Source organism: Triturus cristatus, chromosome 3_1 (genome assembly GCF_964204655.1).
Source record: "Triturus cristatus chromosome 3_1, aTriCri1.1, whole genome shotgun sequence".
In the NCBI taxonomy this organism is placed as follows: Eukaryota; Metazoa; Chordata; class Amphibia; order Caudata; family Salamandridae; genus Triturus; species Triturus cristatus.
Window position 1 is genome coordinate 747,580,347 of NC_140583.1, and position 72,089 is coordinate 747,652,435.

The 72,089-nt window shown below is 41.2% G+C and overlaps 1 protein-coding gene across 1 annotated transcript; it reads right to left on the reverse strand.

Moving 5' to 3' along the window:
- Positions 1-6,057: 6,057 nt before the first annotated feature.
- On the reverse strand, positions 6,058-17,245 carry LOC146860910 (uncharacterized). The gene is made up of 2 exons (XM_085644905.1): positions 17,136-17,245; positions 6,058-12,749 (listed from the first exon to the last, which is right to left on the reverse strand). Exon 2 carries the CDS (start codon positions 12,704-12,706, stop codon positions 6,242-6,244), a length of 6,465 nt encoding a protein of 2,154 aa, XP_085501031.1. The 5' UTR covers positions 12,707-12,749; positions 17,136-17,245; the 3' UTR covers positions 6,058-6,241.
- Positions 17,246-72,089: the final 54,844 nt, after the last annotated feature.

Here is a 72,089-nt window from a genome sequence, read left to right on the forward strand (position 1 = left end):
GTCTGTCGTTTGTGCAAGATTCCACACAAACATGAGTGTAACTGCCAGCAATGTAAGTACTTTGAAGTTTAAAATAACGTGGACTTCCAGATTACATATTTTTCCAAGCAGTGCACTATGGGATTTGTATTTTTGAAGGAGCAGACATGTGACCTACAAACTTAAGAGCAGGCACGATCGCACTTGGCAATCAAAGCCTTGGACTTCCACCTGTGAGCAAGGCCATTACCGGCCGAAACGTTAGGTGAAAGGAAGTTTTTCTGTGTTGCCTGTAGCTGAATTAAAGCTCCGTTACCAGCATTGGGCCTCAAGTTTTCTTTTCTTTGCTGATGGAGTTTGTGGGCTGTTCCGGGCCCATGCATTGAGGCCACCCTGAAGGGTCGGGGGCTCCAGAACCGGGAAAATGCTGTGGATATTAAACGAGGAGCATGACCCACACACGCGCCCAGCCTATCAAGGAGATGCCAATGAGGCGAAAGACGAACGCGTGTGGAAGGGATTCAGGGCGGAATAAATCCCTCTCTGATCGTGCTGAATAATGGAGGTGCTTTTCAGACTTTATTTTTGGAACACACAGCATTGTGCTACAGATTTGATTTCACCTGTCTGTCGTTTGTGCAAGATTCCACACAAACATGAGTGTAACTGCCAGCAATGTAAGTACTTTGAAGTTTAAAATAACGTGGACTTCCAGATTACATATTTTTCCAAGCAGTGCACTATGAGATTTGTATTTTTGAAGGAGCAGACATGTGACCTACAAACTTAAGAGCAGGCACGATCGCACTTGGCAATCAAAGCCTTGGACTTCCACCTGTGAGCAAGGCCATTACCGGCCGAAACGTTAGGTGAAAGGAAGTTTTTCTGTGTTGCCTGTAGCTGAATTAAAGCTCCGTTACCAGCATTGGGCCTCAAGTTTTCTTTTCTTTGCTGATGGAGTTTGTGGGCTGTTCCGGGCCCATGCATTGAGGCCACCCTGAAGGGTCGGGGGCTCCAGAACCGGGAAAATGCTGTGGATATTAAACGAGGAGCATGACCCACACACGCGCCCAGCCTATCAAGGAGATGCCAATGAGGCGAAAGACGAACGCGTGTGGAAGGGATTCAGGGCGGAATAAATCCCTCTCTGATCGTGCTGAATAATGGAGGTGCTTTTCAGACTTTATTTTTGGAACACACAGCATTGTGCTACAGATTTGATTTCACCTGTCTGTCGTTTGTGCAAGATTCCACACAAACATGAGTGTAACTGCCAGCAATGTAAGTACTTTGAAGTTTAAAATAACGTGGACTTCCAGATTACATATTTTTCCAAGCAGTGCACTATGGGATTTGTATTTTTGAAGGAGCAGACATGTGACCTACAAACTTAAGAGCAGGCACGATCGCACTTGGCAATCAAAGCCTTGGACTTCCACCTGTGAGCAAGGCCATTACCGGCCGAAACGTTAGGTGAAAGGAAGTTTTTCTGTGTTGCCTGTAGCTGAATTAAAGCTCCGTTACCAGCATTGGGCCTCAAGTTTTCTTTTCTTTGCTGATGGAGTTTGTGGGCTGTTCCGGGCCCATGCATTGAGGCCACCCTGAAGGGTCGGGGGCTCCAGAACCGGGAAAATGCTGTGGATATTAAACGAGGAGCATGACCCACACACGCGCCCAGCCTATCAAGGAGATGCCAATGAGGCGAAAGACGAACGCGTGTGGAAGGGATTCAGGGCGGAATAAATCCCTCTCTGATCGTGCTGAATAATGGAGGTGCTTTTCAGACTTTATTTTTGGAACACACAGCATTGTGCTACAGATTTGATTTCACCTGTCTGTCGTTTGTGCAAGATTCCACACAAACATGAGTGTAACTGCCAGCAATGTAAGTACTTTGAAGTTTAAAATAACGTGGACTTCCAGATTACATATTTTTCCAAGCAGTGCACTATGGGATTTGTATTTTTGAAGGAGCAGACATGTGACCTACAAACTTAAGAGCAGGCACGATCGCACTTGGCAATCAAAGCCTTGGACTTCCACCTGTGAGCAAGGCCATTACCGGCCGAAACGTTAGGTGAAAGGAAGTTTTTCTGTGTTGCCTGTAGCTGAATTAAAGCTCCGTTACCAGCATTGGGCCTCAAGTTTTCTTTTCTTTGCTGATGGAGTTTGTGGGCTGTTCCGGGCCCATGCATTGAGGCCACCCTGAAGGGTCGGGGGCTCCAGAACCGGGAAAATGCTGTGGATATATATATATATATATATATATTCACTGAAAAAACCATAGGTTTCACACACGTTATAGTTAGGAATTAGCATTTAAAAAACCTTAGAAATTCAGTGAAAAAACCATAGGTTTCACACATGTTATAGTTAGCTGGACATTTTACTCGTAAAAAACCAATGAAATTGCCCCGTTATAGTTAGTTCAGCTAACTATAACTCGCGCGCCCGCAATGCACTGCTGATGACGTCACATATTACATCACTCATGACATGGTCAGTGACATCACTCATGACATCACTGATGACATCTCAAATGACATCACTGATGACCTCACTGATGACATCATCCAGTGAATGTGTGTTTTTCTGAAAATTAAATATGTTTTATATATGTATATCTCAAGGTCAATGGAAGAATAAATGGGTATATAAGTGTCTAAATGGATGATTTGTTTTTGAAAAATTGATTGTGTAACTGACTGATTAAGTGTATCTCTCACTTTGTGTATAAGTGGCTGCATGGGTTGGTGAGTAGCTACATGGGTGTCTATATAGGTTATTAGTTGTTTTTTTGAGTATCAGTCTGAGTGTCTGTATGGTACGGTGGGGGGTATTACGTAGTGCATAGATGCATGAATGAGTGACTCACTGTTTGTATGTGTTGAAGACAGCATGTGTGCAGGACTGTATGGGTGGATGAGTGTGTGTATGGGTGTGTTAGTGAGTGAATGACTGTCTCAATAGTGTCTTCAGGAGTAACTACATATGTTTTAAACTAGTATATGTGACTATTGGTGTATATATGTGAGTATATGTGAGAGGGAGAGATTGAAAGAGTTCCTGTATGAATAAGTATGTGTTTCTATAAGTGATTGTTTAAAAGACTAAGTATGTGTAAGTTTCCGTAGAAGTAAGTATGGTGGTGTGTGTATTACTGTATATGCAAGTAAATGTATGTTTTATTCTTTATTAGCATGAGTGACTATGTGTGTGAGTAACTCTATGGATGAGTGGCATTGTGTAACAGGATGTATAGATGTATGAGTACATATGATGAGTGAGTACATGTATGAGTGACTGTATAGGACTGTTGGTGAATGAGTGGATGTGTATGTGGATCTTAGAATTACTGAAGAGGTTGTTGTAACTGGTATTGGTATGTCCATTGTTTTGAAATTTTTAGTCTCTATTTTTGAATGTGTGTATCAAAGCTTATATTAAGGTGAGAGGAGGTCTGCCACTCTATCACAAGGATGATGTCATCAGTGAGGTCATCAGTGATGTCATTTGAGATGTCATCAGTGATGTCATGAGTGATGTCACTGACCATGTCATGAGTGATGTAATATGTGACGTCATCAGCAGTGCATTGCGGGCGCGCGAGTTATAGTTAGCTGAACTAACTATAACGGGGCAATTTCATTGGTTTTTTACGAGTAAAATGTCCAGCTAACTATAACATGTGTGAAACCTATGGTTTTTTCACTGAATTTCTAAGGTTTTTTAAATGCTAATTCCTAACTATAACGTGTGTGAAACCTATGGTTTTTTCAGTGAATTTCTAAGGTTTTTTAAATGCTAATTCCTAACTATAACGTGTGTGAAACCCATGGTTTTTTCAGTGAATTTGCAAGGTTTTTTAAATGCTAATTCCTAACTATAACGTGTGTGAAACCCATGGTTTTTTCAGTGAATTTGCAAGGTTTTTTAAATGCTAATTCCTAACTATAACGTGTGTGAAACCCATGGTTTTTTCAGTGAATTTGCAAGGTTTTTTAAATGCTATTTTTTTTTTATATTCTTCATTTTTTTCAAACATATTTTTATTTTAATTTTCTTATCTTTTATAAAGACTATGCTTTAATTTTTAAAATCCTTAAATATTTTTTTTATATATATTTTTTAAAATAAACATGTAAAATTTATTTCCAGATTTTTTTTTTTTTTTTTTTATAGTACGCGTACCGTAAGCTCACGGTAAGCGTACGGTTTACGCAACGTCCGTAATCTATCTACGCTGCTTGCGCATAGTTACGTACTTTGCGTAGCCGCGCGTACTGCGCGTGGGACGCGTGCGCGCTTACGCAACACGCGCACGTTACGCGGAAGTGCCGGGAAATGACTGTTATGCGCATGCGCGCAAGCGCGTGTCTTTTTTACGCGCACGCGTACTTTTTGCCGTAAGCGCTCCGTAAGCGTACCGTAAGCGTACGGTAGGTCATGTGATCATGAAACACAACTTTTGATTGGTGGAAACTACTTTCAGTTCTAGAACTCTCCTACACCACACCCATTCCCCTCATTTCTGCTTGTGATCCCTTGGAAGAAGGAGCTGGTTTGTCTTTGGGATACGATGGCAGAACAGCAGAGCCCTTCTGAGAGTGAGGCTAGCACCAGCAGCACTGTCTTGAGGCAGAGAGCGAGGAAAGTAAAGCCTTCTTATGTTTGGGATTATTTTACTTTTCCAGAAGGCCAGCAAAAGGTGAATGCACCCTTAGTTACTTGCAAGCTGTGTAAGCGTGTACTTTCTAGAGGTAATCCTAACAGGAAGTATTCCTTTGGGAATCACACCATGATGAGGCACCTCCAGGATGTACACAGAAGGACACATGGTCATCTTTTTGGAGGTAACTCTTCAGAAAGACGAGCCAGTACATCCACAGCAGCTCAGCCTGGACCATCATCTGCAGGGCTGACTCCTTCTTCTGCAGGTCAGGTGAGCCCTTCATCTGTGGGGGGAGAATCTCCTTTTGCTGGCCCTCTGGAAATTAATCCTCGGTTTGCGAGGGTTGAAGTACGGTGCGCCACTTGTCACGATCTAATTACTTATAGGGAGACCAGTGTTTCCCTGGTGAACAGTAAAATAGATCAGCACACTTGTCGTACTGTCTAATATTCCCAATCTTTCTTTCCTCTGTCCCTGCATGAACACAACGGTTCTTTTAAGAGCCAACCTTATCTTTCATCTTTTTTTTACATGTTTTTAAAAACTTTTTTTATTTTTTTTTTACCGTACGCGTACGGTACGCGTAATTTTTTTTTTTTTTTTTAAAAAAACACTAAAAATAATTTATCACATTACAAGGTCTTTGAGAGACTACAATTATTACTATTGACTTACCATACTCACTCAAAGAAATATTTATTCATTTGTTTTTTTAAAAAATAGTTTTTAAAATGGTTGTAGTTTTCGAAAATTTTCTATATCGATCTGGAAAAAAAGAAAAAAGTATTAATATTTTTATAACAATTTATAATACAGTACACATATTTACATTTTTTACCAAAAAATAATTTTTGCCTTATTTTTGCTGTTTTCAGAATATATTGCATTTCACTATAAATTGTGAAAGCAATTGCATTCATCATTTTACAGCGGGCAAAAAAAATTAACAATCTCAAAGATTGTATTAAAAAAGCCCAGAATCTCTTCTCATTTAAACTTATCATTACAGAAATGCATATTAGTCTAAAAAAATGTCATCAAAAAACAATACTTTTTTCTTTAAAATACCGTCTGATATTTTTGTTTCAGAAGTACATTCACAATATTATATCTCAAATAACTCCAAAATACATCTGATTTTATTTCCTTTAGGCCAAATAGTATTTTTTATTCTTTCCCTGGAATAAATTTCCAAGGGAAAACCATTAAAATTCTAAAGTTTAATCTGTCCAGATCTCACCGATTCTCTGTAACATTTTGGTTCACGAAAGTTTTTTGAATAATTTATTTAGTCCACAATAGAATTGCTTACTTTTCCACATGGCCAAATAGTAATTTTTTAAATCATTTTTGAAAAAATTTCCAATGGCAGTCCAATAACATTCCAAAATTTAAAATGTGCAGAAGTTACCGATAAGCTCTAAATTATTGGTTTTTCAAAATTGCATTAAAAATTTAAAAAGTCCACATTACAATTGGTTATCTTTCCTTTAGGCCAAATGATAATTTTAAAAATCTTTTTTCTACAAAATTGCAATGGTAATCCTGTAAAATGGTAAAATTATTTTGTCCAGATCTTGCCAAGTCTCTCTAAAATTTAGGTTTCAGGAAGATTAGATAGGAATTTGCTAAATCAAAAGGCAAACGTTGTTTGAAAATCAATTGGGAATCATTACACAGTGTCCAGCCTTTTTCACATTTTAGATAAACTGTGTAATGTCCAGAAGTAACAGTAGGTCCATCATGGAAAATTATTGCAACAGTTACAAAAGTTTTTCCTGAAATTGATAATTGCTGTCCTGTAAACTTCTTTATTAAAGTATCCAATTTTGATCCATCAGCTCTACATCGTTGCATCATTAAAATTACATACTGTCCGTATTCCCTTAAAATTAATGTTGATAACATGTCAGAATTACACTCACCACATTTCATGCTATGATTAGCATCTTTAACTAAGTTTGCAAAAGTGACTGTTTTACTCTCTGGCAATGTCAAATAAATAAACCTTTCATTATCAACAATAGAACCACTTATATTATAACAATTATCACAACTATGTTCCCATTTATAAGAGAGACCAAAAAAAATGTCAATGGGAACTCCTTCTTCTTCCACTACCTGAAGAAAATACATCAAAAATTCGTGAGCATCTTGCTGTTCATTTTGAGAAAACTGTGTTCGTCCTGAACATACATCTAAAAGTTTTCTAATATCAGTAGCACTTTCTATTTGAGTTTTATCTTTACTCAGCTTTTGAAAAAGGAGACTGAGCTCTGAACAGAATCTTTTTCCCTGATTTATTATTATCTGCTCTTGCAAACTTTCCAGATAAAATGCAACATTCAGCACTACATTTGCGTAGCAGTTGACACCAGAGCTATTTTCAAAATGACATCCTACAACCTGTTCTTCATTTTCCTTATTCTTTCTGCTTGCAATTACATCACTCCTCTTTTTTTTCCTCCTCTCTACATCTTCATTACAGATATTCTCATTTCTCCTTTTACGAGAAACTACACGTTTCTCCAACACAGGATACTGACCTAAATGAGGAGCATAGCTTCTTCTTAATCTATTATACTCCTTTACACAGTTTGTATCAGCACTAACTTTTGAGTCATCGAAGTCTATCATGAATAAACCTGATAATGTTTTGACTCGTGACAAAGCAACATATGCCATACCTTCTTTGAACACACTAGATCCAATGTTCACAAATGCACAATCTACAGTCAATCCTTGAGACTTGTGAATAGTTACAGCATATGCTAGTGAAAACGGAAACTGCTTCCTACGTACATATAAGTCTTTCACAAGCATGAAACGAACTGAACAACGACAAATGTCTTTAACTTCCTCTATCTGATCAAATTTTATTTTTAACCATTCAATTCCATCTTTTTTCTGATAATTAATAAAACCCACAACTCTTCCCATCGCTCCATTTACTAAGCCTTTTTCAACATCCAAATTTCTCCTTAAAAACACTCTACAGTTCATGCAAACATATAGATTTTTTTCTAATCCTGCTGTTTTGGAGATGTTCTTCTCTAGTGAGTCCAATTTATTTTTCAGTTTGCCTGTTACTGTGACAGTAATTCTTCCATCCTCAATTTTGTCCACTGCTTCCAATTTCCTGATCTCTTCCTTTTCCAATTTCAAAAGCTCCTCATTAAATATTGAGCATTCACGTAGAGTTGGCATTAAGCAGATGACACTTTTGTTTTCTGCAATATTCTTGTATATTTTCTCTGCAACTATTTCTTCATTTGGAAATAAGTTATGTAACAGCCGACTCTGTAATGCTTTTTTCCCAACTTCTGTGAGTAGTCCAATCCTGATATCTTTCAGAATACTTCCATATTCTTCATCGTTTGCTTGCCTCATATTAGTTGTAAGTTCCTTGTACTCAAAGAAGGACCAAATATTTGTATTTCCAATGCTTCCCAATGACTTCTTCGTGTCTTCATGTGTCACAGTATTAAACACTGGTTGTCCTTTAACCGGAGTAAGTTGCAAAAGATCCCCAAAAACTATGACGTGTTTTCCACCAAATAACACGTCATAGTCTGTCTTCAAAATTTGCTGCATTCTTAAATGCACAAAGGCAAGCATTAAGTTTGATACCATGCTCACCTCATCAATAATGAGAACTTGCATCTTCTTCAATACTCTTGAAACTTCCAAGCATGCTTCTCCAGTTAGCTTGTTGAATTGTATTTTGTTCTCATGCTCCACTGGTAACATTAGCAAACGATGTAAGGTGATTCCTTTTATGTTATATGCTGCTAACCCAGTTGGAGCAGTAACCACACAAGACAAAGTAGAATCCGTTTTTTGCTTTAGGTAGCTTCTGATGACTTTAATTAGGAAACTTTTTCCAGTGCCAGCTTGTCCGCTTACATACATCCTGATTGGATGAAATGATGTGCATGAGCACTCTTTTTTTTCATGTAGAAATCCGTGATCAATTTTGTTTTTGATCTCTTCATAAATTTGTTGCTGCTCTTGATTCAGTTGTCTTTCCAAATTTTCTAAGTCTATAAATTCTTCTTGAGCTTGATTCATAGCCGTTTCCACTTCATTCATGGCTATTGATGCTTCATTTTCAACGATTGGTTGTCCTAGGGGATCTTGACTGTATGTTCCTGAACTTTGGCTGTCCTGAGAACTGTCTCTAGCTATTTCTGCTGCAATTGTAGTTTCCTGTTCAATTTCTTCATTTAACATTTGCAGATAAGTTGAGAATGTACTGCATTGTATGCTGTCTTTGCAAGCATTAAAAGAATCTTCATAGCTCTGGAATTCTCCCAGTAGTTCATCCTCTGAACGCCATGGTTTAAACAACTGTAAAAGAGCCAAGTAGTAAAATTCTTTCTTGTCGGTAGTGTCGCAACTCAGCTTCCGGTGATTTATCAAACTTCCTTTGGTTTGCTTCACCAAACATCCTTCTTCACCAACGACTTTATATTTTCCATTATTGATGTCTTCTGCAGCTTTCCGTGAATAAATGTAGTTCTGCAGCACTTCATAGAGACACATGTTCTCCAGATGATGACTTCTCTTGGGATAATATGTGTCCAACATGTTTGTTTTCAATATATCTGTACTTTCAGGTTCGAACTGTGCCAAATATTCAATTTCTCCAACAGATTTCAGTACCCGATTTCTCATTGCTGCAAGGCCTAAACTTGCCCAAATTATTCTTCTTGACTTCGAGTAGAGACTTGCAGAAGATAATCTATCTGAACATTCGTAGGATCCAATTTCTCGATGCGATAACATCTTCAAACTGAAACTGTACAGCTTCTTACTGACAGTCTTCTCGTGAGAAATCTCTTCCCACATTTCCTTCAATTCTGTTTTTTCTGATTTCGTAATGTAAGACGTTACATATCGAGCAACAGCAATGGAATTGTCAGCAACATACTGTATATCCATGTTAGCGTTCCACATGGATAAAATGACTGGGTTGTAGTCATTTATATTTTTTGATTCTTCTTTTCTTTTAAGGTTGTAGGTATTCTTAGGTGATTTTCTTGTGATAGTATGTCTCACAGCTGACATAAAACTGTTGACTCTTCCATTTGTAAGAACAGGTCTAGGAAATCCAAATCGACATTTAGTGTAGTATTTTTCTTTGCTCTTGTATTTCCGTCGACAGTATTTTCCACACCGATGACTTTGGAAACGTAGAACTTGCTCCTTTAACTTTTTTTCTTCTGTGCTTTTAGGTATAGCACATGTTGCATATTCTTCAATGTAAGATAACACTGCTTCATCAGTATCTGTTCCAAACTTTGGGGCATCCTTGATCCACAGCAGCATATGAATATGAGGAGCACCTCTTGCCTGGTACTCTTTTCTCCAAAAGAAATCCACTACTTCTCCAAGGGGTGGATTTTTTTTATTGCAGATGAAGGACATCATAGCCTCAAATCTATGATTGAAATATCTGCAAACATTAACCGGATCCAATGAGCACAGTTCTCCTGCTGTCTTGTATTCGATGTTTTCAATGTTTGAATTGGCCTCTCGTAGAAAATCCAGTAAATCATCCCAAGCGTACTCGGCGCAGCTTAGGGTAAGGAACCATGTTGGTGTTCCTAAATTGCGTAACATGCATTTTAGTTCACCATGGCGTCGGTACCAATATTCATTTGTCCCACGCTGACAAGCCATCAGATTGATCAGTTGTGTTTCCAAATGATCATCTCGGTGCTGCACTTTCTCCATAAAATCCTTAGCAGACACATTTTGTAAATGTACTCCACTTTTTAAAATGTGATTTACTGCATAAGACAGTGCAGACAAGTCGCTTTCAAATAAAAGATGGAACAAATAAGGGATACTTTGTCGAAATCTGGGATCTTCAGCATATAGTCTTGTAGTCCGATACTCTGAAGCTGGAATCTGTTCTGGACGTTCATCGTATCGTCCTCCTTTTCCTTTAGGAAACAGCTGGGGAAAACATCGAGCTTCCAAGCTCTCCTCCCATACACTCACGGGATTTCCTTTTGCTTTCTTCATCTGAAAGAGATCAATATTGTCTCCCATAACTTCTTTCGAATGGAGAGGATGTATGCTAAAATGTTCATAAATTTCTTCTTCCTTTGACTTGTCCACTTTTTCAATTTGTCCACTTGGTGTTTCTGTATCTCCTTGTAAATCTTCTTCTTCTTCTTCTTCTACTATATAAATTGATTCATACCATTTGTTATTTTTTTTCAAATACAAATTTGCTCTTTGTACTTTCCGCACATCTACCAGCTCCTGCCAAATCTTCTTATTCTTTGTAGGTACACCATTAACCAGAATAATTAATGGTTCAGTTTCCAAAGTATCCGCATCAATAGTTTCCATATTTTTTTTCAAATCCAAGGGCAAATACACCACTCTACCTTTTAAACCTCTCAGTAAATCTGAAGGAGGTAATTTACCAGTTTTGGGCTCCATACGTACTATGGTCTGGAACGGATGAACACATTGAATGAGTATAGACTCATATGTATTTAATTCAGAAAGTTCAGCAGGAATAGCATCCAATTCTAAATTATTATGTACAGCTCTGGTCGGCATTCTATTTTCCTCTAACTTGTTGTAGCAGTATTTACAAATACGCTGATCTTCACCCAATTCAAAACAATTTTCAAGAAATATATATGTTGCAAAATCCATCCACTTATAATTATCTTCATTTTCACTCTTTCTGTAGAGATCAACATTCCTAGTTTGTTTTCTATAATGAGTTCTGCGGCAACAAATACAAGTAACATTTGGTCTTTCATTAGAGACTATTGCAAATTTTGTTATGTGATCATTAAATGTCTTACTTACACAAGGTTCTACATTCTCTTCCACTTCTGCCTCATTTACTGTGTCCTTCTCTGCACTGTTTTGTTCAGGACCAAAGTAACAAAACTGAATTTCATCAACAACCTTCTCTACATCTGATACCGTTCCTCGGAACAGAGCCCTATTCAATTCATTTAACTTTATTGCTGGACTTTTGGCAAAATACAACCGTCTCACAAACTTTCTCATTTCAGTATGATGAACAGCCAGCATCCTAAAATGATGGAAAACACTATTGCACACTTTTCTAGATAGACAAGCAAGAGAATGACCCTGCAAACCAGTATTCTCTCTCACTCTGCATGGATCCAGACTTTGAAGCACCTTAATCTTTTGTTTTACACTTTTTTTACTATATTCTCTTAGAAACTCTCGAAATCTGTCAATAGATTCCTGACGCACAGTGCAAATACTACTACAATTCCAAGTGTACACTGGGGCTTTAGGACGTCTCCCCATTGCCTCATCTGCCATCACTTGTACCTCATCTCTTGGAACCATTATCTCCTTCTCCATTATGCAACCATTTTTTACTTCGTATGAACGACCTCTGGTGTCAACTGCATGCAGCAAACTATTACTTTGAAAATAGCTCTCTTCATTAAAAAAAGGTTCACTACTTGAGCTATGCATCCACTTTCCTAAAAACACTTTACAAAAGTTTGTTCTGTTCACTACTCTTTTGCTTTTGCTTTGTGATTTCAGTACATTAACCATTTTATCTAATGTACGCATCCTATTCAAAATTAAAATGAATAGTTTCCTTTTTAATTCTAATGCTTTTGCTGCAATGGCTTCAATTTCTTTTTTTCTCTTGTAATATTTAGCCTTTTGCTTATATTTCTTTATATCCTTTATCAAATTGGACATAACTCTTCTCTGAAACATTTTTCTACGTATCTCTTTAAATGCTGTTTTTCTGTTTATGTTAAACTTTTCAATTGCAGAAGGTATATTTGCATTAACTAAATCCTCAATTTTTTGCTGTTCTGTAGGTTTTTTTACATTTTTCCGACAACAGACATTTTGTACATTTTTCTTTGTTTTGAATAATTTGTTTATAAATTGTTTTTTTTGCTTACCAGAAGATTTTTTCTTTTTCCCTACATCAGCATCTTCTACTAACTTTGGTCCTCCAGTTGTCTTCAAATATAGTTTTTTTTTTAGCGTTTTTTGAACTCGAGATTTTGTAGGCATCTTAAATTTTGTTCACTGTTCTTCAGCAATACCTGCAAAAAAACTAAAAAAAAAATCCTTTATTGTATTTAAATATATTACTACATTTCTTTTCACAATAGTCACAAAACGAAATTTCTTTGCCAATTTGAATGCACACAAACTCCTCTTTTTTTTTGGGCAAGTGAAAATCTGTATAACAAACTGTCACATTATGAAACCAAGCTGTTTTTTTTTCAGACCACCACCGTGTGTATTCTCTGTGACTGCCTACACTCCAGCAGGGGCAACCAGCCTTAGTGATGCTGAATGTATTTGCATTACAGACTTAAACCTGAAAACCCCACTCGCTTCTAATTACTGTGCATGACTATACATGGCAAGCACATGGGTGTGTGCTAAACCTCTGCTTCTTCCCCCAAAAATTCGCTCCTCTTTTCCATCTACTGCAACTGTGAAATCACCAGAGCAAGACGCAATACATTTCTGCCTATAATTCTTCTATGCACACAGAGTCATGTTTTCACATTAGTGCCAAAACGAAATTTCTTTGCCAATTTGAAAGCACACTTACTGCTCTTTTTTTTTCGGGCCAAGTGAAAATCTCTTTTTACACTTTGAAATCACTTTTACAGACTGACACATTCTGAAACCTTTTTTTTTAAATTTATTTAAATGCACATGTCCAAGCTGTTTTTTTTTCAGACCACCACCGTGTGTATTCTCTGTGACTGCCTACACTCCAGCAGGGGCAACCAGCCTTAGTGATGCTGAATGTATTTGCATTACAGACTTAAACCTGAAAACCCCACTCGCTTCTAATTACTGTGCATGACTATACATGGCAAGCACATGGGTGTGTGCTAAACCTCTGCTTCTTCCCCCAAAAATTCGCTCCTCTTTTCCATCTACTGCAACTGTGAAATCACCAGAGCAAGACGCAATACATTTCTGCCTATAATTCTTCTATGCACACAGAGTCATGTTTTCACATTAGTGCCAAAACGAAATTTCTTTGCCAATTTGAAAGCACACTTACTGCTCTTTTTTTTTCGGGCCAAGTGAAAATCTCTTTTTACACTTTGAAATCACTTTTACAGACTGACACATTCTGAAACCTTTTTTTTAAATTTATTTAAATGCACATGTCCAAGCTGTTTTTTTTTCAGACCACCACCGTGTGTATTCTCTGTGACTGCCTACACTCCAGCAGGGGCAACCAGCCTTAGTGATGCTGAATGTATTTGCATTACAGACTTAAACCTGAAAACCCCACTCGCTTCTAATTACTGTGCATGACTATACATGGCAAGCACATGGGTGTGTGCTAAACCTCTGCTTCTTCCCCCAAAAATTCGCTCCTCTTTTCCATCTACTGCAACTGTGAAATCACCAGAGCAAGACGCAATACATTTCTGCCTATAATTCCTCTATGCACACAGAGTCATGTTTTCACATTAGTGCCAAAACGAAATTTCTTTGCCAATTTGAAAGCACACTTACTGCTCTTTTTTTTTCGGGCCAAGTGAAAATCTCTTTTTACACTTTGAAATCACTTTTACAGACTGACACATTCTGAAACCTTTTTTTTAAATTTATTTAAATGCACATGTCCAAGCTGTTTTTTTTTCAGACCACCACCGTGTGTATTCTCTGTGACTGCCTACACTCCAGCAGGGGCAACCAGCCTTAGTGATGCTGAATGTATTTGCATTACAGACTTAAACCTGAAAACCCCACTCGCTTCTAATTACTGTGCATGACTATACATGGCAAGCACATGGGTGTGTGCTAAACCTCTGCTTCTTCCCCCAAAAATTCGCTCCTCTTTTCCATCTACTGCAACTGTGAAATCACCAGAGCAAGACGCAATACATTTCTGCCTATAATTCTTCTATGCACACAGAGTCATGTTTTCACATTAGTGCCAAAACGAAATTTCTTTGCCAATTTGAAAGCACACTTACTGCTCTTTTTTTTTCGGGCCAAGTGAAAATCTCTTTTTACACTTTGAAATCACTTTTACAGACTGACACATTCTGAAACCTTTTTTTTTAAATTTATTTAAATGCACATGTCCAAGTTGTTTTTTTTTCAGACCACCACCGTGTGTATTCTCTGTGACTGCCTACACTCCAGCAGGGGCAACCAGCCTTAGTGATGCTGAATGTATTTGCATTACAGACTTAAACCTGAAAACCCCACTCGCTTCTAATTACTGTGCATGACTATACATGGCAAGCACATGGGTGTGTGCTAAACCTCTGCTTCTTCCCCCAAAAATTCGCTCCTCTTTTCCATCTACTGCAACTGTGAAATCACCAGAGCAAGACGCAATACATTTCTGCCTATAATTCTTCTATGCACACAGAGTCATGTTTTCACATTAGTGCCAAAACGAAATTTCTTTGCCAATTTGAAAGCACACTTACTGCTCTTTTTTTTTCGGGCCAAGTGAAAATCTCTTTTTACACTTTGAAATCACTTTTACAGACTGACACATTCTGAAACCTTTTTTTTTAAATTTATTTAAATGCACATGTCCAAGCTGTTTTTTTTTCAGACCACCACCGTGTGTATTCTCTGTGACTGCCTACACTCCAGCAGGGGCAACCAGCCTTAGTGATGCTGAATGTATTTGCATTACAGACTTAAACCTGAAAACCCCACTCGCTTCTAATTACTGTGCATGACTATACATGGCAAGCACATGGGTGTGTGCTAAACCTCTGCTTCTTCCCCCAAAAATTCGCTCCTCTTTTCCATCTACTGCAACTGTGAAATCACCAGAGCAAGACGCAATACATTTCTGCCTATAATTCTTCTATGCACACAGAGTCATGTTTTCACATTAGTGCCAAAACGAAATTTCTTTGCCAATTTGAAAGCACACTTACTGCTCTTTTTTTTTCGGGCAAAGTGAAAATCTCTTTTTACACTTTGAAATCACTTTTACAGACTGACACATTCTGAAACCTTTTTTTTAAAATTTATTTAAATGCACATGTCCAAGCTGTTTTTTTTTCAGACCACCACCGTGTGTATTCTCTGTGACTGCCTACACTCCAGCAGGGGCAACCAGCCTTAGTGATGCTGAATGTATTTGCATTACAGACTTAAACCTGAAAACCCCACTCGCTTCTAATTACTGTGCATGACTATACATGGCAAGCACATGGGTGTGTGCTAAACCTCTGCTTCTTCCCCCAAAAATTCGCTCCTCTTTTCCATCTACTGCAACTGTGAAATCACCAGAGCAAGACGCAATACATTTCTGCCTATAATTCCTCTATGCACACAGAGTCATGTTTTCACATTAGTGCCAAAACGAAATTTCTTTGCCAATTTGAAAGCACACTTACTGCTCTTTTTTTTTCGGGCCAAGTGAAAATCTCTTTTTACACTTTGAAATCACTTTTACAGACTGACACATTCTGAAACCTTTTTTTTTAAATTTATTTAAATGCACATGTCCAAGTTGTTTTTTTTTCAGACCACCACCGTGTGTATTCTCTGTGACTGCCTACACTCCAGCAGGGGCAACCAGCCTTAGTGATGCTGAATGTATTTGCATTACAGACTTAAACCTGAAAACCCCACTCGCTTCTAATTACTGTGCATGACTATACATGGCAAGCACATGGGTGTGTGCTAAACCTCTGCTTCTTCCCCCAAAAATTCGCTCCTCTTTTCCATCTACTGCAACTGTGAAATCACCAGAGCAAGACGCAATACATTTCTGCCTATAATTCTTCTATGCACACAGAGTCATGTTTTCACATTAGTGCCAAAACGAAATTTCTTTGCCAATTTGAAAGCACACTTACTGCTCTTTTTTTTTCGGGCCAAGTGAAAATCTCTTTTTACACTTTGAAATCACTTTTACAGACTGACACATTCTGAAACCTTTTTTTTTAAATTTATTTAAATGCACATGTCCAAGCTGTTTTTTTTTCAGACCACCACCGTGTGTATTCTCTGTGACTGCCTACACTCCAGCAGGGGCAACCAGCCTTAGTGATGCTGAATGTATTTGCATTACAGACTTAAACCTGAAAACCCCACTCGCTTCTAATTACTGTGCATGACTATACATGGCAAGCACATGGGTGTGTGCTAAACCTCTGCTTCTTCCCCCAAAAATTCGCTCCTCTTTTCCATCTACTGCAACTGTGAAATCACCAGAGCAAGACGCAATACATTTCTGCCTATAATTCTTCTATGCACACAGAGTCATGTTTTCACATTAGTGCCAAAACGAAATTTCTTTGCCAATTTGAAAGCACACTTACTGCTCTTTTTTTTTCGGGGGCAAGTGTATATCTCTTTTTTCAATTTGAAATCACTTTTACAGACTGACACATTATGTAACTACAACAAAAACAATTCCCATTTCTATTATTCATTTCTTAAGTTACCACATACATCCCCTCTCAAACTGTAAACTCACCTTTTAAATTAGTTAGTTGTGAAAGAAATGTGGCACTCAAACAGCAGATTATCAGAGCCAGGATCTCTGTTGTGTTCACCTCTCTCCTCTCAGCAGAACCAGATAATGGCAAACTTTCCCTCTATTTTTCCACACATATACATGTAAGTTTCAAATCTCAGTGCTTCCCCCTTTTTTTTCACATGTAATCACACATTTCTATTGGTTGAAAACCAACCCTTTTCCAACAGTACCCTTCCCCCAACTTGACTTCTGCCTAGTACCCTTCCCCCAACTTGACTTCTGCCTGCTACCATAGCAACAGCTCATGGAACACTGCTGTGTGCAGTTAGGTCAGAAGTTCGACACACAATGTTTCAATTCCACAGAGCAAGAGTGCTTGACTTTTCAAACCTAACAGCAAATCCAAAGTACTGTTCTTTGGTTACACATTTTTTTGTACCAATTAAAAACATGTTTCTATTAATTTTCACATACAGCCTAGTTTTTATTCTGGAATGGTATGAAACAGCCAATCAGTTCTTTTTGTTTTAAAAAAATATGTATGCCTCCATTTCCAAACTGTCTTTCTTTTCATATTGCCATTCTACTGAAAGACACCTCCTGAGTGCATCCAGTTCTCCTTTGAAGATGTTCACAGTGTGGATTGTAGGGCACAGCTATGTCTTCTGGAGTGAAAAGTTTGCAGAGAAAACAGATATGGTGAGAGACCTTGCTTTGCCAAATGTAGACATTAAATGGATTGGTCAGAGAGGGTTAAAGTGGCACCAATTGATGCCATTGGTGAAATCCTTCATTCAAATCCAACACCCTGACCTCATAATAGTGCACTGTGGTGGCAATGACCTAGGCACTTTGACTGGGGTAGGTCTGGAAATGCTTATGAAGGACACCTTTGCACAACTGTTTACACTTTTCCCTAAAACTGCCTTTGTGTTTTCCAACATATGCCAAAGGCAAAAATGGAACTGGTCCAATCATTTCTGTCCACAGATTGACAAAGCAAGAAAGCACGTCAACAAATCTGTTTCTGCTTTCCTCCGTGACTATGGTATGGGTGCCATTTACCACAACAACTTGCGTTACAACATGCAAGACATTTATAGAGGAGATGGTGTGCACTTCAATGATGAAGGGAACAGAGTCTTCCTCTTGAACCTTAGACTCTGCATCGGTACTTACTTGTAGGTACCACTAAAAAAATGACTCCATAAACACAACAGCTCTTTTTAGAGCTCCCTAATTTCTAAACTCTTAAATCTGATTTTCATTTATTTATTATTTTTTTTTTTTACCGTACGCTTACCGTAAGCGTACCCCGTGATTTTTTTTAAAATCAATTAATGTTTTTTTTGTACTTTTCTGTCCTTCTTTGACCCCCTTACAAATGTTAGGGGGTCTGTAACTCTCCTCATTGCCCCCTTTTCTTCTTTTCACTCTTTTTTTTTTCAGAGTGAAACAGAAAATGGCGGCCGCCGCTTCCTGGTTTCGGCCGATTCGAATGTTTACTAAGATCTAAGAGCCAATCAGAATCGCGCTCGCGCACGCCACCGTACGCTTACCGTAAGCGTACCCCGTGTTTTTTTAAAAAATCAATTAATGTTTTTTTTGTACTTTTCTGTCCTTCTTTGACCCCCTTACAAATGTTAGGGGGTCTGTAACTCTCCTCATTGCCCCCTTTTCTTCTTTTCACTCTTTTTTTTTTCAGAGTGAAACAGAAAATGGCGGCCGCCGCTTCCTGGTTTCGGCTGATTCGAATGTTTACTAAGATCTAAGAGCCAATCAGAATCGCGCTCGCGCACGCCACCGTACGCTTACCGTAAGCGTACGGTAAGCGTACCGTAAGCTGGCTCAGATATATATATTGATTTAAAGGCTATTTTCTCAGAATCTACTGAACAGATTTACACCAAACCTACAAAAGGCACTTCCTTGACCTAGGGACTACCTCTCTGCCAAATTTTGAGTAATTCTGTTCAGCCGTTCGGGCTGTAGCTCGTTCTAAAGGTCCTATGGAAAAATGCATGGGAAAAACGCGTTTTGGGACCCCCCTTTTATCTCTGCCCCCGCTTGACGGATCCCCCCGAGACTTTCAGGGTAGGAGCGGAGCGTAGCGCCCCACCTATTTTGAGAAATTCGCGAGGATTCATCGACCGGCGCCAAAGTTATTCAAAATAGAATGTTGAGGTTTTCCTATGGAAACGTGGTCCTAACTATAACTACCTACTGGCGACCGCCAGTAGGTAATATATATATATATATATATATATATATATATATAATATTAATTGGGTAATAGTGCTTGAATTCGAAGAAAGCTTTTATAAGTATGTTGAAGTCTGTCTTCACTGTTGTTGGTTTTGTTAAAGCACGTGTTTATTTAAGGAAACGTATTTCCACTAACGGCACTCGTGAAGAAGGTACAGGGTCCCGAAACGCGTTGAGATGCCATATTCCTGCTAATAAATCACTGCCTATGAAGAAAATTGAAGTCCGTGGTTGCTGTTGTTTCGTCGTGAACATTACAGTGAGTTCTGTGTTACTTTGAGGTTCGCCCCCTCATCACGGACCGCCGCCGTAAGTGGCAAGGTCATGGCGCTTTCAGTGCATAGCACTAAGGTTGTTTGCTTATATTTGAAGTTTGACCTTGCCCGCTAAAAACTTTCATCGATACAGTTTTCTCTTAAGGGGAAGAGGCGCAGGTGAAAGCGCTGTTGTCCACGGAGAAGAAAGTCTCCCTAAGGGAAGGAAATCATTACCAGTTTGTGGAATGATGCAGGCGGATGGCAATACTGTCTTTTGAAAGAAAGACAGATTTGTCGTATTTGGCAGTGACGCCGATCGGCGTAGAGATTATCAAGCAAGAGAATGGCAGCGATGAGAAATAGTAAGCGCTCAGAGGCAGCTGATAAAATGTTTGATCAATGCATAACAGAGACAGAGACAGAAGACAATACGGTGGTGGGGAATGGAACAATTACACCCACGAAAAAGACTCTGTGGGACAAGATGTGGAAAGTGCTGAAAAGCAAACAGAATAATTGGTGGGAGGCCACCACCCTCCAAAAATACATCGAGGTTGAAAGAATCCCGAGGGGTTTACGGATTTTCATTACCCCAACTTTCAATGATCCGGACCCAGAACTAGTAAATGATTGGGCCAGCAATAATCATCAATGTTCAACTAACATGCTTAGAATATTGGTAAAACATGCCAAGAGAGATACGGAAAGATTGGCAATAGAAATCGAAGATTACACACAACAATTAAAAGTACTCTGTGGCACAGAGGAGTTCCAGAAAGAAATGGAAAGGATGGAAAAAATTCTGAGCAAAATTGAAGATGACATTAAAATTAAATAACATCGTAAGTTTCAAAGAGACCTGGTTGACTACCAAAAAGGCCGGATTATTACATTTGCAAAGAAGTACGATCGACTAAGAAACTTAACTTCTGTGCCAATAGGAGAGAAGACAAGTGAACATCATTGATGATCAAGCCAGTAGTGATAATCCAACGGATGGGAGTGTGATAAGTGGCAGCGATGTGTCCAACATATTAGAGTTTACAGGAGTAAAAACCAGTATTTTAACGGAATTCAACATGGTTGCCAAAGGAAGACATACAAGCAACAGACAACAAGGGGAATATCAAAATTGTGGAAGAGGAAGCAGAGGCGGAAGAAAAAAGAAAACCTCAACAGCAAGAGAACTAGGAAGCCCAGTGGGAAGCCGGACAAGGGGCCAGGCGTAAGGGAAATAATGGAGAGAAAAACAGTCATTAACCTGTCAGAGAGAAGACTCACCGAGATGGAGGTAGAACTTTTATCATTGGGTCTTACTTTTTGTCTATTAATGACTTTAATTACACACAAAGTAGGATTAATTTGTTTTATTTTACAAGAAAATTACGGATTAAAAAATGGTATGCGACAAAAGTTTTCAATGCTGTTGATTTAGAAAGTGACAGAGATAAATGCAGTAACTTTAGAATTGGAGATGTAGATTTACTCCATACTCTTAACACCCTTGCGGGCGTTGAGAATATTGAGAGTGATCCGCTTGCAAGTCTACGTAATGAAAATGTTCCCTTAGAACTTAATGTGATGGGTGATTTTAAACCCAAATCGATATTCTTGCCACAAATCAAAAATTATGCTATTAAATTTTTTGAAAGAGGAGTCACACAGAAATTGATTAAACTGTCTAAACAGAAATGGAGTAATGGGTGGAATAATGTGACACCAGCACAACGTAAGGCCATTGATAACCTTAAGAATGACAACACAATAGTGATAAAAAAGGCCGATAAGGGAGGAAATGTTGTGGTCCTGTCTAGGCAGGATTACATTAAGGAAGGATTGAAACAATTGCAGACAGTGACAGATGTAGTAGAAGCAACAGCATGGAATATGAGCATTCGATAAAAACATTTAGGGAGCAGCTATTAGAATGAAAAGAGAAAGGGTTATTAGAACAAGATGAATTTAAGTATTTAGAATGTAATTTTCCCAGATTGCCAGCACTCTATTTGCTACATAAAAATTCATAAGGATCGAGAACTTCCCCCAGGGAGACCTATAGTCTCTTCAAGAGGAAGTTGCCTCGAGAACACCTTGAGGTATGTAGATCATTTTTTACAAACTTTTGTGCAACAACTTCCCTCTTATGTAAAAGTTTCAGGGGATTTCCTTAGATGTCTTCAGAAACTCCAATGGGAGAGTAATTATTCCCTTCTATCCCTTGATGTCACGAGTCTCTATACATGCATTCCCCATGACTTGGGTTTGAAAGCTTGCAGACATTTTCTCAATGAAAGGTCGATTTCTTATCTCTTTCACACTGAGATGCTTATAGAGATGATGTTAATTTGCCTAACTCAGAACTACTTTCTATTTGATAATAAGATCGTCAAACAGACCCTCGGTACTTCCATGGGAACCTGCTTTGCACCGTGCTTTGCGGGTCTCTATATGGGTTATTGGGAAGAGAAAGTAGTAAGAAAGTCATCAGTGTTTCAAGAAAAGGTGGCCATGTGGGTCCGTTACATTGATGACATCTTCTGTGTTTGGAAAGTCACTGAAAATGAAGCAGGAGAATTTGTGTGCTCCCTCAACATGAACGATTTTAATCTAAAGTTCAGTAGTCAATGGTCGGTCTAAAGATAGATTATAATTTCTAGACCTGAGACTTACAGTTCAGAATGACAAACTTGAGAGTTCACTGTTCAGGAAAACCACTGCAGGTAATAGTCTGTTACATGCACGGAGTTGCCATCCTAGTTCACTAATTAAAAGTATACCATTAGGTGAACTTTTAAGGGCAAAACGCAACTGCAGTACACCTGAGAGTTTCAGTGTGGAAGAAGAAATCATGACCAAAAGATTCCTCGAAAGAGGATATTCACTCATTAATAAGGTGAGAGCAAAAGTGTCTGAGAGATCCAGAGCATCGTTGTTAGATGCAAAAAAGGTTGACAAAAAAGAAATCCCAGATAAAATCAGATTCATCACAATGTACAATAGACAGGCATTTAAAGTACGGAAGAGTCTTAGTAAATTTTGGCCGGTGCTACAAACAGATCCAGATTTAGCAAATAGTGTTGAAGCCTCCCCTCAAATCACTTTCAAGAGAGCTAAATCCCTCAAAGACACCTTATGTAGTGCAGTAGAACCAACAAGCAAGTCAATAGAAATCAAAGGGTTTTTTACCTGCAGGAATTGCAAAGCCTGCAAAAATAGTAAAAATTTGAAAGAAGTAACATTGTCGCAAGATTGCAAGCCCTTTCAGATAATGAAACATACCTCATGCAACACTGATTTCGCGGTTTATGCTCTCTTTTGTCCCTGTAAGAAAGCTTATAAAGGGAGCACGATACACAAAGCAGAGATAAGAATACTTGAACACCTACATGCTATCAAAAACGGTGATAAACAATATCCGATAGCACAACACTTCCAAAGTCATCATGGTCAGAACACCAATCTCCTTAGCTTTTGTGTACTAGATGCGGTGAAAATCAATGAAAGGGGTGGCAATAGAGTATTGAATTTCGCGACGTCTGGAATCGAAACTGATTGTACAATATAGGACTTTGACCCCAATGGGGCATAATTGTGATGAAGAACTATCTGTACACCTTGGTTGAATTAAAGAAGCTGAATTTCTGTATAGTTAACATTGATGAGACTGCTGGTTCTATTTTGCTATGTATTACACAATTGTTCTTAAGTTTCTGTCAATATGTATATTCAAAGAAGTATATCAGCTTGCCTTTGGGATTAGCTTGATTTTATCATCACCGTTGGTGTAAGATTTGATTGATTTGCATTGTTTAGTCTTTAGTTTGCACTGAATTAACAGTTTTTTTGTTTATGTTTTTGTTTACAGAAAATGCCGTTTGTGATCTGTCAGACGAAAAAGCCAAAGAGCGAAAGTATCTATAACACTACACTTGCCCACTTGGGCACGACTTTTTGTGTTAGACCGTTGAAGTGGCACACTCTAATAGTAACATGTAAAGGAATAGCTTTAATCTCTAATGTTGCGCAGTATGGTACATTAATGCCCACTGTAAAAATGTATGTATAAAAGCAGATACGCTAGTTTCTGCATTTAGCAACCATGTCCACAGAACTGTTTATTCCTTTACTTTAGCACATTGCCTAACTTTATTGTTCACCCTAAACGAGCAAATCTGCGAGTTCTGAATAGGATGACTCTCCGGTCAGCTAACGCGAGTATGAATCGCGGTAAAGCTTAAGTGTTGCAATATTGGTGCTTACATATGTAACATCCATTGTTTCTTTTTGTAAATAATTTATTTCTGGCAGAAACGGCATTATTAATTGTTGAATAGTGCTTGATTTCGAAGAAAGCTTTTATAAGTATGTTGAAGTCTGTCTCCACTGTTATTGGTTTTGTTAAATCACGTGTTTATTTAAGGAAACGTAATTCCACTAACGGCACACATGAACAAGGGACAGGTTCCCGAAACGCGTCCAGATGCCATATTCTTGCTAATAAATCACTGCCTATGAAGAAAATTGAAGTCCGTGGTTGCTGTTGTTTCGTCGTGAACATTACAGTGAGTTCTGTGTTACTTTGAGGTTCACCTCCTCTCCACGGATCGCCGCCGTAAGTGGCAAGGTCATGGCACTTTCAGTGCATAGCACTGAGAGTGTTTGCTTACATATATATATATTCACTGAAAAAACCATAGGTTTCAGGGGTGTTATAGTTAGCTGGACTTTTCACTTGTACAAAACCATTGAAATTCCCCCGTTATAGTTAGTTCAGCTAACTATAACTCGCGCGCCCGCAATGCACTGCTGATGACGTCACATATTACATCACTCATGACATGGTCAGTGACATCACTCATGACATCACTGATGACATCTCAAATGACATCACTGATGACATCACTGATGACATCATCCAGTGAATGTGTGTTATTCTGAAAATTAAATTAAATATGTTTTATATATGTATATCTCAAGGTCGATGGAAGAATAAATGGGTATATAAGTGTCTAAATGGAGGATTTGTTTTTGAAAAATTGATTGTGTAACTGACTGATTAAGTGTATCATAGTGAATACATGGCTTAGTGAGTAATGTTTAAATATGTAAATATCTGTATCAGTCTCTCACTTTGTGTATAAGTGGCTGCATGGGTTGGTGAGTAGCTACATGGGTGTCTATATAGGTTATTAGTTGGTTTTTTGAGTATCAGTCTGAGTGTCTGCATGGTTCGGTGGGGGTATTATGTAGTGCATAGGTGCATGAATGAGTGACTCACTGTTTGTATGTGTTGAACACAGTATGTGTGCAGGACTGTATGGGTGGATGAGTGTGTGTATGGGTGTGTTAGTGAGTGAATGACTGTCTCAATAGTGTCTTTATGAGTAACTACATATGTTTTAAACTAGTATATGTGACTATTGGTGTATATATGTGAGTATATGTGAGAGTGAGAGATTGAAAGAGTTCCTGTATGAATAAGTATGTGTTTCTATAAGTGATTGTTTAAAAGACTAAGTATGTGTAAGTTTCCGTAGAAGTAAGTGTGATGGTGTGTGTATAACTGTATATGCAAGTAAATGTATGTTTGATTCTTTATTAGCATGAGTGACTATGTGTGTGAGTAACTCTATGGATGAGTGGCATTGTGTGACAGGATGTATAGGTGTATGAGTACATATGATGAGTGAGTACATGTATGAGTGACTGTATTGGACTGTTGGTGAATGAGTGGATGTGTATGTGGATCTTAGAATTACTGAAGAGGTTGTTGTAACTGGTATTGGTATGTCCATTGTTTTGAAAATTTTAGTCTCTATTTTTGAATGTGTGTATCAAAGGTTATATTAGGGTGAGAGGAGGTCTGCCACTCTATCACAAGGATGATGTCATCAGTGATGTCATCAGTGATGTCATTTGAGATGTCATCAGTGATGTCATGAGTGATGTCACTGACCATGTCATGAGTGATGTAATATGTGACGTCATCAGCAGTGCATTGCGGGCGCGCGAGTTATAGTTAGCTGAACTAACTATAACGGGGGAATTTCAATGGTTTTGTACAAGTGAAAAGTCCAGCTAACTATAACACCCCTGAAACCTATGGTTTTTTCAGTGAATTTCTGAGGTTTTTTAAATGCTAATTCCTAACTATAACATGCCTGAAACCTATGGTTTTTTCTGTTAATTTCAAAGGTTTTTTAAATGCTAATTTCTAACTATGCCTACAGAGATAGGACATGTGAAGAAAGAAGAAAAAATGCACAGAAAGAAACAAAAGAAGTGCAGAAAGAAGCAACAGAAGTCCTCAAATACGAAGATAAGTGCAGGAAGAAGGATAACGTGCAGAAAGAACAAAAAGAAGAGCAGAAAGAAGCCTTGTTGCAAAATCATCCTGTACCCTCAACTTTTTCAGACGGATACTGGTGGTAACTGAGTCTGACTAACCAGTCCTAGAGCCAGTGCTATGTTAAAAGACACTTAGAATACAGTGAAAACACCTACATACACTAGGGAACATTATGCGTTGGGGTCCCCCTGTGATTAGCCTTACCTCCTCTATAAGCCCCTAGTATATAATAGGGCATGGGGATTAAAACTACCTCTTAAAACAGGCCACAGGGCGTTTTTGCACACGTTAACTCAGGCCCCGTCCCCTCCTTTCACCATTGTGTAAACACGCCCTGTGTCCGTTTTTAGTTGGGAGATTAAGTTCATTTGAGTCCTGAGGGTCCCTAGGGTTCAACTAGCCCACTAGGTACCTCCAGTAAGTGCCACAGAGCTGCGTTGCAGAGAGGTGTAAAAAGTGGCACGGCCTGGACCACCTCTCTGCAATGCAGCTCAGTGGCGCTTACTGGAAGCACTTGGTGGGCTAGTTAGCCCCCAGGGGCCCTCAGTATTGAAGGGAAATTATATCCCCAATTTAAAACGTGCCATGGTGCGTGTTTGCACACGTCACCTCAGGCCCCGTCCCCTCCCTTCACCACTGTGTAAACGCGCCCTGTGGCTGTTCTAAGTTGAGAGATTAAGTCCCCTTGAATCCTAAGGGTCCCTAGGGTCACACTAGACCACTAGGTACCTCCAGTAAGCGCCACAGAGCTGCGTTGCAGAGAGGTGTAAAAAGGGGCTTGGCCTCAGAACACCTGTCTGCAGCGCAGCTCCCTGGCGCATACTGGAGATGCCTGTTGGGGGCGCGTTTGCAGAGTGCTGCACGATGCCAGTCTTTTATTTATTTTATTTTTTTAAGAAGGGGGGCTGTGTGGTTCCCCTTCTTATTCTAATTTATTGGCCCTGATGACCCCATCCCCCAGGGCCTGTCTCCTAATTATATTTTTTTGACCCCAATCCCCAGGGCCGGCCACTGTTTTTTATTATTTTTAAAAAATATATATTTATAGACACACCTAGGACATGCTGGACAAACCGTACGTACCTATCACCATGACGATTTGCGTGATATTCATTAAAAGGCGACTATGCATGCAATTAATCCACGTGGAATGTATTTACACCACTAGTGAAGCTCTGACATGTCTGATGCTCTACCGTGCCTAATCCCGGTAGACACCCTTGTCGTTTATTTATACAAACATGGGTAGCTATTGACGGGCACATTTAATACACATGCACACCAAGCCATTCAAAGGGGATTCGACAAAAATTCGACCAAAACTATGCAAGAAACCCCCCTCACAGTTAATAAAACACACATCCACTGCCGGATGTGTAATACTTTTTATTTTACTCTCTGGAAAGGGGACGAACATCACTTGCGAGTCACAGCGCGCTCCTGACAGAGCCCAATGCTGTGTTACACCCACCATTGCCTGCCGAGTGCCACACACCTCTGTATTGTATTCCACTAGCTAGTGCATATGCTATGACACTCTCTAGCCCATGTGCACTGTAACACCACCCCGTGAAAATGTCATGCCACACTTGTCTTCGCACGGGTTATATTGCCCCATCTAACGTGCCTTCCTCGATGCCTATGTTATAACGCACAGTGCTATGCCATACATATTACAATTTGGGATCCATATCTTTGTCACAGTGCATATGCAATGTTACACTCCCCAGCACATATTTTATATTACAACTTTAGAGACTAGTTAGGTTACACAACACTGCCCTGTGCATATTACACTCTAAGGCGCATATCGCATAGCACGCGCTAGTGCCTGTGCTATCTCGCGCTCTCCAATGAATCTGTCATTGCGCACAATGTATTGCATATTATATTTCACGCCTGGTTCATCTTATATCACACTTTTTGGTGCATAGTTTATACCATACACTATATCTAGTTTTCATTTTCAATCGTGCTCTCAGGACTATGTTCTATATAACACTGTGTTCACCTACCCTTTTCACGGACATTACATTTTGCGATAGGGGGTGGAGGGTCAGGGGGTGTTTTTGACAAGTGAGCCCGGAGTCACAGTCACTAACGTCTTCTTCTTCCTGAATAAAAGTGAGATTATGCTGCATACTTGTTCATATTTTAAGTAGTTTGCACAGACAAAATGTTTTAAAAACAATAAAGTTTCTAATACCCGCCTTCTCTGAACAGTTAGCTTGCTGCCCCATCCCCCTCCTCCCTATCCTCTGTTGTGTGAATCCATGGACTAGCCTCCTCCCTCCTGCCATGCATGGTCTGATGTGCTGCCACTGCCCTCAATTTAGTATGATGTACCAGTCCACTCCTCCTGCCCTCCATTGCCCAATTCTATGCCCCATCATTGACCTCCTGCTTAAACTCTGTGCTTAGCTTGCTGCCCCTATTCTCCTTCCCCCTGCCCTCCGATGTCTTTGTGTATGTCCCTGCTCCATCCTTTTTGCCCACCATGTCCCATGGACCTGCCACTCCTATCTACTCTGAGTGTTCTGTTGAGCTGCCACTCCCCTCCCACCTGCCTAGCATTGTCAGATGACTGTAACCTGTCCCTGCCACCTCCACCCTGCCTGTCCACATGCCATGCCTCTATCCTCTTCCTCCTGTCCTACATGGTCCATTGTACTGCCACACCCTTCTGCCCTCCCTGGTCTGTTGTGCTGCAACTGCTCCTCCTGCCTGCCCCGTGTGGTCTGTTGTGAGGCCCCTTCCCCTGAACTTTCTTGTCTGTGCACAGGTCCTGACCCTCCCTTCTATCCTCCATCGTCCTTTGTGCATGCCCCTGCACCCTCCTTCTTGCCCATCATAGCCATTGTGCTGCCACTAACCCTCCCACTTGCCATGCATGGTCTTCTGTGCTGCCATGGCCCCTCCCACCTTCCCTGTGTGGTCAGTTAGCTGCCCCTGACCCCCTCCCACCTTCCCTCCATGGTCTGTGTGTATGCCATCACAGTCTCACTGTTGCTCTTCATGTTGTGTCTTGCTTCTAGTGCCCATCCTGCCTGACCTCCATGGCCATCTTGCTGCTCCTGCCCTGCCCCCTTGCCCCCAGCCCTCTGTTTACATGTGCAGACCCCTACTCCCTCCCTCCTGGCTTGTCTGTTCCATTGTAATGCCCCTGATCCGTCCCTCCTGCCCTTTATGGTCTGTTATGCTGCAGCCTTCTCTCCTGTCTGTCCATTATGGTCAGCTAGCTACCATTGCCTCTTGCCCCTCTGTTCTCTGTTGTCCATGTGCATGGTCCTGTCCCCTCCCTCTTGCTTTCTATGGATTGTTGTGCTGCACTCCCGTCCTGCATGCCCTGTGTGGTGTATTGTGCTGCTGCAAACCCTGATGCCTGCCCTGCAGGGTCAGTTTGGTGCACCTCTCCATGTCTCTCCTGTCCTCTGTTATCCAAGTCCATGTCCCTATCCCATTTCCTTCCATGATCCAATGTACCATACTTGCGAACATTTTGAACTTAGTAAGAGAGAGATTTAGAAAAAAAACTGGGGTATTGATTTTCCCCTTTGAGTTACATTGAAAAAGAGGATATTGTAGACAGGAGACAGATCAAATAAAGCCCATTTGAGCTTAAAAACATTGGACGTTTCCTGGCTGAATCGGGTCTGTTGGCATGTATGGTTGTACTACCATTGCCTCTTCCTTCTGCCCACAATGGTCTATTACATTGCCACAGCCTTGAAGGAGGGTAGATTTTGTATCACAGGGGGCCCCTGGCCCGTTCTGTCCACACCTGAAGTATGAGACCCTTGTCCTTGCCCTGCCAGCCGCATTTGTAGGCCGTATTAAATTGACCAGCGGGTCCTGTGTTTCTATATAATTATCCTGAGACATCCTTACCACTCAGCCAGCATAAAACCCCTGTGTAGGCCCTTCTGTTCAATATGTAGGCCTCTTTGTTAAATTGACCATAGCTCTGCAATTTTAGTGTATAGCAGTCTGAAGGCAGGTCTGCGAGGCCTTCTGCTCCAAACTAGTAGCCCCCACCCTACCCGAGTGCTCCGTGCTCGGTATCAAAGTTCAACATCCCCCTGAAGCTGTCGACATACAGTAGGCTGCATCCTGGACTGGTACTTGCTTCCTGGGCAGGTTTCCCGCTTTTAAGGAAGTGGCAACCGCAGAGCGTCAAGTTAGGAGAACTGAGGAGATTTTATACATGAATATATTGAATTCCTGTACAATACCCATTATTTTCTGCTTGCTCTATGGAACTTACGCTAAGCGATTGGCCTGAGAGACTGACCTTTTCACCCAGTCCATTGTCAGCATTAAGTGGGTAAATGACGAAATGTCTGGTAAAATCTGCAGACGAAGCTTTTGGGTAGCATACGTAGGTAGATGTAGCGTGCAAAGGAGCCCACAAAATGATATAAAAAGGGAGCACCCACAGATATCGACGGACAACCTCGCCGTCTGTATGTAGGTTAACAGGCTGTGCAGGTTTTCCCCAAGAACTGGGAGCTCTTGGCTTCCTTTGCTTAAAATGTCTTGCTCTGCTTTGCTTGAAGTATCTTATTCTATTTTACCTATATGAAATGTCATGTTATGTTTAACCATTGTTCTCTTTACTTTTGCATTTAAAAGATGTTGTATTGTAATTGCAGGAATGCTTGCTCTAAGAGTAAATGAGAGTGTCCCTAGGTAACATTTTCCTTGGTGTAACTTGTTTCTCATGATGCATTTATAGATGTGTTTTCTCTCTCTCTCTGTCAGTCCATTAATTGAGATACAGAGAATATCATGACAGCTGTATGATTATCTGGATTCTGTATTTTGTACTTTATGTCTCTATTCTGCGGTTTCTTTGAAGTTGCATCTTCTCATTAAACTGCCATTGTATTCTGCCTCCAATTCCATGTCTCATATGTCTATTTTCTTCATTTTTGGAGCAAGCGTTCCTAGGCACCCCGGCTCAAATTAAGGTGCCCCTTTTGTCCCTGACTCACTCTCCTGCTCAGTTCTGTGGTGGCTCCCGGGGCTCTGGGGACCGCCCCTAGCTTCCTTGACCCGTAATAGATCTTCCCTCCAACAGCCTCTCTTGCAAGTCCTGTATTGTTGGTTTGTTGCCCCTGCCCCCCTTTCCACTGCCCTCCATAGTCTGTTGTGCTTCCACGGCCCTTCCTGCCTGCTCAGTGTGGTTAAATTGTTGCCTTTGCACCCTCCTACCTGCCTTCAATTTTCAGAGTCCGTGCCCCTGGCCTCTGCCTCTCAACAGTATCCTAATGAACAACTAGATTGCTAACATTCTATATTTATTACAAAAGTGTGGAACGCCTGACATCATCTTGATGTAATCAAAACTGTAATACCTAGAGCATTCCTTTAGAAATTACATATATGAGAGGGTCTTATTGGCATCAAAATTATGGTTAGTGCTCTAAAAGACTAAAATAAGGACATATTTTCTGAGTTTTCAAATAGCGACAAAGCACTTTTAAATTATTTGTTATCTTTATGTTTTTTTATCTAGTTGACAACTTGATTAAATGTTGCACTTAGGGGAGAGGATGTGGTGTTACTTCCAGAACTGCAGACTTTGCAACTGGGGAACCAGGTTGAAGTTTCTGCTTCAGCTCGACATTCTGTGATTCTGGTCAAATCACTTAGTCTCCCCATGTCTACAACCAAAATGAATTTGTTCTTGTGTGATGTAACCAATGCTCATGTAAAGCACTCCAATACCTGACAAGTCTGCACTATATAACACTGCAAAAACACAAAATAATAAGTGTTTTGCACACTTCTGTCATTGGGCTATATTTGGGCTATATCTGGGTGATTTTGGGCTACATTTGGGCTCTTTTGTCTCCGGTGGCCATCTTGGGAGATTTATTTGTTATGAAGTTTCCTAATTTCCTCATGTACTGCAGTCTCCTCAGTCGGAAATGCTTTCAGTTTTTTACTTTGATTCCATCATGAAGGTATTCAGATATGTCACACATTTGCCATGAATTCTGAATGTTAGCACTCTAGTTGCTCATTAGATCACTGTAGTAAAACTACTGTTCACCATGGAAGTCTGCTCCTGGTATTAAAAGTGCATGTTTCAGTCTGCATGTCAGAAATTTTTAATGAAATAGAAGAGGATTTGAGAAGTCACTCAAAATGTGCCCTCATTTTCTTTCTTCAGCATTAATCATAATTTCTATGGCAAAATGAACCCCCTCATTGTGTTCCTTTTTAAATTAAATGTTTTAAGTGTTACCAGTTTATTCCAATCAAGATGGCTTCAGGTGTGCCATACTTTTGTCATAATGAAGACAGTAAGTGCTCTAGTTGTTTTTAAGAACATTCTTGGACATTCTGTCATTGGGCTATACTTGGGCTACATCTGGGTGATATTTGGGCTACATTTGGGCTCTTTTGTCTCTGGTGGCCATCTTGGGAGACTTATTTGTTATGAAGTTTCCTAATTTCCTCATTTACTGCAGTCTCCTCAGTAGGAAATACTTTCAGTTTTTTACTTTGATTCCATCAAGAAGGCATTCAAATGTGTCACACATTTGCCATAAAATCAGAATGTTAGCACTCTTTTTGCTCATTAGATCACTGTAGTAAAGCTACTGCTCACCAGGGAAAACTGCTGCTGGTATTGAAAGTGCATGTTTCAGTCTGCATGCCAGGATTTGAGAAGTCACTCAAAATGTGCCCTAATTTTTCTTTCTGCAGCACTAATCATACTTTTTATGGAAAAATGAACCCCCTCATTTTGTTCCTTTTTAAATTAAATGTTTTAAGAGTTACCACTTTAATCCAAGCAAGATGGCTTCAGGTGTGCCATACATTTATCATAAGTAGGACGGTTAGCGCTCTAGTAGTTCTTTGGAACACTCTGGAAAGCTGCAGTAGAACACAAAGGAATCAACTGACAGTCTCTGCCCTTGTTGGATGTACATGTTTTACTGAGAATGTCAGACTTCATTCTCACATGACTGAGAAAGATAATGTGAATTTACAGAAAATAAGCTCTCAGTTTAGCTTATAGATCACCTTCCAAACCTCTGTGGTAAAAGCATGAGAAAATATTTTTCTCTCAATCATGATATCCCAGCAGAAGACTTTTTCACATGGTGAAATCACCTTAGAACATACCACAATTCCTAAAATGAGTATGGTACCATCAACAAATGATTTATAATGTAACTAAAGTCTTAAAATCTTCTATTAACTGCAATGCTTTTTAATGAGGTGCTATCATGTATATTGGTCCCAAGATGGCTGCCAACACTTCTTGGATGAAGTGCTGACAGCCAATCAGATCTCAGGATGAGATGTGTGGTTAGGCTCCGCCCACATATATATATTGATTTAAATGCTATTTTCTCAGGAACTACTGAACAGATTTACACCAGACCTACAAAAGGCACTTCCTTGACCTGAGGACTACCTCTCTGCCAAATTTCAAGTAACTCTGTTCAGCCGTTCGGGCTGTAGCTGTGTCTAAAGGTCCTATGGAAAAATGCATGGGAAAAACGCGTTTTGGGACCCCCCTTTTTTCTCAGCCCCCGCTTGACGAATCCCCCCGAGACTTTCAGGGTAGGAGCGGAGCGTAGCGCCCCACCTATTTTGAAAATTTCGCGAGGATTCATCTACCGGCGCCAAAGTTATTCCAAATAGAATGTTGCGGATTTCCTATGGAAACAGGGTCCTAACTATAACTATCTACTGGCGACCGCCAGTAGATAATGTATGTATATATTCACTGAAAAAACCATAGGTTTCAGGTGCGTTATAGTTAGTTGGACATTTCTCTCGTACAAAACCATAAAAATTCCCCCGTTATAGTTAGTTCAGCTAACTATAACTTGCGCGCCTGCAATGCACTGCTGATGACGTCACATATTACATCACTCATGACATGGTCAGTGACATCACTGATGACATATCAAATGACATCACTGATGACATCATCCACTGAATGTGTGTTTTTTTTGAAAATCCAATATGTTTTATATATGTATATCTCAAAGTCGATGGAAGAATAAATGGGTATATAAGTGTCTAAATGTATGAAATTTTGGGGGAAAAATTGATTCAATAACTGACTGATTAAGTGTATCTTAGTGAATAGATGGGTTAGTAAGTAATCTTTAAATATGTAAATATCTGTATCAGTCTCTCACTTTGTGTATAAGTGGCTGCATGGGTTATTGAAGTTGGAGGTACCTGGTGGGCTAGTTGGCCCCCAGGGACCCTCAGTATTGACAAGGAATTAATTCCCCAACTTAAACTGCGCCACAGGATGTGTTTGCACACATGTGAACTCAGGCCCCGCCCCCTCTCTTCAACACTGTGCAAACGCGCCCGTGGCACGTTTTAAGTTGGGGGATTAAATCCTCTTGAATACTGAGGGTCCCTGGGGTGCAACTAGCCCACCAGCTACCTCCAGTAAGCGCAACAGAGCTGCGTTGCAGAGAGGTGTAAAAAGGGGCGTGGCCTCAGAGCATCTCTCTGCAACGCAGCTCCCTGGTGCATACTGGAGGTACCTGGTGGGCTAGTTGGCCCCCAGGGACCCCCAGTATTCAAGGGGAATTTGTTCCCACTCTCCAAACGCGCCAGGGGGCGCATTGGCAGAGTGGTGCAATGAGGGGGCATGGCCTCCATCCACGATCCTGTTTTAAAAAAAAAAAAATTTAAGAAGGGGGGCTGTGTAGCCCCCCTTCTTTTTCTAATTTGTTGGCCCTGGGGACCCATCCCCCAGGGACTGCCCCCTAATTATTTTTTTAAACAAAAAAATCGGGAAGGGGGCCGCGCAACCCCCCTCCCGAGGCCATAATCTGCCCCGGGGACCCCATCCGCTGGGGCATGGGCCTTTTTTTTTTCTTTTTTGGAGGGGGGCTGCCTTGCCCGCCTCCTGTGGCCACTTATGGCCCCGGGGACCCCATCCCCCGGGGCCGGCCCTTTTTTAATTATTTTTAAAAAAAAAAATGTTGGGTAGGTGGGCCCCGTGGCCCCCCTCCCGGGCCACTCATGGCCCCGGGGACCCCATCCCCCGGGGCTGGCCCACTCCATTGGGGACCGTGGGGGGGTCCCCAATCCCCTCACAGTCCCAGCTGGCTCCCCGCATCCTGCAGGAGCCGGCATTGCTTTTCCACATGGGGAGCTGGCCCTGGGGGTGGCGGTCCCCAGGGCCTGTACAAGGCTCCAGGAGGGGGGCCGTGCGGCCCCCCTCCCATATTTGTAACAAGCCCCGTGGGTTGGCGGTCCCCGGGGCTGGGGGGGCCTGAGAGCCCCCCCACCCAATTTTAATAAGCCCCAGGGGTGGCGGTCCCCGGGGCTGGGGGGGCCTGAGAGCCCCCCGTACATAATTTAAAAAAGCCCCAGGGGTGGCGGTCCCCGTGGCTTGGGGTCCCCTCTGGGCCCCCTTTTACATAATTCACCATTTCCCCCAGGATTTGGCCCTTCCAGGGGCTAAAAACCAAACAAGCGCAGGCTTTTTTTTTTTTAATCTGCAGGATGCGCCAATCCAGCATGCATCAAAAAAAATCTTTTGGGCCTTGGGGGTCCTTGTGGAACCCCCTGAACAGGCCTAGGGGTCAGGGTGTTGCTACCCTGCCCCCTTTTCACGTTTTGCGAGTTTTTTGGGGCTTTCTTGTGCCTCGGTTCTACCGAGGCACAAGATGGCTGCCAACACTTCCTGATTTGGAGTGTTGACCGCCAATTAGAAAACAGCTCGTGCACAGCAGGGTGCGCGCTGGGTGCGCATAGGGTGCGCGGATCCTCCGAGGCCATAGATATATATGTACTTTTAAATGTCATTTTCTCAGAAACTACTGAACAGATTTACACCATTTAAGCAAAAGGCATGAGTCTGATCTGAGGACTACCTCTTTGCCAAATTTGGTGTAATTCCGTTCAGCAGTTCGGGCTGTAGCTGCGGCTAAAGGTCCTATGGGAAATTGCATGGGGAAAACGCGTTTTGGGACCCCCCTTTTTTTTGAGCCCCTGCTTGACGAATCACTCCGAGACTTTCAGGATAGGAGCGTACCGGAGCTGGCCAAAAGTTTTGAAAATTTCGCAAAGATTCGTCAACGGGCGCCGAAGTTATTCCAAATAGAATGTTCCGGATTTCCTATGGAAAATAGGTCCTAACTATAACTACCCACTGGCGACCGCCAGTAGGTAATATATGTCTATATATATATATATATATATATATATATATATATATATATATATATATGCACACACACACATACTTATTTATATATACATATATACATCCAGCTTGAAAATGTGTTTTATGACTTCATCCAATGTGTCAATTGTAACTGAAAGCTACTTCATAAGATCCTTGCTTAGCAACATTAGTAGACATAGAAGTAAAGGCTATTTAGAATGACAATGCAGTTTAGGTGGTTTGATTCAACCTCTTTTTCATGCACAGTGAGTCGCATTCCACATGCTCTCTCTAGAGACTTTTTTAAATGAATTACCGAGTGGCAACTTTTTAGGAAGAAAAAAATACTGTCTCCCAATAGTGGCTGTTGAATCCATATAAAATGTGTACACTCCTCCACATATGAGCAGAACAAAAAAGTACAACATACCTTGTAGTAAACTTCCGGATTGACCTCCACGTGACAGGCTGCGAATGGACCTGTGCGGTCATTCAGCAAATCGCACTTTTGAACATATTCATCTGCAAAGAAAGTTAACAATGCGTTATTGCTTCGGGGAGATAGGTTTCCAACAAGGGCAACCATTGTTCTCCTCACCTGGGAACAATGTTGTTTGTTGTTTAATGTTTTTGTGGTACATAGCTGCATCCAGGAGAATTGCTAACTCGCCTTGCATATAAATTAAACTGAGAGGCTTGGGGCTGATGAGGGGAATTTCAGCTTTTTGGATTTCATTTTTAAGTGGCTTTCCAGCTTGTAACAAATGTTTGCAGTGCAATAGCAGTTAACATAATAATGAATGTGTATGAGAAAAGCTTTTCAAACATTACTGGTGCTTTTCATAATGATTACCAGTACCTAACCCAGAACCTTTACTTTAGTGTTAGAATGCCATCTGCAAGATGGAGGATGGATGCTGCTGGCAGAAGACAACTACCACCACATTCTCTGTTATTCTTTGTTTCAGTGACGTTCTGGAGATAATCCACATAATTACTCATCAGAGTAGCCATGTAGGGGGCGTTGCATTCTGGTGTGGAGAGAGCCTGGCTAGACTCCTTTCTGATCAGAGAAACTGTGGCCCAGCCTGGATGGCTGGAAATTGAACTGTAAATATGTGCTAATTGTGATTGTCAGGGGAACAGGTGCTGTACTGTCTGAACTTGTGAATATAAGCTGGATCTGTCCTCCAGATAACTTCACATCATTTGGTCTTGGACCAGTGCGGATCTGGCTGCTATCAGTGATTTCTGAGCGTGAGGCTGGTGTGCAGCCCTCTTCCTCTGGGCTAGGGAATAGTCTAAAGTCCCAGTTGAAATGCTGCTGACCAGTCCAAATACTGCAGCTGAACTTGCCTATGTCGAAACCCAAGCCAGCCAAAGGAGTCTTGAGACCAGAAGAGCATTGTACTAAAAAAAAACCTGCATCCGCAAGTGCATGCAAGCTGAGCAGTGACTTTGCATGGCAAACATAAATCCTTTCTTTATCAATAACCTTTATTTCTTGTCTTCTTCATTTACCCATGCTGAGAAAATTATACATTTGTGCCTAGAAGGGCCTGGTCTGTTACAGGATACTTAATGCCTTCCCTAACTCATTGAGTGAAATAAAGAATTGAAAATATTTCCAGGCTTCTCTAGAGATAATAGCATCAAGTTAATGTAATTGTCTCTTAAGGCCCAAGTTACTGGTTTCAAGTCCCTCTGCAAACAGTGACTTGATGACACTGACATGTTTTGAAAAAGGTCTTGTACTTATCTCTCATTCATTTTTGAGCCCTACCCTATAAAATGATTTCATATTTTTTTGCAACTCCAGTTTTGTGGTGCTTCATTCTTTGTTAAACAAGTGGTCACAATGCCTTGAACAATCCGTTTTTAGTAGATTCCAGGTTTAGCCAAGCACCAATAGATGGTTTCTGTCACTTTTGTATACTTTATATATAATCGCTGCAATGATAGTTGTGAAATATGTGATAACGGACCACAGTCACTGCGATTCCTTAAATACAATGCAAGATGCCTTTTAAAATAGCGATTTCGCTATTTTGGCCCGCTATTTACCGCAAAATCAAACCAGATGGTAAATAGCGGAAACTTTGAAAAATGCACTAACGTGCATTTTTCAAAGTTGTATGTTACACACACACATGCCCTTGGGACGTGTGTGTGCAACATATGTGAACAGATCAATTTCAGGGGTGCAACAGGGTGTCCTTTTGACACCCTTGCACCCTTGAAATTGCATGCGCAATTTGCGAGGACCTATTAGTTCTCGCAAATTGCGCATGCAATTTCCCATTCAGTCCTATAGGCCTGTAGGCCCATAGGAATGAATGGGAAGCCATTCCTTATTTGCGACTCGCACATTGCAAGTCTTAAATAAGGAATGTGTAGGAATTGCTATTTTTATAGCGATTCCAACATGCATAGGCTTTTGCGAGTCCTTAATTGCGATTCCTCAATAATCGCAATTAAGGACTCGCAAAATCCTACCTTGATGCATGTGCCTGGTGATATTTTCGGCTTGTTACATTTCATGAATTATTCTACATCCAATGGGGTTGGTATTTAAACAAAAGATGGCAACATAGACTTTAAAAGAAAATTAGAAGAGACGTAGGTTAAATTGCCCCCAATTCTCACAACAGAGGATTTACTTCCAGATTTAGGGCGTACTGAGAAAATAGAGATTAGGGATTTTACAGGAAAATAAATTGGTTTGAGCAAAAGTGCAGAGCCAGTGCTGCGCATTGTATAACCTAGTACAGTGTAACTCCACACTCCTCAATATAGGCTTACTTGTGAAGCTGAAGAAGGGATCATGTCTGTTGTTGATAAAATAATTGAATAGAGCATAATAAAGGAAGAGTTAAATAGTCCATGTAATTCCCCTATTATGAGTTTAAAAAGGCAGAGTGAAATATGGACACTAGTACAGGATTTGCACAAAATCAATGATATAGTAATTCCATGTTGCCTCGTGGTGCTAAATCCTTCAGTGATTTTGTTTAAAATTCCAGCCAATGTAGACTGTTCACAGTGATAGATTTGTGTCAAGCATTTTTCTCTGCCCCTCTTCATGTGGAGAGTCAGTATTTCTTTGTGTTCAGATTTACAGCTAATGTGCTACTCTGGTTTAGACAGGGCTATATAGAAAGGACCTCAATATTTTTCACAAATTAACAAGAAAAAAACTGACATTTTAAATTTGGCATGTGAATTCGTACTTGTGCAGTATATGGCAATTACAAGAGCATGCTAGTGTTACAATCTACACGGATAAGTTAGTATGGTTTTGGCCTGCTCCATGATTATTGTCAGTTGTGGTCCCAGCAGAGTTTCATGACATCTGCTGGCACTCCAATAAAAAAAATAGCCCATAGATTTTGGATTTACTGGAATCTTTACAATGTTCAAAATAAGACTTGCTGTTGGGAAATGTGCCACAAACAAGAGTGGATCTAGGAAATAATGTCTCAGATGAAGTTGCAAAATGCTGTGCACTTTTGTCTGCTACATTCAACTGGAAAACAGTTTTGAAACAGAATGGAACATGGGAATAGCTTTTTGTCAATGTCAGTTCAAACACTGAAGGAACTTAGGGACTTGTACAGTGAGGCATCAGGAGATAAAAATAAATGTCTGGAAAAAGCTGATGTACTCAAGATAAAGATTATTTGTGGAGGTCAATTCATGGGAGGTTTGTGTTGCAAGATTAAATGCTATGGTACATGGCAAGATCCATGCTCAAACCTACACATGAGTATTGTGATAGAATGTTAGCACCATTGAAGAAATGTTGGTTTAATACTGATTTTAGAAGTACTGCTGAGAATGTATGTTACAAATGTATAATCTGTTAGCTGGTGAAGGTAAGGAGAAGGACTCATGTGAGCATAGGTCATGTGGGAGAATCAGAAGGTCCATTCACAAGGCTGCAAATAGATTTTGTAGAAATTACAGTTTGTAATGGTCTACGATATACTTTATGGGTCATTTGTTTATTCAGCAGACGGATTGCACTCACTGCACTAAGCTATTTGGCCTGAGAACTACCTTAGGATCAGATGGGAGGACACCTTTCAAAATAAGGTGATGGGGTTTGCATGCATGGCACTCAAAGTAGATCATGAGTTCCACTGGGGTTACCATTCCAAAAAATTAGGTACAGCATAGAGAGAGAACAGTACAATTAAAACAAAATTAACTTTAGGTATGCTCCACAAGATAATTGAAATAGCCTGGTGTTCTTCTTCTAGGTCTACTCAGCATGAAATGTACCTCAAACAAAAGGTACAAACATCCATGAAGATTCCTGGTATTCCTTCAGTTGGAAATTGCTGATGATCTGGTTCTGAATTTCTGCAAAGGTCAGGTTGGCTTGTTATGCCCTATCTCTCACAGGTGAAACTAAGTATACCTTCAGCAAGCAATGAACCCTGCAATGACCCACAATTTGGAAACTGGGTTGTGGTGAAGGTGCACATTAAAATAAATGTCCTCCCTGAAGCCTCAGTGGAAGGGGCTCTTCCAAGCCATATTTCTGACAAAGACTGCTGTGCAGTTGTGGTTTGCCATATTGGATTCCCACATCCTATTTGAAAACAATATAGACTGCAGCGGAAGAAGCTATGATAGAAGCTGCTGATTCACAGGGTCAAACATGAGTTTGTTATAAGGATCCAGAGAGGGGAGAACAAAAATTTCAAGACGAACATAAAGAACAAAGTGAACAAGAAAAAGAACAAGAAAATCAGAATGAAGAAAATAAAACTTCAAAAAATCAAAGAGCAAGAATTGATCGTCGGTCGCATTCCAATCTCTTCAAACCTGTCAACAAGAAGAAAAACTAATTCCAAAAGCAAATCAAAATATTCCAGTTGCAAGTTGTGCAAATCAATAAACAAGTAAATATTGAAATGAAGCAAATGAAACTGAGGATGAAAGCTAGACAGAAGCTTAATGGTCTAAAGTTGTGAGATAAAGAAAGAGAATGGTGCCAAGGTTCAACACTCTAAAGAGAAATGAAGAAAAATCCACTAAAGCAGTGATAGATCTAAATGACAAAGTCAGAAGTTTAACAAGAGTAAGCATGTCTAATCTGCAGTGCTTAATTTGAGTTGGTGGTTTCCGGTGCTAAGCACCAGCATTTAATTTTCAACACCGGTACTTATGACAGTCTACTATGGTGGCACTGACTGTCTAATTTGGAGATGAGACCAACAACATATGTTTATTAATTCAAGATACATTAAAAATGACTTACCAGCGCTCAAGCTATTCCTATAACATTGAGGGCCTGAAATAGTCTGAACAGTCACACTTTTAGAAGTGTGATGACTAGTAGTTGTTTTGGTACTGTCATGGGCACAGCTGGCTGCAGCAATGTATGGTGCAAGCTGGAGTGGCCTCTTGGAGAGGGCCCTAGCACTTTTTTTGTTTTTTATAAAAGAACCACTGCTAGCCTGAAGTGCACATCTCATGAACTGGCATATTTGACAAAGATTGAACCTGTTTGAAGAACCATCATTAATTGACACATGAACTGAGATTGAAGATGATCACTGATGGATAATTTCCTGATGGAATAATCAGTAACTACATTTCTGAATGTTTTCAATTTTTGATATTTATAAGTGTGCCCTACATAACTCTCCTATAAAAATTATGTTTTTGCCCACATATTAAAAGACTAAGAGCCTGATTTAAATTTTGGTAGAGAGGGAACTCCATTGCAGTAGCAATGCAGGTCCCTCCTTGCCAACATTATGTTCTGTCTGGTGAATTTTGAATCGGGCAGAACATAGTTTTGATGTCAGCGTCGATTACCATCTTCAAATCCCTCTGATGGCCCAATAAGTAAGGACCATTGGAGGTTTGGCTATATGTCAAGCCCCCTAATTTAGGAAACTTCTGGCACTAAGGGGCATTAAAAAGTGCTCAATGGACCCCTTACCATGGGAGCCAACTACCATTGGAAAGAGGGCATTTTGTTTCATATAGAAAATAATGCTTTGGGATTTTCTTTTTGAAAATAAAAACAACATTGTAAGTTTGCTGTATAACCCATAATTTTAAATTGTCTATTGTTTTTATTTGTTGCACAAACGTCATGTTATTTCCTTTGTTTTCTATATATGCCTTATTATAATTATGCATGAAAGTAGTTGCTCCTGAATGTTTCTTATTTGATGTATCATATTTTCTGAAAAACTAGTGGTGATGTGTAAGTAACTTTGTTAGTAAAACCCAGTGAGTTCCCCATGTCGAGAGTGGTGTTTCCACTGCCTGAAACCTATAAAATGTGCCCTTTTTGCTTTTTGCTTAGTTCCATGAAGACAGACTCCACATCAGTCTGTTCATAATTAGACTTGTTTTGCCTTTCAAACTGAGCAGTCTCTAGGTCATTCTGCTTGGTGATTTATACTTGAACTTTCCTTGATTTTTTAACTGAGCAGGTTGATGCTTGTCCTTTTGCTTAGTTCTATATATTTATTTGCTTTTGAGGTTGAATGTATGATGTTTCCTTGTACATTTATATTATTTAATTCATTAGTGATAATGATTTAATGTAGAATAACTAACCACTTTTTAACTTTTGTAATGATTCTAAAAGTTAAATAAACTTGTATGGGTTTTTTACTTTGTATTTTGTCCTGTGAATTTCTATTGAATAAGAGCACTGTTTTAATAAACACACATACACAGCCCTAGTTCTGCATCTCAACACTTTTAATTAAAAGCTTTGTCATTTGCATCAACATTTCTGAAGGACTATTTTACTAATGACTGCAAGATTTGCTCGGATTTTCTACTTAAACGACTACTTTTGTTAAATGCCTGCATCATACTGATTCTAACATGTTTTTCTAATTTTGAACCTTGTTTTTAAACTGATATTTAATTGAGAGACTCTTCCTATAGAAAGAAGATGGCTTCGTGTAAAGAAAGGCTTAGCTTGTCAATAAAAATTATTATTAAAATATTCGTTTAAATATTGTTAATTGGGATCTTCGTCAGTTTTTGCTTCCCTGTATGGCATGCTTTAATACATATGAATAATAAACAACATAGTAACAATATTAGAGATATTAGATCTTTGAATGAAATACGTATGCATATCCACCTAATGACTATAAGAGCATAATGATTGTTTCTAACTCATATCTGTACACATTTGCCTACGTCAGTTTCAAAAGGAGCATCCTATGTCCAGTTAACCTTGTCTTATCATTTAGTATTTTATTTTTCCCTTATTAGGCAGCAGGAATTTCTGGAAGAATAAAAGTTGTTTATAATGTTTATAGAGATGACAATGCCTGAAGTTATACAATTAGATTCCTCTACTAAATATAATGGTGCCCCGTTATGTTTTATAATTCAAAGGTTAACAACACCAACAGAAGGGTTGCGCCTTGTGGCAGAGCTAGGGATCATGGACAATGAGCCAGTCTGACACCCCTTGTTGCAAATCTTGTACAAGGGTGGAAATGGGTGCCGCCTGATATCCTGGTTTACAAAAGACGTGTCCACAGGACACAGCACACATCAGTGATGCTGCAACACGCCTTGAAGAAGGACGTAGGCCATGTCCTGACTGCGAACGAGTGGAACAGAGGCTTGGTCTAGACATGTAAGATCTACCCATGTAACGGCTAGTTTCATCACATCCAGCCTAACGTCTTGCACAGGGTCTACTTAGCATCAGACTGATTACAAAAGATTTTCCCCTCAGTGCCACTTGAGTGCTGGTGCTGGCGCCCCCTGAGGTGGATATGGCATACATGGTTGTTAGCCGCCCAAGTGCTCGCAGGTTGTGGACTGAAATCTGTGTGACCCTCACCATTGCCACAGGCCGTTTGACCTTGATAATGCTGCCAGCTGTCTTTTGGGCCTCTACAAGTGTATGAAAGCACGTTGTACTTTTCCTCTTGCTCCCCTTTCTTCACGGGCCTGCCGCCAGTACCCGGGGGGGGGGGGTCTCTGCTGTCTGACAGATCCTGCTCCACCCACAGTGGCTAGATTCCTGTGGGAAGGCCGGAGAAGCACTGTCCCAGCCCTTTGAGGATGGTGGTGTGCCCATGCCATGTCAGTGCTATCCTCCTGTGTGAACGGACTAGACTCAAGGTTGTTTTTGACTTCATATTTCAAAGTTATTACTCCATCTCGATGTGCAGGGTTATGTTGTCATTGAACATCTACAGTGTACAATACTGTGTGTAGACTCCTATATTGTAATACTCAACATGTCCTATGTATGAAGAATATATCAAAACCCTTTAAAGGTGGTTTACAAAAAACAACACAAACAGGAGGGTTATATGTAAATTAACTAATGCACAGCAAATGTTTATTAGAGAATAGAATAAAATAATAGCGTTAATTAGTATGAGTGATACTAAAGGCTCATAGTTTCATTCAAAAGATGAGACTCACATCAAGAATTCTCAGCAGCATCCTGGACTTAGTATTTCGCAAGCTATGAAAGGAGTTGTGTGTAAAATGAACATGAGAGGTGATAGATATAAGTGTGTGTAGTTATAATTATATAATTGATAGCAATTTTATGTTGGGTGAAGAATTATTTATCACATCTGTGGTTAAATATGCTATTTCAACATTCCAAGTAACTGGGTAGGCTCTTGTTATTTAGCATTAGGTTTCCCTAAACGTTATCATGTAAATATGTTAAATGAAATGAGTGAGTTATAAAAGAGTGAAACATGGCTTTGGTCTAGGGCTTAAGGATTTGTTTGATGTATTGACTCCTTCTATTGGTGTAGCATTGGATTTTACAGGCCTAGAAGTTATCTACTTTAGTGAAGTGCTTAGCTACTAATACTGTTATTTCATCAACTAAAATTAATGAAGAGATGATGGCCATTCATGCAAAGGTGATCCAAAACTGTCTAGCTTCAGATATACTTTTAGTTAAAGCAGGTGGAACGTGCTATGTAAATAAAGTTCAACAGTGTTGTACTTTTAGCCCTGATAATGGCATGACCATTAATAAATATATTGACAATATGACTAACCATGCACAAGAGGCTCTTCTGAGAAACTTATGTGTGGGAAACAGTTGGAGAAAGGTTTAGTCACATTGGCAAAGGAGTTTGTTAGATGGGTAAATGGTTTGGAAGTATAAGGGGTGATACACTAAGAAACATTCCAACCCCATTAATAATTATATTATTAAGCCTAATGCGCCTTGTACTAATATTGAAACTTTTGGAAGTTATTTTTGTTACGGAAGGCTTAAAATGTTACTGCGATAAGAAGACCAAGATGGAGAAAGAAGGAGGAAATCAAACTTAATGACCTCAAATCAGAGATGTTTGATAAATTGAATGCTGTCCAGAAGTTGAAATTGAAGGAGCTGAAAATTATTAATGAAGTTATGTAATATATTGTAGCATAGTATGACGATTTCCAGAATCACCAGAGATGCAAATTGTTGAAGCAATTTGAATATTAAGAAAATGATGCTTAATTTAGATGTGTTTAAGTTAACCTAAGACTTAACCAGCTTCCGTTGACATCATTTTACATTTAAGGAAATAAATTGTACTTGTGTTTTATGTGAACAAGCAATATCCTGGAGCATTTGCTTGAAAGTAAGTTGACTTAAAAGTGTTCATGTGCCTATGCTGTCTGAAGTGCTCTCTCTTTTTAATGGGGACGATCTCATGTGATTTGAACACATACACTTGGATTGTCACCTGTGGCCTTAACTATTGTACACCTATGGTTGTAGCCTGTTATCATGGGTTTGGTGAACCTGTTTGAACCTTGGCATAAGGCTCTACACTGCTGCAGGGGTCCCATTAGGCTCACTTGACTGGCTAAAGCTAAAGCCTTCATACCAAAGGAGTTCTCTGGTGTTTGATAGAAGTGATCACATTTCTTCTACTCTTTCCGTGGTCTATCCTGCCTTCAGAGCTAGCGCTGAACCTTATTTATGGCTATATTGACATTTGCAACCTTATGTTTAATAAACTGGCTTGCTAAAAACCCAGCTGTTTGTCCCATTTGAAGAAGATGTGAGTGATTTGTATTTGACAATGGCTGAAACCTTATGACTATTCATGGCTAACCCGTCAGAGGAAATAACAAAGCCCAGATGAATAATTGAAGTCAAAGTCAAAGTTTGCTTTATTCGGTTAAAATTTTAAAACCATCAAAGCACAGAACAATAATTCTATGTACAGGCAAATGCAATTACAAAAGATATTTTAACACACAAAAAATAAATACAAAACAATTTGGCGCTAAATACAATGACAGTATGTCTTTCAATTAATTCAATAATATTACGATCTAAAAATCATTTCTCCTTAAAAATTCCATCTTCAACAGTTTGTTAAGCACAATACTCCTTGGGAAATGAGGGGAATAACTAGATAAACTGAGCCCTATTTCTAGATCTTAAAGCACCCACGATGAAGCTCGCAACCCCAAAACAAATCAAAGGAGACTCCAACATTTGTAAATAGGCCAACGCAGGCCGTACTTGCTCAAATTGACGATTCTTGAAAATCGGAAGAATATATTTTTTACGCTGAGAAGAGTAAAATTTACAAAAAAATATCATGTGCAACATGTTTTGTTCAGAGATGTTGTCACAAGGACAAGGCCCCAAAGTTCCCTCCTTGAAGAAGCCTTTGGGGTAGGCCAATAGCCAAGGGAGCATACCATGCTTAAACCTTATTAGCAAAAACATATGGAAAGGTTTGTTAATGTAGGTTAAGTAAGGCTGGATCTCGCCACCTGAACTCAACATAACAAACCTCCTAACTGTCGGTTTCCCCAACACATCTCCTTCCCTTGACGACATTGCTCTTGTCAAAAATTGGGTCTTAAGGGCCTTGATTTGCTCTTTACTCAGCGCACAAGGACTGGTAAACAGTTCAAGACAGCCAAGCGACTTCAAGTTGTTTTTAATATAACAGATCCATGGGATAGACATAGCTTCATCTAGGGACAAACAATCTTGAATAATTTGTTGGTTTAGATTTGGAGGCTGCTGCGCCCAAACGCTCAACCAGCCTAGTAACGGTGCCACAGATATTTGGTCAGCAAGATATCCCACCCCCAGATCCTCATGTATATTAAAAGTTGGTGCAGAAGGGGGAAGAGACAACAATTTCCTGAAAAAAGTATTTTCTACTGCTTGAATGTCAGGAGAGGCCTTATAACCCCAGACCTCACTACCATATAGTGCCATGGGAATACACTTAGCTCTATAGATTTTTATTAGAGCAGGGAGTGGTTTACACCCCAGGCGCTTTGCAAAGCCCAACAGAGCGCCTGTAGCTCTAGCGAGGTTATTCTTTTTCTGAGCACGTTGCATGACCCAAGAAGTTCTGTCGTCAAATACGACCCCTAAATATGGGAAGGTCTGCACTTTTGTTAATTCCTGCCCATTACAGAAAAATGTCACCCTTTTCGCCCTCCCCGTACCTATTGACATGGAATGTGATTTTTTTAAATTTATTAATAAGTCTAAAGAGACCATAAAATCATAAAAACCATTTAAAAGAGCTTGTAAACCTCTCGCGGTTCTAGCCAACAGAACAGTGTCGTCCGCATATAGTAATGCGGGGATCATTTTAGAGCCGGCTTTGGGAATGTCTTTACTAACCGAAGTTAAAACCACACCCAGATTGTTGATGTAAAGTGAGAAAAGTAGGGGGGCAAGAATACACCCCTGTCTTACTCCACGCTTTACCTGCCAAGCATCTGTCTGACTCCCGTCTTCACTATAGCGGACAACTGCGGTAGTGTCCTCATGGATAACAGCCAAGAAGGAAATCAGTACAGGATCAAGCCCCAAGGCGGCTAATAAGGCCCATAATTTTTGCCGATTTACAAGGTCGAAAGCAGTGGACAAATCCATAAAAGCTAAATGGAGGTCCCCTTGCTTAGCGACAGTGTATTTCCCAATAATGAGATGTAAGTTAAGGCATTGGCCTACAGTACCCCTTCCTTGTCTGAACCCATATTGTAGGTCAGAAATTATGGATTTCTCCTCCAACCACACTGTTAAACGAGCAAGGACAACTTTACCCATTACTTTCATGGCAGAATCCAAGAGAGAAATGGGCCGGTAACAAACCGGATCTTCTCTTGAACCTTTTTTAAAAAGAGGGACAATAACAGCTTTGCCCCATGATTTAGGAGCACCGGCCTCAGAAGCAGCATTAAAAACACGAGTTAAAAGTTTAGCCCAAAACCTTGAGTCCGCCCTATAAAGGTCCGCGGGGACTCCATCCGGTCCTGGGGCTTTACCTATTGCCATAGCCTCAATGGCCTCCAAGACCTCTTCCTCCTTAAAAAGGATTCTTGAAGCTAATGTGTTATCCGCATAATTTACTGGATTAGGATCTTGAATCTCCGAGTAAAGCCCGCTAAAATGGGCCACCCATCTGTCTGGCGGGATGAGACATTCTTTGTTAGTATTCTCCAGCTCATTAAAAAGAGGACTATTTATCACTTTCCAGAACTGGCTACTATTTTTCTGAATACTTGCATCTGACAAATCATCCCATGCCTTATTTTTTAACTGGTTTTTCCTGTCCTTTATTGCTTTTTTGTAAGCTCTTCTAACCACTGCTATCTTACTAGGGTTATTACCGGGTTCTTTCAGTGCCGATAAGAGAACAGAGTGAGCACTAGAACAAGCATGGTCAAACCAGTTTTTGAATTTCTTGGGCCTTGGTTTCCCATGGCTGGTAAGATTCCCCACGACTTGTTTAGTAATTCTGTCAAAGGCACCCAGAATGACCCTCGGTTGTGCCACTGCTGAAAGACACAGGCTAAAATCCTCTTTTTTACTTTCATATAAATTATCAAGGAAATCGGCCGGGGTAATAACATCCCATCTCAATCGTCTACCCTGACTAGTAGACACTAGATTTGTGTTAGAGATCAAAGGTAAAGGAACATCTTTCCTCAATGCCTTAACTTTAATTTCCAGAGTAAGTGGATTGTGATCACTTAAGGCATTTTGCGTAACACGAAAAGTACCCAGTAAGTTCAACATAATGCGTGATACAAAGATGTAATCAATTGTAGTACAATGGCCTTGACCTGTAAACGTATGGACGGGAACCTGCAACTCTTGAACAGGCATGTGTAAGTAATAGGTCGATACCATATTCTCTGAATATATCCCACCCTTAGAGTGTTCGAAATGGGTAGCCTCTTGTGGGCAAAACTCATGATGGTTATTTGCAAAACAATTAAAATGACATACATGAATATTAAAATCGCCAAAAAGTAAAAGCAAATAAGGTTTAACATTAGTTGCATCATACTCGTCTAAAAAACTGAACAGTGCTTTGAGATGCTCTAACTCATCCAACCTAGTGAATGAGTTATAAAAATTAACCACCAAGAATGATGGCAAATTAGCACATTCCATTTTCACCGCTAAAATATGAGGAGAATTGGTTACTAACAGCTCCATACTATATAGCAACTTTAGACTGAATAATAACAAAAGACCCCCTCGTGGTCTCCCCATGACAGAAGGCACAGCATTTTTGACGAAGGACTGATACCCATCCAAGTAGTAAGGATCTGTAGCATCCCATGTTTCTTGTAAAGCAATTATATGATAAGTGGAAAGAAAAGCCGTCCAATTTTGATCGCCTCGTTTAGAGCGAAGACCGGCAATATTCCATGATAAAGCAGTAATAATATCTATTGCTGGAGTGCCCACTACACACACTTGCTCTTTTGATAAACAATTTTCCAAATTAAGTGAAAAAGGTAGTGGGTCAGCTTCTACTCCATTAGAAGGCAATTCAACACCTAAATTATCAAAGTTAATAATAGGAGCTATTCCGCTCTTAACTACAGAAACTACCTCAGGACGCCTCTGCGTGACTCTTGTGGCAACCTCTGTCAGTAAAGGTAAGTTTTTGCCTGTTAAAGCAGTGAAATTGACAGTATTAACCACAGCAGGTGTCCTGGGAGATAAAATCCCAAAAGAATTGGAAGGAACTATACTGGAAACATCATTATGGGTATAGACTCCATCGACCCTGAGTCAGTCATTAACATCTAAAGTACTAAGGACTTCATATCTGTTGCTTAATAGCAGTGATTTACTTGCAGGGACTTGCTGAAAGGGGCACTCTCTCAATCTGACAGGCCCCAAAAAGGGTGGTGGATAAAAAAAGCCCAATGGGAGAACATTAACGTAATCCTGTTGAATTCTAATAGACCCTGCTTGTCTTAAAATATGGTCAACTATATCGGGGGAGCTAAAGTTCACAACGACACAGTCGCCCTTCAGAGTCTTATTGGACATACCCACCCAGGGGACCCTTCTCACCGTTTTAAAACAATCAAAGAGGTGACTCCCCAAGACTGTCTTACCAGCCTAAAAGTGGAGGGCTTTATTTTTCAGGGAGGACCAATGCTCTTCCTTGCCATCACAAATTTTCGGGACATTGGCCAAAATAACCATATATGGGCAGGCCTCTGGTGGCAAGTTTAATGGACGGTCCTTAAGTGTAGGCTCCCCCCGAGTACTTCGTCTATCAGTATGACCCCTCGGCCCTGGACTACCACCGTTGATACCCCAAGCTGGTGGAAAGGGGATTATAGGGTCCACAACAGGAGTTGACATTGAGTCAACCAGTTCAGACACTCTAGAAGTGACTTCACTTAGGGGATGAAGATCAGAAGGAATAGGCCTTAACACCGGAGCACTTTGACCAGCAATATGATGTTCAATAAGAATAAGTCTATCGTCAATCTTACTGAGTCTATCCAAGACTGGCGATATAATCGCCCTCAATCGCTCGTCCAACAGCTTAATCAAATCGGCTGAAATGTCCCTCATAATAACTACGTCCCCTTGGGCCCCAAGCTCAGTAAGCCCATTTCCCTTAGAAGGAATTGCCTCAACCACTGAACTACCTCCCGGATGAACCAACCCTTGACCGGGATCTTTATTCCTAGGGTGTTTAGCATGTTGGCAATTTCCTTTGGGGGCGTGGGAAGCTTTTCTCTTACCCTTGGGAACTTTAACAGGGGCAACAGAAGAGGTATTTAACTGCCTAGTGCGTGAGGCTGGGGGAGAAAGAGAAGGACTAGAGACATTCATCGAAAATTGGGCACTGGTATGGCAGGTCTCTAAAGCAGGCCCAGAAGAGGTAGAATGAGTAGCCTGCATGGGAACAACTGAATTAAGCTGGTTAAAAGGCTCTAGTGACAACCTTCTTTCCACAATTTCAATTTCTTTAGACACGGCATTTTCGGCTTTTTTTAAATAGGCGTCTAAGGTCCCTGACCCCCCCACTGTAGAGCCCTTGTTGTTGTTTTTCGCCATAATGTTACCACATCTATCACACCTTGAGATACCTTAACTGGGCAAACCTTCACGACTGACCCGGTATTGCAACAAATGATCCCACAGTACGTGTGGTGCTGGTTGGAGGGGTGGCCCAGCCCAGCCTTGTCCAGCCCCGGACGGCCACAGACGGCCCGCCCTCTGCCCGGGCTCAGCCCGGCACCGCCCGCGCGCGTCCCGCGACGCGGGAAGAGCGACGGTCCTTTAAGCGCCTCCGGGCGCGTATGCAGCGCAAAGCACTGTGGGGGCTGTGGTCTCCGGCCGTGAATGGTGGTAGCAGCAGCGGCGAGGAGAAGGCACCCAGAAGCGACGGCAGCAAGCCCAACACCGGGGCGTCCGGGAAGAGTCACCAACAGGTAGGCAAGTTTAAACAGAACAGGGTTCCCGCTCTACAGGAAGAGCGACGGTCCTTTAAGCGCCTCCGGGCGCGTATGCAGCGCAAAGCACTGTGGGGGCTGTGGTCACCGGCCGTGAATGGTGGTAGCAGCAGCGGCGAGGAGAAGGCACCCAGAAGCGACGGCAGCAAGCCCAACACCGGGGCGTCCGGGAAGAGTCACCAACAGGTAGGCAAGTTTAAACAGAACAGGGTTCCCGCTCTACAGGAAGAGCGACGGTCCTTTAAGCGCCTCCGGGCGCGTATGCAGTGCAAAGCACTGTGGGGGCTGTGGTCTCCGGCCGTGAATGGTGGTAGCAGCAGCGGCGAGGAGAAGGCACCCAGAAGCGACGGCAGCAAGCCCAACACCGGGGCGTCCGGGAAGAGTCACCAACAGGTAGGCAAGTTTAAACAGAACAGGGAATAATTGGAGTTTCATCAAATGAACACTGTTTAGGCTTAGCCAATAGATGATGTTTGCATAACGTACACAGAACTCTCTTGACATATTGATCATGTTAAACAGTAGCTCTAGAAAATGTTAAAATATCATTGAGATAGATGACAATGGGGTGAAGGATCAGAGCAGAGCAAATGTAATCCGGATAGCATTAGAAGACTGCTGGGGCACTGGAAAGATGAAAAGGCATATTTTATCATTCAAAGGGCCTTAGATGGTAATCAAAAAGCAGGCTTTAACTCATTAGCTTATTTGATTCTGATTAGGTGATAAGCTCCTCTTAGATCAACTTTTGTAAAAATCTTCGCATCTTGCATTGCCTCTAAGATGTCAGAAATGGGAGGAAGAGGAACAGCAATTCTAAACATTACTTGATTGACACTTCTAAATGCAATAGAAGTAGGCAGATCCGTGATTTTTTGGTACAAAAAAGAGAAGCATTCTTGAGATTCTTTTATAAATATGAGTTTCAAGCTCAATTTATAGACAGCGAACATATCCGTCCACATGGAACTACAGCTTCAGGTAGCAGACTGATTTAGCTATTAGGGTCTCTGTGTGGGACATTATTTCTTGACGTAGGAGAGTTCAAGATATTTGTCAGAAACTGACTATTATTTCTATAGGAAAGAATCTTTCTAAATTGAAGTCCTGATAGAGAGACTTTCCGAATTGCAATTTTACATACAAACTCCTGAGCCCAAAAACAAGGTCCAATTAATAAAGGGGCTATGCTGGAATAACCAGGACATTCCTAGAACCATTATATGTTGGTGGGTAGCAATAAATCAAATTCTAATCATTCGTAGTGCCATGCTGTCGTTAAATGAAATGGTTGAGTTGGTCTTCTGACTAATCCAGAAGATATATGTGTACCATTCACTGTCTCTTTTGCATTAAAACCTGTCCCGAGAATGTCTTCTAAAACATTAAAAGGGGCTCTTTCCTATGCATAGATATGGCCTTCTACCTCCAGTTTACACTTCTCAACCAGAATTAAGATTGGAGGATGAGAGGAAATATAGGTAGACTGAAGAAAACTCCAGTTCTTACAGGAAGAAAGGTTAAGAGCAACAACACTTCAATGAATACTGGCAGATCAAGAGCAGCGTATGATATCCTTGTGGCTGAAGCTGGAAGCAAACTAGAAGCTAAGAGGGAAAGTGTGGAACACCAAACAGACTGACCAGTCACCTTATGTATTCTCAAGGAGAGATTACCTGGAACAGTAAATAAGAACAAAGTATGAAGCTGTTTCCCTCTATGATGTATTGGAAAGTTCCTCTTAGATGTATATGACTATAATAGACTTTCTGGCATAGGAAATGACTGAGCTAAAAGTAAAGTATCTTGATTTATTATTGCTTGTTCCAAAATAACTTAACTGCAACAATTGGCATAAGTACTTTTAATACCAGCAGAGGGACAATACCTGTTAAAATCCGCCCCAAAGTTCCATGTGGAAATCCCCGACAAGTGGCAAGAGGCATTGTCAAGAATGCTTGTGGCAAACCAGCTCAGCTGATCATGGCTAAATATGCAATTCATGGAGCAGATGATTCACATTGCACGGATATGGCAGAGAACCCCATCTGTCCCAAATCAAGCTCCAGAGTGGAACACCTTCCTAGATGGTAAAAGACTAAGACAAAGAATGCGACCCTTGGAAACAAGACTAGAGTTGACGATATTGCCCAATTTCGGTCTCAGCTTAATCTTCTTGGCTGCATCTCTTAAAACTATGTTGTATGATGCATTCATGAAGGTGGAACATATTGAGCCAAATGTCCCCATCTCTAGAAAGTTTATTATCTCACTCTGTCCCAAGGAAGAGAAGGGCCCCTAGGATGAGGCGCAACCACCTGATTTCATAAATTAATTTTGGCATTAAGATTCGCTACAAAATCTTTGAAAAAAAGTTACATAAGGTGATCCTGTCACTGGTTCATCTGTCGCAGGTGGATTATGTACGAGGACGTACATCAAGAAACATTATTTTAATAGTGATGGATCTTTTGTGGCCCACTAGAGAGCGGACGTTCAAGGTGCTGGCCCTCTCACTGGATGAAGAGAAGGCGTTCATCCGAACAGAATGGGGATATATATTCGCAGCACCCTGGAGACAGCAGGCTTGGGGCATGTCTTATCTCAAAGATAAAGGGCATGCTTGAAGCATGACCTGCACATATCTGCTGCTGAGGGTTCTTGCCATGCCTACTTACAATAACCAGGGATATGAAGATCTGAAGAAATGGCTATTTAACTGTCTGTAACCCACCTTTTAACCACATAGTCCAATCTCAGCAATGTGTGAAGCAGCGCCAATACACCTCCGGGTATACGCACACTTTAAAAATCATTTTAACATAACATTTGATTGACACAAAACACTACAACATCTGCATTCTCCCAAACAAAAAATGGTCGGATTATTCACAATCCCACAACAAAGTTGCCAGAAAGGCTAAGTTTCAGTTTTTTTTGTTCTAAAGCGTTAAATGAATAGTGTTGGTCTTCCCTTGCATGGCTTCTTTTCCCATTCAAAGTGCAAGCAGTGCAAATCTACAAGAAGCGGCTTACTGCACATGCTGTGGTACTGCACAATATTGGTAATTATTGGATATACATTCGGCCTTTCTAATTTTACTGTGCCAGCACAAGATGGAAAGCAATTGATTGTAAGTGTGAGCACCATTGAGGACTAAATCTACGGGAATGCATTGGATTTTGACTATCTCCCTATAGCCACACCCCTCTCCCTCCCCTTGATAGTAACTTGTATTGCATCGCACTGCCTAGCATTGTTCAGTACTTTTACGCATAGATATCATGAGATGTTCATGTTGTATACCTTCACGTTGCTCAATACAAAATAGCAACATAGAATGCATTGGGAGAGCTGGTGCAGGCAGTCATATGGGGGCATATTAACAACGGCCAGCGATAATTATCGCAGGCCGTGCTTTGCGATAAATATATTATCGCAGGCTATCTCTGGAATTTATTGCCCTGGTAGCGCGTTATTAACAACGTGTTATTCCAGGGCGATAAAAATTCCAGAGATAGCGAGGTTATCACCCTTTTGCAGGGAACATCGCTGGTTTTCCAGATAAGTTCCCTGCAAAACGGCGATAACCTTGCTGATACGACCTACAGGGTCATATCAGCATAATCCACCCCAATGTTAGGGATAGGTAAGTCTGCATTTTAGCAGACGTTAGTTTTTGGAGAAAACGGCTGTTTTCTCCAAAAACTAACGTGTGCTAAAACGCTGGGGCAGCCTTGTAAATATCGCGATGTGAACATCAGCGATATTTACAAGGTTGTCCATCTGGGGTACGCCCAGTGACGCCCACTTTGCATCTCATTAGAGATGCAAAGGGAGGCGTTGGGTAAAAGGGTGCTAACATGCGATTATGCATGTTAGCACCCTCTTGTAAATAGGTTGATAGTTTTATCTCCGCTTTTTTGGCTTTTTAAGCCAAAAAAGCGGAGATAAAGCCTTTATAAATATGCCCCTTAGTGCCCTCCCATTGCCCCTGATTCGATTTCCTAAAGGTTATAGGTGTGAGGAATGCCGAGGCGCGCCTGTGTACTTGCAGTGGTCCGAACCTGATATACTGATCAGCCTGCCGAGCCCCCAACTCAAGCTAACGGATTGTCACTTGTCATTGTTGAAACGTGCCAAGGAGCACGAAACTTGCCTTCAAAGACAGTCATCACTTCTAATGCCAACACTGAGTGGCAAACATGTGATTAATTGTGAGTCTGGACACAATGAGCATTGCATCTACAAGAATGCACTGTGAAATGCAAAGGGGCGCTCTTCTTCCCCAGTGTCATCTCTCCATGTTTATGCTACACGAACCCGACAACCAGGCATAATCTTGACTACAAGGATGGTGGCATCAGAGGCTGAGGGTACCCATGGATAAGCACCTTCCTTATGGCATGAATTATTCCTGGTTCCTGTTAAAAAGAATTGCATTAACCACCCTTCAATGGGTTTGTTTTTTTGTTTTTTCTTGACATTGTCAAAAAATGCACAACCATGCCTTCTGCAATACATAGTGGATGTGGGATATACACCTCATGTGAGAAATTGTGTGAGCAGAGTTTAATGTTACTTGCTCAAGGGAAATATGAGTTAAGCGAACCCACACTGGGACACACTGCTGATTCGTCTGCCCATTTGTTTGTTCTTTGGTTCAACAACGTATTTCCTGGCCATGGTTTGAATGAAAAAAAAACCAGTAGTGTTGTTTCCCAAGCAAGTTTTGTGCACACCTGTCAGTACTCAAATGTCAAATTTGGTAATTAATACAACCACTAAAGTTTCCATCTTTTAGGAATGGCACATGCAGTGGGAGGTTGTTAAGCAGTCCGGCACTGTCCAGAGTTCGGAAACCACCGCGCACCGTAGGTAAAATCAAGTATTGGCAACGCCAGTAGGTCTCACTTTAGATTCAAGTGGTCTTTGCCAATACTTTTCTAAAGCAGCGTACATTGTTATTCTTCTACATTGTTACTCACACCCACACTTTAGGAAATATGTGCATGTATTTACACACATGGAAAGCTTTCCATGATGATCACCATGTGCGCAAATGCATCCACATACGTGCTAATACGGCCATTTTGATTTAATTAACCACCGTTCCAACATGGCTGTAGGCCATGGCGAAATAGCGAAATAAATATTATATAAAAATAAAGTGGACACTGGAAAGTGAAGGGGTCTGGTAGCACTTTGCAGCTACCGGGTCCTCAAAATAATAAAAAATGATTTAAAAAAATGCGGGAGGGGTGGCGCAGCACCAGAGCATGACACCAGGGAGTGAGTTGCCATGATGGGAAGCACTGAGAGAGCAAGGTGGCGATGGTAAGAAAACAAATAATAAGTTAAAATTAAATAAAATAAAGCCAGTCTGTGGAACTCCTCTTATAAGTGTTGACATCCACTTATAGAGAATCCTATTTACCTATTTAAAGTTAATAAGTCGCTGGATGACAGTAGCCAGCGACTGGAAGGGGCTGTCCAAAAAGCCCCCTTCTGAAACTTTATATATATAAAGTCACTACATGTGTATAGCGCTTACTGCCACTGAACGAGGCACTGAAGGGATCCTTTGTGGGTACCTCAGTACTCCATACTCCAAAGTTAAATCTGTGGTGAATAATTTTTTATAAATAAATATGTTGCTTGATGGATTAGTCTTGTGCTCTGAGGAAAAAGAAGCATTTCCTCCAGGTTCTAGGGGCGGTTTAAATTAATAGGCGTAATTATTAGTGAGTTATATTGCAAATAGTAAAAAAATGAAATAAATAAATAGGGTGGCAGAGGTTTGGTATTTATGAGATTGCAAGGCGAGGTTACACACAAGGGAAAAATGTGATTTATGGGAGTGGGTTCAGTAGATAGATTAGGTACTGGAGGAATGTTTACTTTGAAGGAGAGTTCATGATTGGTAAGGAGGGGGTATGGTATGGTGTAATGGGAATTCACTTTCTCAGTCAAGGTACTAGCATCCTCCATTATTGATGCCCTTTAGACGTTAGAATTTTTAAACTTTGCTTCCTTGTGGAGTGAAAACTTGCGTCTTCACTGTGTGAAGGTCACAGTAAACCCAAGAGCTATCCCGGGGTGGCATGATTGATGCCTGACTGGCTAGAGAGGGGATTGGGGTCTGTGCTGACTCTCCATCAGTCAGACAAAACTTTCATTGCAAGAGTTCTCGCGATCTGTCAGAGTGAGGGAGCGCTCCAACCAGCCCCAAAAACGAATGTGTACACTGGAAATTTGTAAAGCAACCCCACCCTTCTGCTGATCTGATTATCACTTCCTCTAGAACGCAACATACCTTCTGTCTTCTTGTATTATAGACACACGCAGGTCCTAATGTTGAACTCAAGCGTGGTGGAAAAAGCACAAATTAGGTATTACAATCAATGGATGCCGTAATGTGAAGTTGTCGAGAGGGGGTTAACCATCAGAAATAGTGCTCCCAGTGATCATGACCACAATCGCCACCTTTGAGGTCATCCAACGTGGTAGTTCAAAACGGATCAGGGGCAAAGGAATTCTGCACCCATGCTTCAAATGCACATCTAAGGAAATCTTCTCCTACTAGTGCGCAGGCTGCACCCTTTCTGTGTGTGCACGAATGGGAACCAGATGCTACTGCTCCAGACAGTGATATACCTCACCTCACTTATGTGTCTAAACAGCTTGCACTGCTGCCTATGCTATACCAGCGCTGTGCACAAGCCAAGCACTGGGCTAGAGCGTGAAGAGTTAGAAGGATTTGTTCAAGAAAGCATTTATGCATTTTTGTACATATTTTAAATTGCACTTTTTGAACTTACTTCCAGCTGTGCTATTTAGGCATGGGTCCTGAAAATCATAGGTCACATCGGGGCAGGCAGAGCTGTTCTTCCATGTGTTAGCAGCACATAACGGAGATCCTTCAACCACACCGGTGGCACACATAAAGTCGTCCGTTTGGTCGTAGTTATGGTTTCCACAAAGACCTTCGAGAAGAAGCAGAAGAAGTTACACGCATTTGCACAAACATTAAACATTAAACCAGCTATTTGCTTGATGGTTAGAGAATTGCGGTTTACCACAGAGTTCGCCCTTGAGGAAAGGTTGTACCGTCACGTACACTTGCATGATGGGAGACACCTCAATCTCCAGCTGGACTCCAATTGCCATGTTCAAAATGATGGAGGACGGGGAAGGTTTAATTATGTTCAACTTTTCTGTAGAAAAACAAAAGAACACTGTCAGAGGAGAAATGTGTACCTATAACAAAAGTAAATACTTGAGCTGACAGATTCTGCTGTGGACAAAAGGATACAAGGTAAATAAAGTCAGCCTTTAGGGGAGATTAAACAAAATGTGCGTGTGTGTGTGGTGGGGGGGGTGGGGTCTCTAAAACCTGCCTAACCTATATAATTAAGGGTGTGGCTTGAACAAGTAAACTACATTTCTGTTATTTTTTATAGTGTGCCACCAAATCGGTATTTTATTGCCTGTCTGAGCCTTCTGTTATTGCATTCATATTCATATAACACAACAACTGACATAAAAATAACATTGGCCAGGACTATTACATTTGTCAATAATTGTTAGCTGTTTAAGATAAAAGAGTGACAACAATGATTTTGTTGCAAATAATTAATATTGAAAATATTGTAATTCTGAAATTATGACACTGGGAATTAAATATTCCTGACGCTCGTTGAAGGGGTAAACATGCACGGAATTTTTCTCTCTACATCTCCTCCATCCACATATCTTACAGCTCATGTCTTTCCTCTTCACCACCCTCTTTTTACTCTCTCCGGCATGCACTTTCTTGCCTCATTAGGCAAAAAAAAGAGTATCCTACTGCCAGATAGGGCCTCAAAAGCTACCACTCTCTTTAGTTTTTAACATTGCAAACTTCACACCTTTTTAAGTTCATGAAGGTTTGAACAGTTACAACACCACACACAATCCTAGGGTAAGATTTAGGGGTGCAAACTTTAGTGTACTGTGTGTGGTAGGTCAGTATTTCTTGTTTAGTGAGGTTGTTTTCAGTTGTAAAATAAGTCCCACAACCTGTGGGTGCTCTAAACTGCAAGCGTTTATCCTCTCCCCTCTCTGTTAGAATTCTCCTGTCTTTTTTTTCTTACTTTAACCCCTTCCCCGCTCATGACGGAACCGCTCCGTCATGAGCCACGGTTGCCGTGTGCTCATGATGCTCATGACGGAACGGTTCCGTCATGACACGACCGTTGGCGGCCGCTCCGCCTACGCGGCGCTGTTTCCCCGCCTGTGCGGGGGGACAACGCAAATGGGCGGAGTCATGACGGAACCGTTCCGTCATGAGCACAGCTCAACTGTGGCTCATGACGGAGCGGCTCCGTCATGAGCACCGGGCCACCGCGCTGCCCCCCCGCACCCCCCAGCGCCGCGGCGGAATTTCCGCCGCGGCGAAAGGGTTAATTAGAACAAGAAAATAATCGGACAAAAGTAGCACAGCCATATTACATAACATCACCAAAATTTCTCACGAAGGGCGAAAATAACTTTTATCTCATTACTGACACAAGCAGATTTCATAGAAAGTAAATATAAAACATATTCAGTATATGCCCTAGCTGCAGTACGTATAGTACTAACACAAAGCATAGGTCAAACCCTTTATAAATACAGTATATCAAACCATAAAACAGACAGAGAAAAACACTAGCTGTTAATAGAGCATTGTGCTAATTACAGCGATTCAGAAATAAAGTGCAAAGCTTGATCAATATCTAGGCTATATCTAAAGTGCATTTGGTACTAGCAGCACATCTGGCTCCCACCATAAAAATGCCAAATAACATTCCATGCTTAAACAGAGAAAAACATAAACTGCTTAAAGTACATTGTGCAAATAGCAGCAGTGTTTGAATAAAGTGCAAAACGGAGCTAGCGTTTGAGGCCTATGTTCATCAGCTCAACCCATAAAAAAAACAACAAAAAAAACACAATACTCCACACTCACATCGGGAAAATCACAAGCTGTTTAAAGTGCATTTGGCAAATAGCAGCAATTCTTGAATAAAGTGCTACACTCAGCTATCACTCATAATAACATTATATATAATCTATCAAACACTATTAAAGTATAGGGGGAGTTGGCGACTGTGGAGCACCTTGCCCTTATAGTCCCCTTCCGTCCGCCACACCATGAGTAAAACATTCCTGCCAAAGAGCTCTAAATCTTGAGTTGCTCCTCCCCGTTGCGCATAGGCCTCCTTAAATCTGAAGGTTCTATACATTTTGTTAAGCCAATGGTCGATCCTAGGTTGCTTATTTGTTTTCCAATTTTGCAGGACGAGTGACCTTGCTACAGCTATTGAGATTAGTATAAAATACTGCTGGTACTTTGTTAACCATTTCACCTCCCCCGAGGAACCAAACAAAACCAACATAACTGATGGTTGAATTGTCACAGACAGAAATGAGGAAATCTTGGCAAAAACCTCTTCCCAAAATTGTCGTAACTTATTACATTCATAAAAAAATATGCACCCACCCCCCTCATCCTGCATATTACATCTCAAACATTGGTTTGGGCTTGTTGGAAAGATCTTATGCAATCTCAGGCGTGTATAATAGGCAAGCCATCTAGATAAGAAATTCATTCTCTTATAATTAGCCCCTCTAAGTGTTTTTTTTGCTAACTCACTAAGCTGTTGCCATTCTTTTGTATTGAATTTACAGCCCGTTTCTAAATACATTTTTTGGAGTTCTATTGTCAAGATCTCAATAGAATGGGCCTTTTGATGTAATAGCCGATACCAGCATCCTATCCCCACCATTTTATTCACCATCTGCCTAGCGATTTGCTCATCCGCCTTATTCATCATTGAATAGTTAATTTAAGAAAAGAAAATTAAATGATAAAAACTCAGTGGGAGGGCAGTTGTTAAAGAAGTAGCTTGCAGTCAGATGTTTTCTCAAGTAATGAAAGTCTTGTGATTATAAAAATCCCCGAGCCGACCAAAGCCTAATTCTTGCCACTGTTGATAGAGGCCTCTAGACAATATAAGACCTCCTGCTGCACAATCCTCAATAAGGGTAAAAGCATGGAATGCTGGAATAGCTCGTAATTTTTTTAAAAAATGCGTTCTTTCCGCTAGTGTTAATATCACTTTTAAGGCAGTTTCGCCAGCAGTAAAAAATTTGGAAGCCTTATTGCACTCTCTTTCAACATATATACCAAGAGAAAATTATCAAAGACTGAATTTTTCTCACCCAATTGTGAAAGCAAATTTACTAGTGAAGCCTGGTAATACGCTAGAAAGTGTGGCAATGCTAAACCTCCTGAAGCAACATCCAATTGTAATATAGCAGGATTCACCCAGGGGTGTTTATTATTCCACACAAACTTCCGAATTATTTGATCTAACTCCTTAAAATAAAAACTTTGAATTTTCAAGGGGAGATTGCTAAAAAGAAGCAAAAATAATGGAAGTATCGACATCTTAATCATGGAAATCCATCCTATTAATGATAAATTAAGCAGAGACCATTTATCTAATAATATTTTCACTTTTGTGAACATTCTATTATAATTCAAAAGGAACAATTGACCAACACCATTTGTAACACATATCCCTAAATATCTAATTGGATGCGGTGACCTTATGAAGATGGAAGCCGGAATATCCGCTGGGATCGAATTAAATGTAAGGATTTCCGTCTTTGCTTGATTTACTTTATACCCCCCAACCTGCGTGAATTTCTGTATCTCATCGAGTGCATTCTGCACATTAGAGTCCCAAGTCTTAATATATAAAAATTATTGTCTACGAAGAGCTTGACTTTTGCCATCCCCTCAAGTGGAAGCAGAATCATTAAGCTCTTCCGAATCTTAACAGCTAAGGGTTTGATAAACAAAGAAAACAAAAGGGGGGATAGCAGATATCCTTGCCCGTGTGCCACGCTTAATTTTTACCCTACCGGCTTCTTCTCCTTTAATAATAACTTTGGCCTCCGCATAACTATATAGTTCTTTTAACATTCGTAAAAATTGTGACGGGAACCCAAATTTATCTAAAATAAAAAATAATGCACTCCAATCCACGAAATCAAAAGCCTTTTCGGCGTCCATCATCATAATCACTGCATTAATCTTATTGGTAGAAAAATAATCAATGGCTTGTATTAAATAATATGTATTAGCTGCCATCAATCGCCCTGAAATAAAACCATTTTGGTCCTTATGAACCACATGCTGTACACATGGGACTATCCTTTTTGCCCAGATCTTCATGAACAGTTTGTAATCCGTATTTAATAGATTAATCAGATGACAGGAGTTGGGGTCACAGGGATCTTTATCTTTTTTAAGAAAAATTACTAAAACCAATTCCTTAAATCTTTTAGGGATGTCTACACCCTCCTTTATCTGATTAAACAATTTTCCCAAAAAAAGAAGAAGTTCTTCCTGAAATGCCTTGTAGACTTCCATTGGAATTCCATCTACACAATTAGCCTTAGCATTGGGCATACGTTTTAACACTGATAAGATTTCTAAATTCCCAATTGCCCCATTAAATATCTTAGAAAACTGTGATGGGACCTGAGTTAGCTCCAAAAAACCAAAATAGTCTATCAAATCTGCTCTATCTACCCCCTGTGTTTCTGCATAAATTTGATTAAAATGTGAAAGAAATACCTCAGAAATAACTTGTTTGTCGTCTACTAACATGCCCGTTGATGGATTGGGTAATTATTTGGGTTGCTTTCTGATTTTTCGTGGACCAAGCCAAAAATCTACCAATCTGCTGACTTTCCTCGTAAAGCTTCTGTTGATAAGCCTTACTTCCTGATATTTCTTCTAACAAAAAAAATCCTTCAAATATTCCTTTGTTTTAACTAATTCTTCCTGTTGTGCTCTGAAAGTGGGCTCAGCTGTATTTATTAAAGTGACATTTTGTCTAACCTTCTCCACTTCAGTCTGTAATTCTTGAATCTTTTGCTTTCTTAATTTGCTTATTCTTGCCTTATATGATAATGTGTGACCTCTAAAGGTGGCTTTAAATGACTCCCATACCATAAACATCGAGGCAGAATTTACATTACGCTGAAAAAACTCCTTTATAAACACCTTGGTTTCTGTCATCCAGGTAATATCTTGTAATAACGATTTATCAAACTGCCATCTAGTCCTCTTTTTTGGAGTAATTCCTAGCCACAATGTAAATGAAACTAGACAGTGGTCTGAAAAAGAGTTGGAAAGTAACTCTGTTAATTCATTAGCAAACACTTTGTCTACTAAAAAAAAATCCAGTCGAGATGCTCATCTAAATCTTGCTGAATAGAATGTATACTGCCGTAAACCAGGATGTCCTAACCTCCATGGATCTAATAATGAAAAATCTTTTGTTAGGCTACCTATTAATTTTGTGGTTTTAGGCTTTAACTGACGCTTCGCCTTGTTTGACGTATCCAGTGCCAAATTCTGGATAAAGTTAAAATCACCACCCAAGATTAATATAACTTCCACTTGTACTACCAGCTGATAAATTTGCTCTAGTGCAACCATATCGTCCTCTATAGGACCATAATAATTAACCAAGTTCAGCACTACTTCCTCTAACTTCACTTTTACCCAAATCCATCTACCTTTACCATCTCGACGGACCTCCTTAACCTGCCAGTCCAATGAATTAGAAAATAAAATCCCTACGCCTCTAACCGCTAAATTGGCTGATGAAAAATATGCTTGCGTATATTTCTTAGGAAGGGATATTTTTGGGGTGTCAGACCTGAAATTAGTTTCCTGTAAAAATATTATTTCAGGAGAGAGGGAATTTATCCAATTTAAAAGGGCCAAGCTTTTTCACGGATTAAGTAAGCCATTAACATTACATGTCACCACTTTTATATTCTGCATTTTTGATTCCATTTTTGATTCCATCCTAGTCTTCCTTCCAACTCTTTTACCAGTTTGTTTTACCACTAGTTTATCCTAAATTTCACATCATTCCCCCACCAGACAACTCCCAGCAAATTCTGACTCCACCATAAACTTATCCTATTAACTACACTATTTTCTTGTTCATTTTTTCCTTTGCTATCCCCTTCCAGCCCCCCACTCTGAACTCCCGCCCCAAAACTCCCAGCAGATGGGGAATAGCCCACTGTTAGACCTGGCACCTTGGCGTGAGTCTCCCTTCCACTTTTTGTCACTGTGCCTCATGTGTTTTTATGGTGTTGGCCGCTCAGAGCACTGTGCCACTGCCAACCAGTGCCACAGTGCAAGTGCTCCCTATGTAAAATGTATATGTTGGTTGGATTCCAGGATTGGTTTATTTGGTTTACTGTCAGACCCCAGTAAAGTGCACCAGGAGTGCCCAGGGCTTGTAAATACAAATGCTGCTGGTGGGCTTGCAGCACTGGTTGGACCACCCACAGAAGCGGCGTGGTAAAATGTATCTAGGGTCTGCCACTGCAGAACCTGCGTGCAGTCTGGTACTGCCGCGCTGATTGCGCAAGTGCACCCACTTACCGGTCCCCAAACCTTCACTTATCTACATATTATTCACCCCTCTGGTAGGCCCAAGGGCAGGGTGCATTGTAGGCATAAGGTAGGACAAGCCCTGATGTGTGTGGCATGTCTTAATAGTGAATTACAGCCATTTTCGTTTTTCACTATTGAAGGCTACCTGCTCTCCATAGGCCAGAATGGGCTGCTGGAGTTACTACACGCTGTAATCCCAGTAGACTCATAGAGCATGGTAGAAAGTCAAGTTTAGTATGCCTGAACTCAGAATAATAAAATACTTCTTTTAGTAAAGTTTATTTTAATATCCTGTGTTTGTAAATACTACTTTTAGAAAGTTAGTATTTACTGACCTGGCCATTTCAGTCCGCCTCTGCTTTGTGTGTGTGTGTTCTGCCTAGTTACAGTGAGGAGCAGGGCTGGGGAATTCCAGGAGACAGGCTGGCTGCCAGCTGGTGGGTAGAGAGATTACACCAGGATGGGTGGGAGGAGTACACCTTGACTCTGAATAGACCTGTGCTCTGCCACCACAATGCCGGCTCCGCCCCCTGTGGAGCGGCTGATGTCTCTGCCCTGCTGCTGAAAGGAAAGAGCAGAGTCACCACAACAAAGTGCTCCAAAACCGGACTGAGCCAGGCCTAGGCCCCCTGGCCACAAAGAACAAAATAATTGCTGTATAAAAGAAGGAGCCCTGCTCCCAAGAAATTAGATCAGGTCCTGCTGAAACAAGAAGAACCTCTGCCAGAAGAGAAGGAACTGGGAAAGCTGTAGGAGGAGTAACTGTCCCTGACCGGGGGGATTGGCCTGCAGTGGTTGCCTTGCTGCTGAAGGAGAGGAGAAAAGACTACAAAGACTTTTATTTCAACTTGTGCTTAAAGATCTCCAAGGGCCTGAACTGAGCTTGCCCCCTGAACGAAGTCCCAGGACCAGTGGACTTCATCCCCAGCTCCCCAAAGTCTTTTGGAAGTGCCTGCTGCGGTTGTTGGGCCTTCTGAGGGACTGCGTGTCGCAAGGAGCTGGAAGCGCGAGGCACGGAAGAGAAGCGTGCCGCCTTCGGAGCTGTTGCCGTCGCATCTCGCAGAGAGTGTCGCCGCTGCAGCCTCGCATCGAGCGGAAGCGTCTCGCATCATCCGGAAGTGTCTCGCAACGCCGAAGAAGCGTGTCACCATCGCAGCCATCGCAGCTGACGCATTGCACCGCATCGAGAGGAGAGTCTCGCATCGAGGAGGAAGCGTGTCGCCATCGTAGCCATCGTAGTTGTCGCATTGCACCGCATCCAGAAAAGCGCCTCGCATCCACGGAGAAGCGTGCCGCCGTCAGAGCCGCTGTCGTCGCATCTCGCTGAAGGGGTGTCGCCGCTGCAGCATCGCATCGAGCGGAAGCGTCTCGCAACGTCGGAGGAGAGTGCCGCTGCCAAGGCCGCTGTCGTCGCATCTCGCCAAAGTTGACGCCGCTGTAGCTGACGCATCGAGCCGAGCCTTCTCGCAACATCGGAGAAGTGTAACGCATCTGGAAGATCCCGTCTTTATTTCTTTCACACCAAGAACTTCAACGCATCTGCATCGCTGCAACACTTTCGTTGCCCTGCGTGTCGCATCTAAGGTACATTGACTTAAAGTGTCGCATTTAAGAACTTAATTGAAACTAAGCAATCTTCTACCAACTAAGCAACCGTATTGTGTATTTTTAATCGTTTAATGGTCTTGTGATAATCCTATATAAAGAATCCTTATTTTTAATATAAATACCTGTGTGGTGTCCATTTGTAGTGTTGTCACTTGGTTACTGTATGTGTTCACAAATGCTTAACCAATAACGCTCTGAGATAAGCCTTGTCTGCTCACGCCAAGCTACCTAGAGGGTCAGCAGGGGTTATTTTAGTAGTGCAGCCCCTTACCCTGACTAGAGGAAAGGTTCCCTGCTTGTCACAAGTACCTACCTGTGCCAACTAGAGAACCCGGATTCTAACACCCACCATACCCCCTGCCTTCTCCCAGTGGTTGCCCCCCAAACTGGGTGCCATGTTATTGCACCCTTAGTGACCCTTGTCCCTACACAACTCCTAGCGGAATAAAGAGAGAGAAAGAGGAGAAAAAAAATGAAATGACAACAGCCTGAATTCGTTATTTTCCCACAGAAATGTTCTGATGAAGCTCCTGTGCTTCTTCCGAATTTGCAAATTTAAACTGTTGGGCTATAGACGCCTGGGCCCCTTGTGCCTTAAACAAATAAAGAAGTTTAACAAATTATTTTTGCCAAAGGGCTGAAGTCGCGGACATATCAGAAAAGATACAGCAACTGGGGACTTCTCGAGTTGAAATCTGTCGCTTTTGAATGGCCTGAGTCAATACCCGTTCCTTAATTCTAAAATCTGCAAAATTAACAAGAATAGTTCTGGGTAACGTCGAATTCGGGAATGGCTGGGCTGGAACTCGATGTGCTCTTGTAATGGTAAGATCTCCAGAAAAGCTCGGGAGCACATTACCTTTAATAAATGACTCCACCCACTGGAGTATTTGTGTCCCCTTGCATCCTTCCGGCACCCCAATTAGCCGCAGATTCGAACGCCGAGAATGATTCTCCAGTTCCTCCATCTTACTCTTCAAACTAAGCTTTTGTTTTTTATCCATGTCTGCTTGATGCTGGATTACCGTCATCTGATCCTCGAGTTGAGATATTCTTAACTCAGCCTCCTGTAACCTTCCCGGAAAACTGGCTACCACTTCTTCAATTTTAGACAACCGATGGTGTTGGGCAGCTACCTCATTTGCTTGCATCGCTTTCATCTCAAAAATCTCATCCAAGATGAGATTCAGCATTGATTTAATATCACATTGGAAGCGGTGGCTGAGTGCGAAATCCCAAGAGGTTCCACACCAGCTGCCTGTGTCCGGTCTTGATTTTCTACTACAGTCATTTTTTCTAGCAATGAGGTCAGAGGCTGTCCATCCCTCAGGTCCCTTTTTGAGTGGCTCCGCGGCTTAGATGGTAACATTAATGGTGAGCTGGTAGCTATTTGGATATCCAATGATCCTTCAGTTTGTATTCTCCCCACCGGCTCTAGTTCTTGCTCCTGTTCTTGGATTTGTTCAATACAAGGGGGGTTGAGAAATAGAGGATATTCCTTAGTTTTAATTTGATGCATGCCAGTAATTTCTTCCCTTACGGATTCTTGATTGTGATTCTGACATGTTTCTAAATCGACGGGAATTCTTACTGCCTGGCCATCTTCCTGAAAAATGGCCACACCAGGGGCTGGGCCACATTGCGCCAGGTTTGATCCCTCAGTTGTACCATTTTCCTTTGTTTTTCCTGCAATCAAAGTCTCAGCGAATACCAGGGGCGGATCCTCACTGGTTCCCCTCCCAAGCTCAACTAACTCGTCTTCTGAACTTGGAGGACTTGATCTTCTAGCAGAGCCTTGACAAACTTTCTGCAGGCATTCAGCTCTTAATGTTGCTGAAGTTGTCTTTAATGAGTAGACCGGGTCTTTGATTTTAGCCCACCACTTGTATCAACATGGGCTAACGCGTTAGCGAATTTCAAATGTTTCCCATATTTAAATTACTACTTCCCATTTCAAGGCAACCGCTGCACTGAGGATACACCTCTGCCTGTATCTGAAGAGTACGTCACGAGAAAAGAAAAAAAACCACTTTCTCCTCTTTTTTTTTATATATATTTTTTTCCCTTCCCTTCCCTCTGCCTCCTCTCCTTCCTCTTCCCTCCACAGGAAAACTCAGTCTCAGCCCGACACAAAAGATACCCTTTCACCGGCCTCAATGTCATTAAAACAATACGCTTTGCTACAGTTTTTCTATTTGTTTCCAAAAGCTCATCTATTAGTGAAATTGCTGTCCACTTCACAGTTCTTTTTTCTTTTCCCTCAGAAAAGCACAGCGTACCTCATGCCTTCTCACTGCACCATTCAATGCGGGCTCCTTCCTAACCTCCGTGCCTCCAGACAGGTTCCAAGAGAGCCTAAGACAAGGAGGGAATTCAGCTTTCCTTTCCTCCGTTAAGCTCTGCAACGCTCAGCAGCCAGGTCCAACCCCCTGCTACGAGCTGTTCCCGTGAGCTCTGAGCTGCCTCCAGAAAACATGAGCCCGTCTATTCAACTAATCGGAGCTCCTCCAGTCCAGCCCTCCGACCTTGACCTTAAATCAAGCAAGACACCAAGCAAGACACCGGAATCAGCCCCTATCAGAGCCTCGCTGCAGACCTAGGGCCGAGGAGTCTCCAGCCAGGAGCAGTCTTCCTCCAGCGCCAAACAGCAAACAGGTACGAGCAAACACAAACTCCATTACAGAGGGAGGGGCCGTGGGTCACCTGTGGCTACTCGCAGGGGGGCTTCGCGGTAGCCAACCACATCTCTTGTCTTAATCTACATTAGCAAGGCTCTAAATACGCCTGAACCTTTTCTGTTTACTTCACATATCAAAGCAAACAAGCATTGTCAAAACCAAAAGGTCTGGCCTTTGCTCTGCTGCAGTACCTCAGGCCAATAATAAATGTACCTCAGGAGTCAGAGCAGCAGCTTGACAGTCCATCAAGACATTACTAGATGCCCCTCTCGAGTCAGAAGCAATGGCTTAAAATGTCTTTTACAAAGCAGCAGTACCTAAATCCAATACTATCAATCAATCAATCAACAATCAATCAGTCAGTATTTGTTAAGCGTGACTACTCACACCAGAGGGTCTCAAGGCACTGGGGAGTGGGGGCTGCAGGTCCGACCGGGCTCTTCAGTTAAGTCAAAGAGCCAGGTATTGAGTTCCTTCCTGAATTGAGCCAGCAACAGGGATAGCCTGAGGTGGAGAGGCAGGGTGTTTCAGGTTTTGGCGGCGAGGTAGGAAAAGAATCTTCCTCCAGTCCTGGTCTTGCAGATTTGAGTGACGGTGGCAAGGGCCAGTTCGTGGAGGGCACATGAAGATGTGGCTGCGGTGGAGGATGTTGAGTTGGCTGCAGTGTTTTGAACGTTCAGTAGTTTCCTGAGGAGTTTCTGGGAGATGCCTGCATGGAGTGTGTTGAAGCAGTTGAGTCTGCTGCTGATGAGTGCGTGGGCGACCATCTTTCTGGCCTCAGTTGGGATCCATCTGAAGGTCTTTCGAACCAGGTGAAAAGTGTGGAAACCTGATGAGGAGACAGAGTTGGTCAGTATGATGCTAAGGATTCGTGTGTGGTCCATGGTGGGTGTTGGGTGGTTCCTAACGCGGCGGTCCACCAAGAGTCATACCAAGTGAAGGTGTAAGGCCCCAGGATGAGGACTACAGGCTTGTCTCAGTTGAGCTTGAGGCAGCTGTCTCCCATCCAGGTGGCGGCAGCCTTCATCTCTATCGTGGAAGTTGTTTCCGGCAATTTTGGGCTTGTTGGTGAGGAAGAGGATCAGCTGGGTATCGATGGCGTAGGAGACGATGTTCAGTCTGTGGTTCCTGACTATGGCTTCAAGCGTGGCCATGCAGATGTTGAAAGTGGGTGGGGCTCAGGGAATAGCCCTGAGGGACTCCGCAAAAGGACTCAAAGGGGTATGCCTGAAGGACCCTCCTATACCTGGGCATAGAACATCTATAATATAAACAACAGATGCTATAGAGGGATCAATCTCTCATATATTTTTTGCACAAGGGACCACGAATTACCATGGCAATTTAATGTTTAAAGCAGCGCAATTATTTGAAAAATTATTAGTCAGGTACAAATATTTATCGGCGAGACTCAAGACAACATATATATTCACAGTGAAAAAATCAAACATATATTACAGCAACAAACATATATATAATGTCAATCATTTACACAACATATACATTCCCCTAACGACTTCAATACCATGTACACTTACACATCTAAGTGTTACATTCAGAGGAAGTCCTCTTCGCGCCAGAGGTATCGCTCCTCTATCTCAATCAAAAGTAACTAATGTTTCATTTAAACAATGGTTGGACTCCTCCTTTATCAGTCTGTCGACGCGGTCGCGTTTCAGCCCCAAATTTCTTTAGACCTCCTCAGGACAGGGGTATACTCTATCTGACATGTAGTCCAGGCTGATAGGCACTAACAAAAACTTATTATTTTCTATTGCGAATACTCTCTTCCCCCATTTGGTAGTATGGATATTCTCTCAGTACCTTTTGCCACTTTAGATCTCCTCGCTGCTCACCGTACCAGCACCTTACTGTTTACACGCTCGCCGTCTAATCCTTCTTGCTTTTGCTTTGTTACGTGCATCAGGGACTCCGCAGCAGATCTCCGTGGGTTCTTAGAGGAACGGTGGTAGTCTGAGTCGCTGTGCTCTACCGGTGAGGAAGGGACAGATCCAGTCAAGGGCTTTGTCATGGATGCTGGCATCGTGGAGTCTCATGCTTAGGATGCGGTGGGAGACGGTGTCAAAGGCAGCTGAGATGTCCAGGATAATGAGGACTGCTGTTTCTCCCCGGTCAAAGAGGGAGTGGATGTCATTGGTGATGGCGAGGAGGGCGGTCTCGGTGGTGTGGTTGCTTTGGAAACCGGATTGTGTGGAGTCCAGGATGCGCTTGGCTTCGATGAACTTGGAGAGTTGGACATTGATGGCCTTATCGATGACCTTGGTTGGGAAGGGGAGCAGAGACATCTTGGGTCGGCAGGCGTTGTTTTTAGCGGGGGTTGATCTCAGCATGTTTTCAG

Coding starts and splice junctions, on each gene's coding strand:
- LOC146860910 (XM_085644905.1), bottom strand. CDS start 12,706: ATGCCTACAAAATCTCGAGTTCAAAAAACGCTAAAAAAAAAACTATAT.